The 64,219-nt window shown below is 51.5% G+C and overlaps 1 protein-coding gene across 2 annotated transcripts; it reads left to right on the top strand.

Annotated features, from left to right (window-relative positions):
* The first annotated feature begins 12,737 nt into the window (after positions 1–12,737).
* SALL1 (spalt like transcription factor 1) lies at positions 12,738–29,228 on the top strand. Of its 2 annotated transcripts, XM_066242835.1 has the most exons (4): positions 12,738–12,771; positions 13,796–13,888; positions 23,020–26,468; positions 27,614–29,227. In XM_066242835.1, exons 2-4 carry the CDS (start codon positions 13,813–13,815, stop codon positions 28,052–28,054), a joined length of 3,966 nt encoding a protein of 1,321 aa, XP_066098932.1. In that variant the 5' UTR covers positions 12,738–12,771; positions 13,796–13,812; the 3' UTR covers positions 28,055–29,227. The 2 variants fall into 2 exon arrangements, with proteins under 2 accessions (XP_066098932.1, XP_066098933.1); XM_066242836.1 differs by lacking the exons at positions 12,738–12,771; positions 13,796–13,888 and adding an exon at positions 21,815–21,928 and having other exon boundaries at positions 27,614–29,228.
* The last annotated feature ends 34,991 nt before the right edge of the window (positions 29,229–64,219 follow it).

Here is a 64,219-nt window from a genome sequence, read left to right as displayed (position 1 = left end):
ATTGCAGGCCTGTCTGCCGTCTGCCCGTCTCTGATAAATGTCCCCCACACATGCGTGCAGCAAAGCAACCATTTCCAGGACACAGCGTGCTGCCTCCTTGCCTCCTGCCCAACCACTTCCTCATCGACACGTGCTTGTCGTTCAGCCGATGTTCCCAGGCTCGCCTGCGCGGGCCAGTCCCTCTCCCAGGACCCCACCTTTGAGTCCTGTGTGCTGTTGAGAGAGCAGAGCTCACGAGGATCCTGCTAGAGGGTCAGCGGTGGCTCCGGGCTCCAGGGCGGGTATGGCAGAGACCCACCCACACACTGTCCCAGTTAAACTGCTCCGGGGAGGCCACACCTCCTGAGCCTTCCTCGGTCTTTTTTGTTGTTGTTGTGTGTGTGTGTGTGGGGGGGGGGGTGTATGTGTTTTTCTGGGGGAGAGCGGGAAAGACATTATTCTGCCAAACTAGTTGCCTAACTTGCTTTCTTCTTCTCCTTTTCCTTATTCTCCTTCCTCCTCTTCTTCCTCCTCCTCCTTCCCTTCCTTCCTCCTCCTCCTTCTCCTCCTCCTCCTCCTCCTCCTCCTCCTCATTCTCCTCTTCCTCCTCCTCCTTCTTCTCCTCCTCCTCCTCCTCATTCTTCTCCTCCTCCTCCTCCTTCTTCCCCTCCTCCTCCTCCTCCTTCTTCCCCTCCTCCTCCTCCTCCTCCTTCTTCTCCTCCTCCTCCTCCTTCTCCTCCTCCTTCTCCTCCTCCTCCTCCTTCTTCCCCTCCTCCTCCTTCCCTTCCTTCCTCCTCCTCCTTCTTTTCATCCTTCTCCTCCTCATTCTCCTCCTCCTCCTCCTTCTTCTCTTCCTCCTCCTCCCCCTTCTTCTTCTTCCTTTGAAAGAAAAACGGAAAAAGAAGAAGAAAGGAAAAACAAGCTTGGATGATGCCACCAAGGGGGGTCTCGGCACGATGCCTCCTCATCCTGGGCAGCATCCTGATCGCAATCAGAACAAGATGTACAGGGGCCAGGAGCTCCAGGGCACATACCCCCGAGGCCCTTTTCTCCCCTCCTCATTCCACATGTTGAATGGGAAAGCAAGACCGCGGCACCCACCACATCCTTACTGCAGAAGGCGGGGGGCGGGGCAGGGAGGGAGTCTCAGGGAAGCTCTTCCTGGCCTCGTCTCAGCCCATCTCTCTAAGAGGCTCTGAGCCTTAGAAGAAGTCAGGAGAATAACCCCGTGTGACCCTACCTACCCCTGCAGGGTCAGGTTAGAGACAGGCGGCACACTCGCAGGTAAACCTGGGGAACTCTGGAAAGGACGCCGCCTGTGCCAGGATTTCTCAGCCTCAGCTGAGATGACAATGACATTTTGGGCCCTGTAACTATTTGTTGGGGGTGGGGTGAGTGCTGTCTGGTGCATTGTAGCCTGTTTAGCAGCACCTGTGGTCTCTCTACCCACTCGATGCCAGTAGCAGCCCCCAGGCATGACCAGCAAAAATATCTCCAGATGTTGCCAGATGCCCCCGGAAGTGGAAGTTGCTCCCTGGAGGAAGCAAGGTGCAGAGCCAGACTGAGCCTGGGATGTCCAGGGTCTGGAGACAGACAATCCAGAGCCTGAACAATCAATACCCGCCTCATCGAGTGCCTAGGACTAAAAGAGATGTGAAAGGACTCAAAAAGCAATCGTCATTGTCATCCTCCTCCTCCTCCTCCTCATCATCACCGTCATCCGCTACTTCCTCCGGAGTTGTCCTGTCCTCTGCTCAGCTTGGGCCAAGTACTCAGCACACACCACGCCTAACAAGTGTCCGTGGTTATTAATGCTAGTGCCGCGCACTGGTGACTCAGAGTCACGGGCGGCCAGAGCCACTGTTTCCACCACATACAGCCAATGTGAGATTCCACAGCCGACGTGAGGTTCCACGGCCGACGTGAGGTTCCGCGGCCCACGTGAGGTTCCATGTGTGAGATTCCACGGCCGACGTGAGGTTCCACGGCCGACGTGAGGTTCCGCGGCCCACGTGAGGTTCCATGTGTGAGATTCCACGGCCGACGTGAGGTTCCACGGCCGACGTGAGGTTCCGCGGCCCACGTGAGGTTCCATGTGTGAGATTCCACGGCTGACGTGAGGTTCCACGGCCGACGTGAGGTTCCGCGGCCCACGTGAGGTTCCATGTGTGAGATTCCACGGCCGACGTGAGGTTCCACGGCCGACGTGAGGTTCCTCGGCCGACGTGAGGTTCCGCGGCCGACGTGAGGTTCCACGGCCGACGTGAGGTTCCACGGCCGACGTGAGGTTCCAGGCCGACGTGAGGTTCCACGGCCGACGTGAGGTTCCGCGGCCGACGTGAGGTTCCTCGGCCGACGTGAGGTTCCACGGCCAGGCAGCACGAGCAGCTGCGTGGGGACCAAAGAGCATCTGTTTTGTGTCCCTTAGAGGCATCCTGTCACACCAGGGGCACTTCTGGACACAAGATGAGCCGGAGAACTGAGCCACGCTCTGAACCACCACTGAATCCGTTCTCTCGGGGACTGGGAGATCCCTGGCCTGGGTGGCCCCCTCCCCCAACCCTACTCCCACCTGACCATTTGCTGCCGCACAAAGAGTGGTCCGTGACCAGCCGCCTTCACGTCACCAAGGCGCCTGTTAGAAATTCGGAACCTCAGAGCCCGCCCCTGACAATCCGATTCGGAATCTGCGTTCTCACCAGGTTCTTACTCCTGAGTGCACCAGAGTTTGAGACGCCGCTCGGTGCTAACAGCACCAGGCTGCTGGCACCTGCCGGCGTCTGGAAGGGCACAGACCCCTGCTCCAGTCCTCTCATGGCACAGACATGTTCTGGATACCTACTGGGTGTCCTGCCCACGTGGAGGCGACAGCCCGGTGGCCCCTCACCACCCTCCCATACAGATGATTACACAGAGGAAGGACAAGGAAATTCCACCAGCTTCACAGCCTTGGGGGGAACCCTGCTACTAATAACTTGAGTGGGGGTTCTAACGCAGACCCCCTTGTTCCCTAAATCCTGGCTTTTTCTGCCTCTCAACTTGTCCTGCTTTTCACTTGTCAACTAGAATCATCAGGGCCAACCCTCTTAACCACTGCCTCGTATTGCAGGCAGCACGGGGACTGGGGTGGGGGGTGGTCACTCAGGCCTCATCGAGAGTCAGGCGGTGGTGTGGGGGACGGCGAGGGGGACCTGGTCCTTCACCGGAAATGGTCCTTCATCCCGGCTAGCCTGCGGCGTTGCAAAATAGGCACCCAGTCGGTGAACCCTAAGTCAGCTTGGGGGTTCTGACCCTGAACTCCATCTGGACGCACCTGTCTCTGGGAGCTGTGGCCTTCTCTCTTGTCACCTACAGGATCTCTAATTCTGAAAGTGTATTGGTACCTGGCATTCCAAGGACTTTCTGTTTCTGGGTAGAATAATGGAAACACAAGGAAAACCTTATGCTTTTTCCAGGGCCAATGTAGGTGTCTCCATACCAACCCCAGTCCCATGCTCATCTAAGCCAATCCCAGGCCAGATCACAGGTGACCAAGCCTCAGAGAACATTCAGGGTTCACGTGTTTAAATATAGCAGTAGCAATTTCCAGTTATACATACCTCTCTTAAAACCCGTCATATTGAACCACTGACATATATGTAATTCAGTGTACTTCACTACACCTCTCAGTGAAGTTGAAAAAACTACCAGTGCAATCAAGACAAAAACATTTTTGTTTCCCCCAAAGGTCCCTTGTGCCCCTTAACGATCTCTCCTTCCTTCCCCCTCCACCAGCGGACAATCATGAAATCACTAATTTGTCACTCTAGAATAGTTTGCATTTTCCAGGATTTTATACAGGGTCGGGGGATGGGTTTACAGTTGTTCGTATAGGAAACGATGCAGTAATAAATGAATAATAATACAAGAATAAACTGTGGTTGGTGTACACTCACAACTGTGAACACACTTCTGTCCCAGCCCACAGCATAGTATAATACTTTTGTGATTTCATCCAAGTCATTGCAAGAATCAGTGGTTTGTTTCTTTCTGTGGCCGAGTGGTATTTCATCGCGAGGACAGTCCACGGCGTGTTGTATCCATTCGACTGGGAAAACAGTTTTTTTAAAAGGAAAATTCATTTCCCTCATCTTCCTGAATGTAAAATAACAAGGCAGGGGTGGCAGAGAGGAGAGAAAAACACAGCAAACTCCTTCAAGCCTGTTCCTTCCTCAGGACCACTGCCTGTGCTCTTCCCTAGGCCTGGACTGCTCGTGTCCCCGCATCTGGGCACAGCTGACAACTCGTCCTTCACGTCTCAGAGGTCGTTTGCTCAGAGACCTCCCCTCATCCCCCTTACACTCCTCCCTGGGCCTCCATCCAAGTCGCTCTCCATCGATTCGCGCAGTTTTATCTTCCCTAGAGTATTCACCATTCCCCGAATTTATTAAACATTTTGTTGTTGTTGTTGAGATATATATATATATATATATATATATATATATATATATATCCCCTTCGTCAGAAGAGCAAAGGCCTTTTCTATCTTTTTTTTTTTTTCCAAAGTGAGAAGTGGGGAGGCAGAGAGACAAACTCCTGCATGTGACCAACTGGGATCCACCTGGCATGCCCACCAGTGGGCGATGCTCTGCCCATCAGGGGTGTTGCTCCATTGTAATCGGAGCCATTCTAGCGCCTGAGGCAGAGGCTATGGAGCCATCCTCAGCACTCGGGCCAACTTTTGTTCCAATGGAGACTTGGCTGTGGGAGGGGAAGAAAGAGATAGAGAGGAAGGAGAGGGGGAAGGATGGGGAAGCAGATAGGCACTTCTCTTGTGTGCCCTGACCAGAAATCGAACCTGGGACTTCCACAGGCCGGGCCGACGCTCTGCCACTGAGTCAACCAGCCAGGGCCGCCTTTTCTATCTTGTTCACCATTACATCCTTCACGCCTAAAATAGGAATGGGCATATAGTAGGTGCTCAATTAATGCACGCTAATAAATGTAAAAGCGACTGAATTGATGAGAAGGTAAAGGGTCAAGATAGACTGAATTTATTTTTTTAATTATAAAACCTTCGGTTTGGAAAAGAAATCTCAGAACTCCGCTGGGGGCTACTCATAGATCAACTCAGAAGCCAGGAGAACAGACAATGTATTTAATGCAATGGAGAGAAAGCTGCCGGGGCGCTCCCCACCGCCCTGGCTGGCTCCCGAGCTCCCACAAATCATCCGAAATGCTAAATCACGTTTAAATCCCTCCGACTGTGACCACCAGGAACTATGAAGGACACTCATGCATAATTTACATACTGCCAAGCTCCTAAGAGCCTCTAAAGAAAGCCCCCCGGGGAGGCCCCTGGGCACTATTTTTGAGGAGAAGGACATCCAGTGACAGATTAACTCAAGTCGGCTCCCTCCACACACCAGGGGGGAAGAAAACCTCACCCATTGCTTGCCAACATCTGCAAACGTCTTTTTTTTTTTTTTGAATGAGAATGGTGAGAGTAAATTTATTTATAATAAACGGAAACGGACAACAATACAAAAGTCCATCAATAGGTGAGTGGGTAGAGCAGCTGGGGAACGATCCTCCACTGAAATATTCTTCAGCAAGAAAGAGGGAAGGTCTTAAACTCCATGTGCGTTAGGACGTGGAGGGCCGAGCACTTGTGATATGATCTCCCCGTTCTGCACAGCGCCACTGCTAACAGGTATTTTGCTCAGACTCACATTCTTTTTCCAGATTCGGGCCATAAAAAGCATTTTAATCTCCAAGCTCAGGGAGGTGTGTGTGGGGAGGGGGTTTGGGGAGGGGGGGTGTTCACGAGAGCACTTTGCAATCTGCCAGTAAATGTTAAATCGCATTTGGTCACAATGTGGCTATAATAGTAATAATGAGTCGGTCCACGTAGCAGCAGCCATTAGAGGGTCTGAGTCCACCTGGGAGGGCGGCAACGGCTGATAGGATTTTCCATCCCGACATTACACTTGGCTACAAGATGCTCTATGGGACTGGCCGTGATTACGTTTTAGAATCTAACAAAAATGGAAAGCCAAAGAGCAAGCACAAGGTCTAAGTTAACACTGCACGCAGCTTATCCCTTCCAAGGGGCCCCAAGGAAAACAGCACCTGTTTTCTGCACAGCTCAGAAGAGGTTATACACACACACACACACACATTAAAACAACAAAAACAGAACAAAACAAAATAACCAAACACACAAACAAAAAACATCTGAGCCAAATAAAACATTCAGGTGAATACAAACTGGCACCCAAGCAACAGGCCACTAACTTGTCCACCGGTGTTCCAGAACCTTCCCGTCTGTCAATGGTCCCAGTGACCCATACACACAACTGGGTTTGGATTCGTGTACAACCTGGTCTATTTTCAATTGTCTTTGTTAGTTGGGACTTCCTGTTGAGGATGTTAACCATTCCCTGAGATCAAGCACGGCTTCTATCCTTGCTCCTCTACTGTTCCACTCATCCCCAACACTGAGCCAGGCAATTATGCGCTCCCGGAAGACAATCGGTTTGATTTGTTGCCTGCCAACAAGGAGAGGAATGATAGGGTGCATTTCACAGCTGTATTCCCCATACTGAGCACATTACTCTGTGCAATGAATGAATAAATGGATGGATGGATAAATGGATGGATGGATGAATAGGTAAATGGATAGATGGATAATGATATTTTAACCATATTATATCATTTCATCTTCACAGCATTGCTTTGATGTAATAACAATAGTTAACACTTTATATTGTGCTAATTATACACCAGCCGTTATTATAAGTTCTTCATACATGTTAACTCGTTTAATCCTCAAGAGCTCTATGAAATAAGGACTGTTATTATCTCCATTTGCCAGATGAAGAGACTCTTGGAGACACAGGGAGGTCACACTATAGAACAAGAAATAGCAAGCACTATACTTCCTCTCTGTTAGCTACCCTTTGCGGGACAGGGAAGAGGCCAGTGGTATTAATTTGCCGAAGGCTACCCTCAGCATGGGTGCACAGCTAGGACTGCGCTCCCAACACCCTGTTAAATGGCAGAACCAGGATGTGAACCCCAACCGACTGACTCCTATGCCCACTGGGAAGCATGGAATGAAGCTAGTCTGCGGCAGAGATCTGAGATCAGGAAAAGGGGGGTGTCGGAGGGCGCTGAGTTGAGAGGCTGGTGTTCTCAGAACTATTCTCCTCACACTGAAGGTTCGGGGTAGGCGAAATCCAGGAAAGAAAGAGAAAATAATAACCAACCTGGAAAATGGGGGCTCCACCCCCAACTCTCCTGAAACCATTTTGTTTCAGTTGGAGCAGGAGAGGTTCACTGGCATCTTTCCGTTCCGAGTCCCTGGGCAAAGGCCACAGCAAGTTCCGAGCCAACGGGCTAAGCAAACGTGACATCCGTTCCAGGCTGAGCAAAGTTCTGAGCAAGGCTTCTCGGGGAGTGAATTTCACCACGAAACATGTCCAAGAGTCTCGCGTTGGGGGTGGGAGTGGGAGGGGGGAGCCCAGAATAAAAGAGTGGAAGTTAGGACAGAACAAGTATTACAAACAGGAAGAGGAAGTGGGAGCTAGTCCCTGACTGTAGTGTGTGGGTGTTGATGGTTCCAGGGTTATAACTTGGGAGAATCGCTTCTGTTTTGAGAAGGCACAGGGAAGCAGGGAGACACAGGTGTGGAACTGGGAGGTGTTAGCTTCTCGAATGGAAAAGCCTGCATAAAACTGGATTTTATGATGGAGAGAACGCTGGTGTTCCTGTTGGCTGGACGATGAAAACTGAGAGAAAGAAAGTATGGTGCGATGATTAAGAAAACTGTTGAGCTGGAAAGAGGAAAGAAGAAGAAAAGTCAAGGGAAGACAGCTATTACCCCCCCCCCCCTTTCATGTTTTTCATAGGAGTGCTGAAAAGGATGCAGGTTTGAGGGCTGATGAACTAAAGTTTGTTGTGAGGACAGGGTGAAGCTCCCACTCGGACTCTGACTGCAGCCTCAAGAAGAGACATCCCTCCCTCCCAGCAAGCACTTTCTGAGAAGACAGACAGACACCCAGAGAAATATTCCCTACAGCCGTCATGGCGCAGCGGGGCGGGACTTACAAACTACCCATCATGTGAACGGCAGGCCAGCCTCGCTCACAGGCTGCCGGGCAGACAACAGCAAGGACCCCAGGATGGTTCTGAAATCAGACCTGACCATCTGAACTCCACCAAATAGAATCCCAAAGGTGCTTTCCCCCATGAACATGGACTAGGGACCCGGCATCCCCAGACAAGGTCTCCCCGCCAGCAAGCTTTTCATCAAACCAAGATGCACAGCTCTTTGAGATGTTTTGATGTGGCTAGAGAAAGTGGCAGGGTTCGAGTTTGTTGCAATATGCTATATTAGTTCATCTAGCATCCTCCTAGGTCACTGAAGCGGACCTCCTTTATGAATGGAAATGAGTTTCTGGCCGGACCCCCCCCCCCCCAGGCACACCCCCAAATGCACATGGCCTCCTTACATCTCACACTTCTTCCCAACAGATGGCACATAAGAACTAATCACTGTTCACTGGGTCGCAAAGTCCCCACTTCTTGAACTCAAATAGGGGAGTCTGTGAGGCCCCCAGAAGTTTCTGGACAGCCCACGAACCGCTATGTTCCACAAACGTGCTATTTTGTTTTTTACTCTCAGAAAACCACAAAGGGATTTTTAACTAAAAAGAAGCAAAAGTTTTCTTTTTATAAATTCAATTAGCCTTTTCCACTTTCTCTACCTCCAGACATTTCCTTTGGGAGGAAATTGATACCCAGACACCCCTTAGCGAGGCACTGTTGCATGCGGGGCGAACTGAATTCAAGTGCAAGACGCTCAAGGTGGACAGAAAGTAAGGATCGCGGGCACTGGCACTTGCAGTCGCCAGCATAGTCAGATTCCAAATGCTGGCGTGGGGACAGCCTTGCAAGAGAAGCCAGACGTCGTTGGCCCCGTGGGCAGGCGGGGTGGGACCCTCGGTTAGGATGTGAGCGGTTGTCACTCAGACGCCCTCCGCTCACCACGGCTCAATTGCTCTTCGGAGCCGGCGCCTGGGTCTCCTGGTCCCAGCGCTGCGCCCGGCGCCCGGCTGGAGATAGCCCTTGGCTCTGGGCGGCGGAGTCCCCAAAAAGGGCGCCTTTGCGCCGCTGGGGCTTGGCCGCTGGAGAGCGAGCGCGCCGAGGGCGCACAGCGTCGACTCCGCCGGGGCCCGCGGTATCCAACGAGCCTGCTCCCTCAGGCCTCGGGTTCGAAGCCTCTCCAGCGGCCGAGGAGGGGGTTAGGATTGAGCCGCAGCCGTTCGGTGAAGGAAGGAGTTTCAGAAACTCCCGGGAAAGCGCAGTCCTGGGGCTTGGGAAGTTACCGAGCCCACGGAGGTCCTTCCAACCTTGGTCTTGGCTTGCTGTCCTGTTTCTTGCACCCTCCTCCCTACCCTAGCCCGCAACCCTAGGAAAGAGTACTAAGTAAAGGCTAGGGTACTAACCACTTCAATCCTTCTTCCCTCCCCGGAACTTCCAGAAGAGAAAAATACAAATAAACCCCGAGTGGTTAACGAGGGTGCATTGAGGCGCCCCTATCCCAACGCACCCGCCACCTCCTCCGCCACCGCTACCCACCGTCCCTCCCACCTCCGGGGAGGGGAGGGACCGGGAACCTGATCTCCGGGCTCCGGCCTCCGTCGTTCCCCATCAATAACGGTGAGCCCATCGAGGTGCCTCCACCCCCGCCCCCGGGGCCGCCTGTTCGCCACTTGTTTGCTTGGCATAAGAAAACGAAACCTCTTCTATTGCCCTCCTCGCCTCGGCCGGGGCCCAGCGGGGCCTGGGGCTGAGGGCTGAGGCAGCAGAGGCTGCAGGGCGCGGGCAGAGCGCGTGGGGACGTCCTTCAGGTCGCCGGTGCCCAAATAGCGCCGGCGGAAAGGGAAGGAGAACCCGGGGCCCAGGCCAGGCCTCGTTTCAGGCCCCAGCCCAGACCCCGGGGTCAGAGGAGGCCAGAATAAGGTATTTTTGCGGGTGAAAGAACCAGGCCTCAGGAAAGGGAGACTCCATCCACATCCTGTCCCCTCTCCAGGATCCTGGATGAAGCCGAGGCTCGGAAACCCTTTCACTGATACTCAGTTGTGGCCCGCGGTCTTGGGGCCCAGCCCTTCGCCCCCAGCGACCTGCGAAGGATGTCCGAGGGGCCGTATTGGTAGACACGCAGGTGTCAAGCGCCCCGAATGTGAGCACAACTGCTCAGGCGCCTCCCCCGAGTGCAGTTCTTGTTGGCCCGCGAGGTCACGACCCTGGCGCAGCCCCGGCCTCCCTGCGGGCCGCCTCCATTCGCTGGTGAAGATTAGCCCCGAAGTGGCAGGCCCTCTGATGGGACTCGTAAGTTCGAGCCCTGCCACCCCGATTGCCCCAGCAGCTGCCTCGCTCAAAGCTGGCCCGGCGCGACCTCTGTGGCGTGCGCGGGGCTCTTGGGTGACCAAGTCGCTGGGATGGGATCCAGCTGCGGCACCTCACTCGCCCTCGCCGCCGTCTTTCGACTCGCTCAAAAGTGAAAATCAACCCCCACTTTGTCTCCGTTTTTATTAATTTAATTATTCCTTTGCCTCGCGGCACGCGAAGCCTCGCCCGCGCCCTGACACTGCGGCACCCGCGTCAGCGAACCGTGGAACTTGGGCCGCTAGACAATGGCCGGTAATTGATGTGTTGCCATTAACAATAAAGACCAATTCTCCTCTCCCCGCCATTCCTCCCATCCCCCTCTTCCCATCCCCCCTCCTTCACCTCTCCTCTCCTCTCTCCCGGCCGCAGAGCGAAAGAAAACAAACAAGAAATTAGCAGGGGATGCGGCGCACAGAGCGAGACACCCGCCACTTCGTCGTCGAGGACGCGGAAGAACGAAAAAAGTTATTAAAGTTTGGATCACCCCAATCAGTTCGTCTCCGCTCGCTCACTTTTTTAAAAAATCGCGAAGCTGATGCTGCGTGTGCATTCATTTGTTTGTTTCCGGGGGAGGGAAAGCTCCCCCCCCCCTCCTAATCACACGTAGAGCAAGGAACAAACACGTGTGAAGCTATTCTCGGGAGCTTCCCGCGGCGCGCGCGGCGGGCCCCGGGCAGAAGTGTTTGCGGAATCGCCCGCTCGCCTCGGCTCCCGGCTACACGCGGTGTCCCGAGGCCCGGACTTCGCAGACGCCAAGATTGTTAGAGACTCGAGCGGGCGGCTCCGAAGGCGGGTTTATTCAGAGAAACGGCTGTGCAAGTGCACAAGGACGCGCGGGGGCACCTAGGAGAGCACGGGTGGGTGTGTGGAGGAGGACCAGAGTTTGCGGGGTGGGGTGAGTGCGGGATTTACACGTGCTCCTGTGCACTTTCCTAGGGGTCTGGGGGAAGCGAGCAGCTCGCACGCATCCCGGGAGGACGCAGATCCATCTTGGCGGAGGGATCTCTTTAAATATTCAGTGAGAAATAATGGCATTTGAAGCACCACCTATGGAAACATTATTATCTTCATTCTTCAACATCAGCCCCACTGATAGCTTCGTTTGTCTTTTTATCAAAATCTACTGTAACCAACAGGACCTGGGGAGAAAGGCAGAGCGAGGTACAGAGGGGGTGTGTGTGTGTGTGTGTGTGTGTGTGAGAGAGAGAGAGAGAGAAGGGACTGAAGAGAGGAAAAATAAGACGCACATGAGAAAAAGGTGAAGAAAGGGCGAACAAGGAGAAAGAAATGTTATAGCAAGAAAAAAAGGGAGGTCAGCAGCAGGAAAACAGAAACATTCACCCTCACACAAAAGATTTCAATTAAAAAAAAAGAAGAACCAAAGAAGCTAAGAGAAAACCAGCCATTTGGGGGAGCGTGTTAAGGGTCCGGCGTACCCGAAACTCTACTCGGGAGGTTGGTGCCCACTTCGCGCGAACGGACTGTGGCGCTACCCAGCCTCGCGGGCGCTCACGAACTGGGGCGTCCTTATGAGCCCTCTCCTTTCCCGATGGCGAGATAGGGTAGGGATTGTGTATCTGCACACACACCGCCACCCCCCTCCGACCCATCACTCAGCCGAAGTTTAGTTTGTTCCTCGGGCGCAGGACTTCGGGAACCCTGGAGCGAGGAGACCCTGAAGCAGCGCAAGGGGGAAGAGCTTGGCTGGGCCGAGGACTGAGCGTCAGGTTCGCGGGCGCCCGAGCCCAGCGGAGGGAGTGCGGGGCCCGGGCTCCCGATTTCGGGCTCTGGGACGCGGGTAGGGAGGCTGCCTCCCCGCCTGGGGAGATGGAGCTCGTTCGAAAAGTTTGGGTGCCGCGCTCGGCAAGTGCTCGAGGTGCAGGCGAGTTTCCGCGGGGCCAGGCAGCTTCGGACAGGGACAGACCCCCAGCCCCCATTCCCAACTCTGCGCAGCCACCTTGTCGCCGGGAGTCTGGGGCGCGTCCCCTTCCCCCAAAACGGGCAGCCCAGGGGTCCTGAGGACCGGTTTTGCCCAGAGCCCGGCCCGGCTGGGCCGCGCCTCCCTCGGCCAGGGACGGGTAGCAGCATGCAGGGTAAGCAGGAGGGCCGTCCCCTCCCCCCCAGCTGGAGCTGAACTCGGATCCCAAGCCGGTCCCTGCTCTCCGCCCGCCCAGGGCTCGGCGGCGCCACCGCCGCCTCCCCGCGGAGTGACGCGCCCTGTAGCCAACCCGGGCAGTGGGGGGGTGGGGGGGAGGTCGGGAGGTTCCTGGGCGGAGCCGGGCCGCCCCTTATCCCACGGGCTCGGGGCTGCTTCTCCCGAAAACTTCATCCCTAATTGTCCTGGGAATGTCCGAGGTAGAGAAAGGGAGCGAGGGAGCAAGCAAGAGGCTGGAGAATCGGGGCCCTTTGAGGAGAATTGGGGTGGCGGGAGAGCTGCCCCTCCCCCCCCGAAAGCCCCAAAGCCATCACGTTCCCAAACCTTTCCTCGGTCCTCTTCTCCGCGCCCCCGCGAGCCCGGGATCCAGGGGCTGGAGAACTCGGGGCGAAGGAGCGCCGAGCCAGTCGGCGAGCGGGCGGGAGGCCGGGCCGCGGGCGGGAGGCGGACCGGCGTGGGGCTGGCTCTTCCCCACTCGCTTTTTTTTTTTTTATGGGGTGGGGGTGGGCTGCTTTCTGGTAGCTCTTAAAGAAACGAAGAAACACTCACGAAACGGGACTTCCTCCCCCCCACCCCCCCAATCCCGCCACAGGACTCCCTCCCCCGCGAGCCGGCGCGCCTAGCGCCGGAGTTGGGAAGTTCGCCGCGCGCCGGCAGCCCAGGTCCCCAGCCCCCGTCGCCCGGCCCCACCCCCCGCCCGGGAGGCTTCATTCCGGGGAGGGCATGCTAATTTGGGTCGGCCCAGCCTGGGATAGGGGGGCCGATGGAAGGAGGGGGGCGCGGGCCGGGGCGCCCCGGGCGCAGAGGCTAGGCGAGTAGGCCGGCCCCCGGCGTCCCGGCCGCGGAGTCCCGGGCGGTCGCTAAGAGGGTTAACCGAGTGTCGGGCGGCGCGGAGCGCAGAGCCAGCCCCGCGGCCGGCTTATTGGGCCAGCGCGCGGAGAGACAGGGGTCTGCAGCAAATCACGAACTAATTGATTAAGGCGAGCGGGTTTGAATAGCGCTGGCCCGGTGCCAATCGCCTTTCAAAGAGCCCCTCTATGATTAATCGCAATGCATTATTGATAATCATAATTATAGCAGGACACATGCGCGCTGCGCCCGGGGCCGGGGAGCCGGGGAGGGGGCGGGCGAGCCGGCGGGCGGGGGGAGCCGCCGCCGCCGCCGCCGCTCGATTTCCGTAATTTTGAGAAGATTTTTTTTTAGTAATTTTTTATTCTGCCCCAGCTGATGTTTGAGCCAGCATGTCGCGGAGGAAGCAAGCGAAGCCTCAACATTTCCAATCCGACCCCGAAGTGGCCTCGCTCCCCCGGCGAGATGGTGAGTGCTCCGGCCCGCGCCTCGGTCACACACACGTACACACACGCACTCACACTCACGCACACCCGGACCCACGCACACGCGGCGGGCCCCCGCGCCGATCGCCCCGCAGCCGCTGAGAACCCGCTCGTCTGGGCGACTCTCCGCATTTCCTTTTTCTTTTTAATTTTCAATTTGCCTTCGCTGGGCTTCCCGCCGCCTCAGGGAAAGCAAACACTTCTCCCGGCAGGATCTTTCCGGAGTTGCTGGGTCTTCCTGGGGGAGGAGAGAGGGCACGCCGGCCTTGCTTCTCGGTCCCGGTTTTCCGGGGAGCGCAGCGCGGGCCCCGCCGAGCCGCAGCCGGAGTCGGGGTGTCCGCGGGGGCGGGCAGAGGCCCTCGGCATCCGCTGCGCGGGGCTCCTGCGCTCCCCGCGTGGCGCCCGGGGCCCCCGGCCGGGCCTCCGCAGCTGGGCCCTGCTGCCGGCGGGAAGGAAGTTGACTCTGTGCTCCGCGCTGAACTCCGAGCTAGGGAGCTCCCTGTGACCCCTCCACACTCCACCTGGGCCCGCGCCGCCGAGTGAAGTTCCTTTGGGGGTTCAGAGCTGCAACAAGATGGGGACCGGTGTCGGGGCGCCCGCGCCGGACTCGCTGGGGGTCGCGGTGGGGCGAAGAGGGCTCTTGGCTGCTGGTCGCTGCCGAGATAGTGCAGGCGGACAGGGGAGAGGGTCGGGCTTCCCAAGTTTATGCCGCGTCTTTTCTCCCAACACATGCACCCCCACCCCGAGAACTCTTTCCCTTCGGTGTGCGTCCCCCGAGGGTCGTGGTGCCCGGTCCTTCCAGGAGTCTCAGCGGTCGCTTTCCAGGTCCGCGGAGCTCTGCAGCCGGGGGAGAGTCCCCTGGAACGGAGGAACTCGCCTTCTCCAATGGAGGCGACGGCTGCGGGGTCCCGGAGGGACTGAGCGAGTCCAGAACGAAGTTTGTCTAAGGGAGTCAAGGCCCAGAGCTGGAGAGGTTGGGCAGGCGATTTGGGGTACAGACGGAGCACACCTCGAGTTCCTTCTTGTCCCCGAAGCTGTTTCACTTTAGCGGCCTCCGCGCTCCCAGGCCGCGCGCCGAAGGCGATGGAGCGGCGCCGGGGCTCAGCTCCCCGGCACGAGGTGGGCGAGCGGCAGCCCCGGGCGGTCTCCGGGGCTCCGAGTTTCTCACGTCCCGGCGGCATTCTGGGGTGTGCAGCAGGGAGGTTGACCCCGTCAGGGCTCAGAAGCTGCCCTTAGCTCGGCACCCCTGCCCACTAAACTCTACGGCCGCCCGGGTCTCACACTGGCCAGCCCTTCCTTCCCCAGAGGCCTGCTTCTCAGGAACGCTGGGACGCAGGGACCCGCGCGGAGAAGCCAGGGGACACTCGCTCCCTCCACCCTGGCTGGCAGGGGGGACAGGGAACCCCTGGCGTGGGGGTCCCTGGAAGAAACTGGAGAGTATTGAGACCGATCGAGAAAATTATTGACTATATATGTCCCCACCACCACCACCACCCCAAGACCCTTCTCAAGCGTCAAGCCTGACCCAGAGTCTCTGGGATTGCTCAGCCCCCCGAGAAAAACCCCTGAACCCCGCTTTCCACCCAGGCAAAGCCGGGTCCGCGAGGTAAATCAAGGTGAAATGACCACAGGCCGCTGCAGCCGCTGCGAATATTTTTCCGGGTTTCCTCAGCTGGCTTCTCTGTCCTGGTCCCCACTCATTTTTCATAAAGTTTCTGGTGAGACTTTCCACACGGTACTGCTGTTCAGAGTTAACAGCGTGTGGAGGAAACACTAAGAAAACGGGAGGAGAAGAAAGAGCTTTTTTTTTTTTTTCTTAGTCCTTTTTTTTTTTTTTTTTTTTTTTTTGTAAATTTCTACTGGTTTGATACATTTTCCAAAAAAAAAAAAAATTAGACTCGGGCTTCGTAGAGAAACGACGCTAGCCTTTCTCCTGTCGCCTGCAGAACCCTGTATTTTTTAATAGTTAAGTTTTCTCATAAAGCAATGGCATAAAAGGGGTTCACTACCTCTTCCCATTATTATTTATTAGGACTTTTTTTTAAGTTTATTTGAGCTTTGAGGTAAGTTAATGAAGTAACTGAATCAAGTTTTTTTCCCCCTTTTTCTTTTACTTTTTTTTTTTATCCCCCAAAGCTGGTTCATTGTCCCAAGTAGCAGTAAATGGAGGAAACACTCCCCTCCTAGAGTCCCTTTCTCACCTCCCTCCACCCCCTCTTTTTCTTCAGGAGTAATGGTTTTAGATTATGACTGTTTTCACATGGTTGAACAATAAGTTTGGGAGAGGCTGCCCACAGGGTAGATTTTGTAATAGGGTTACAGGATTTAGTATGTTGTAATAATATTAGTACACAACTAATCCTCCTCAAGGTCTGACTTACAGAGGGCCTTACACACCCCAGTTTTTTATTATTATTATTATTATTTGGGAGGCATTGTAAGGTAAATGGAACAGAGAGTTTGGGACACATCTCATAAGTTCCCTTTCAACAGTCACCAGCTCTCTCCCACGGTGGATTTAACCACCACAGACTTTTCTCCCCACTCGTAACACATGTTTCAAGGATTTTTGGAGGTTTGGGTTATTTCTTTTTTTTTTCTGCTTTGGGTTATTGTTCTTCTTATCTTTACGTATATAAAAGGTTGTTACATTTTTTAGAAGGTAAATCCTTATTTAAATGTTGTGCTGACTTTGTCTCATCTTGAAATGTTCCTTAAACTGTGGCAAATAAAATCGGTAACCTACCGAATTAAATCTAGTGGATGCCCTGGTCCTAGGCTGGGTCTTCAAATGTTGTGATTTCTGCCTGGAGTGGAACCTAGGAAAGTTTGTGGACCCCACTTACAGCAGGTCAGGCGACTCCCCAGGCTGTGGGCAGCCGGGGCTGCCGTGTGCCACGCCTGCGTGTGTCTGAGTGTGTGTGCGCATCTACAAAGAAACCCCGAGCCATGCTGGACAGACACACCGATCACTTCATTGGAACAAGTTCATGAAAACAAGATTATTTGGTCGGTCTTACAGTGTTCACGTTTTAATTCTATTTTAGTGAAGCTAAGATACCAGCAACACCCTAAAATAAACCTGAGAATTTTTCTGTTTCTTATGAAGCCAAGATTATGACAAATATGACCTGTCTCTTAAGTGGTATTCAACAAGTCTTGAATTACTTGTAGAAAGATGACTGCTTTGGGAAAAGTATTTACCAAGATTAATAACTCTGAGAAAAGGGGATATTACTAGAATCTAATGATTTTGTAAAAATCATTATACTAGAAATTTAGATTGTGTGTGTGTGTGTGTGTGTGTGTGTGTGTGTGTTGGCTTTATCTGCCTTGAGTGGAGCTGTTAAGATTCCTGTGACTACTAACTACATGGATGGTCCAATCACTCCCCTCCATTCATTTATTAAGAAAGAATTCGGGTACTCTTTGGTGCTCAGTTTTTGTTTTTGTTTTTCAAGGAAAAGATAAAACCATTGTGAACTGCAGATAACACATTGACTGTCATAGAAAGAATCATAAAAATTCCTCTTATTTATATTAATAATGAAATTCTGTTATTTACCAAAGTAATTTCCTCATCGTGAGCAGCTTAATGGCTATACATTGATTTCTGGGCCCAAAAGGTTAGAGAGAACTATAATGAATTGTTTAAATAAAAAAAAACCAAAAAAACCCTGACACCTACAAGACAAGGCAGTTGCAGAGAATTTATGTTTAATCAGGCCTATTTTTAGTTTTTGGCAGAACGGAAGATTCTGGATCAGAAAATGCAATCCATTGTGGGGGGTTTGCTTCTGGTGGGCTGCACAGACTCGCTAAAATTTAAAAACAAAACAAAACAGAAGAAAGGATAGCTGGGCACAAGAGGCTCCGTGAAGGTGAATTTGTAATACCGAATGTTCGGGTGTTAGTTCACAGCAGATTCCTCCTCGAGTGTATAAGCCCAAGCGCCCACTTACAGGTCATTCTTGGGAGACCCGGTTCCATTTCTCTCTCTGTTTGCAGGTAGCAAGTTGTCTTTGCCAACCGTCCTTTCAAAGCCATAAGCCGACTTTTTTTTTTTTTAATGTGGAAATCTTCCTGAGAACCTGAGGAAGAAATTGGCAGACTACTAGTCATTCCCTAAGTTTTTTCTTTTTCTTTCTTTTTTTTTTTTTGAAATTGTTAGAAGCCAAGCCCTATGTAGTAACCAGAACCAAATTCTCCTGCTGTCTTCCTTCGATCTTTCTGAGACATACCCTGCTGCAGCTAGCCCTCCCTGTCTTCCAAAATATTCTTAGATTACCCCAAATGAAGTAATGTAGCAGTGAAACCCAGGAGATGGTAAATTATCATAAGAACCACCAACCCCTCCCCCACAAAAGGAAAAAAAAAAAAGGTTGTGGGCCAGGCTTTAGAAAACCTAGACGTGTCCGGCTGTTTTAACCTTTGCTAGCCCCCTCCCATGCAAAGGTGACAAGGTCCAGATCGTAATATGTCCTTCAGTATCTTCCCAGTGACCCCCAAATTGAGCCTTGCTAGTCACTTAGCAGGAAGTGAGTAGTTTATTTTAGTTTCCACCTTATCAGCTTGGCTTCTTTTGCTAACCTTATTCCCCGGTCACCCTCAGATGCCAGACCCCCAAAGGGGAAGATTGACAGGTAGTTCCCTTAGCTCCGTTTTACCCTCAAACAACAGGGATTTAGTTTCTTGTGCCTTTGCCAATGTTTATGTAGTCAAAGTTTAGATCTCGCCTTAAGGAGTCTCTTTTACGCGTCACTGGAACAGGAAAGCCACAAAGAAGTTTTTGAACAAACCCTTGCAACTGGAACCCCATCTAGTGTTCAGTTTGATTCATCCAAGGGGAAGACATTTTCCCCCTTTTCATTCCTGTGTACATGAGGTGAGCTCGAGTCTCTATTTTAAAAGGCAAGAGACTTGTTGTTATTATTATTATTAATTTTTTTTCCCAAAAGAGTTCGCTTGTATTTATTTTTCCCTGGGAGAAGACACGGATCCTGACCAGGACACTGAACTGTGTCGCTCGGTTCCACATCCCATAGGAAACTTAAGACGATGTGACTGAGAATATGCACAGCATATGCTGGGGTGTTGAAATTTTCTTGGGAATTTTACGCTGGACATTTTCAGGTTCAGGCTTTTCCTGGGTCTGTTTCCCCTCCCTCCTCCCCCCCAAATAATAATAATAAGATAAAAAGAACAATCAATCAAAAAACGTTTGTGATAGCTTTTCTACATTGGCCTATGAGAAGGAAGAGCCTGTGAAAATGGTAGGCTTCCAAATCACGGTCATAAGGGGGACTATTAAAAATGTGAATGCGATCTTACTTATGGTAAGGGGAAGTCAAGGGAAGGCCCTTTCTGAGGGGCTCCCAAAAAGAAAACCAAATGTGGTTGGAGAATGTTGTTTTGTTTTGGTTTGCTTATTTTTTTTTCCCCCCTACCATGGCTGGCTAAACCTTTCTGTGTGGAGCATAGTTTTATTTTTGTTTTCTCAGTAGACAGATATCTTGGAACACTTCAGTTTTCTGCCTCCTGTTTTGCGATGTTTGGCTCAGATGACGAAAAAAAAAAAACTGACAAATTTGAATAGGGCATCAAGTACCTCAATAGTCTAACAAGAACTAAAACATTTGAGATTTTAGTTTAAATGGATAGAGCTGTTAAGATCACCCTCCCCCTATCCCCCCCCCAAAATCCCAGAAAATTCCAAATATCTTTTTGTGTGTAATTCTTTAAAAACCACTACTTCTTAAATCTTCTTATCTGAGCAGGATGACAAAATTACTTTAATTTGCATGCAAAATCCATAGAAAAGGAATTGGTATGTTCTTCACACCACAGCACAGGGAATAAGGCAACTGTATTTACTATAATGGGGTCACCAGTTGCAATCCTGTGTAACAGATTATTCAAAGAGATACAAAGTAGCAGGGAGCCCAGGAAAGTGAATTAGAACATGTTAGTTGGTGTTTGTGTGTGTATGTGTGCATCTAATTTCAACTTAAAATTTCACCTTCAATAAGTAAAGATTCTAACTAGTCCTCATGGTTTATCATTTTTTTAAAAAGCTGTTTCATTGGAATTCTGTTCAGAATGCAGATAGATTTAAAGTTAAGAACTATGACAGTATAGCAATACCTACTTATGAAATAAGTCAAAATAGATATCAGGATTTTTTTTTTTTATTTTTTTTTAGTTTTCATAAACACCAGGAAATTAAATTAGTTGACCTTACAGTGAGATCAAGTGTCGGCTTATTAAAATGTTTCAAAAACCTGAGCTAAAATGGGGGTAGCCCTGCAACACAGTCTCCTCAGAAGCAAGCAGAGGTTTATTTTAAGCATCTATATTTTCTGTCCAGTTCGCACCATCCTAAATAGGAAAATGTTCAGGTTGAAAAACTTGAAAATCCTCAAGTGAATCTTGAAGCAGCACAAATGTACAACGCGAGCCCAGGAAAGTAATAATCAGCTCAATCCTGTAATGTAACCTTCTTTTTTTTTATTTTCTCTCTATAGTAGGAGAATATCAGATGTTTGCAAGTTTCAAAGAATTAAAATGCCCTTTAATCGCGAGCACAGATGTGCTAAATATTTGAAGCAACTACATTGTAATGTGTACAATTGATGAAGTCAGTTTTCTGATTTCCCTTGCTAGTTATTTGGTCCTGAATCTGTCATTATTTGTCTAAGCCCAGCTGACCAAGCAAAACTGTGTTTTAAAGTGGCTTTATGTTTTGATAAATGTGAGCTGGTTGAAAAGTATTTTCCACTGAATGCAGAGCTTAATAGAACATGCTGACATAATAGTTTTAATGCATTTTGTTGAAAATGTGTGAACAAACAGAATAGCTTTTGTTCCTTCATAATTGGCTGTAAAAGTAGATGGAAACATAACCATTACATATGGAAATGTACAAAGAGAAAGAAATAACATTTCTGTTGAATATATTAGGAATTGCATTTCCTCATTTTAAAATAAGCATTCGAAATGGATGCATCATTTAAAATGGGCTGTCAAAATACGAAGCTTTAAACAGAATTTTTGTCACATTATTTTTTGTCCCAAGTGAAGCAACAGAACTTTAGCAGATTTCGTTTAATATTTTGTTTATATTATTTTAAGGCAGGGAGAGAGAGAGAGAGAGACTGCTTCATACAGCCCCTCGAATGTGCACAGGAATCCGGTACCAATTAGGATGATTAAACATTAAATTAAAACAGAATCTTTATTGGTATTTTCTGCCACGATCAAGATTTGTTTGGTATTGTTAATGCATTTTGCACCCTACCCTCACGGAGATTAAAAGATGGGTATTAGGAAAGCTAGCTTGTTAAGTATAACTGAGCTACTCAAATAACAGTCCCACTGAATCAAGTGTGCATACATTTGGTATAGTTAACCAGGACTGCTAATCAACTCTGCATCACTCAAGGCAAATAGACTTGAGGAATTTTCAGAAGTTAGTATTTAGGTATTAATTGTATTTTCTGGAATGCAAAAAACAACTCAAGCCTTTTTTTTTTTTTTTTTTTTTGATGTTCACTACAAAAAGGCAAACCCTGCCTGCTTGGCTCTTCTGAGTTGACTCTAAGTTTGCCGGAGGAAAAAAAAAAAAAGGCAGCATTTTGATTTTGCATTTATTCAGATTTACAATTAGGTTTCTTTTTATTTTTTTTTTTCCCCCTGCAAGTTTTCTTGGAGATTCAATTTGGAAGTCATGGAAACTAACTATTATCTGACTCAGTTCTGCAGAAAGGCATGCAGGGAGGTAATCCTTGAATTAAACAGTTTTTTTTTTTTTTCACAGCCCTCTGAGATGACCACACACCATTTGTACAACAGAAGTTGGTGTTCCCCATGCTGGGAACAATGGGACGCCAGCCTGTCTTTGAATAGGATGTGAGCTTGGAGTTGGAGATTTTTATGTTGAATTTACAAATGGATCTTAGTGAGAAGAAATCTGAGCAACCAGTAGAAACAAACATGAAATAAAGGGATTTTTTTATCATGAAAGGTTCGGGACAATCTGTTTAACAATTGGTAACAGTGAAGAGCAAACTGTTTTTAAAGGCGTTTGTTCAGACAAGGAGGAAAAGCAGAGCGTCCCCAAACTCTAAACCGAGAAATCTTTCTTCACTTCCCCTTAACGGCCCATCTTTTCTTGAAGTTGATGTTTAATCAGAAATGTAAATCTTGTGCCAGCTTTAAAGATAGAAAGAGCACTTTTGATGAACTATTTAGAGGCGTAATGTTTGCCATTTGGAGCCTTAGTGATATATACTCCTTGATTAGTGGAGTGGTAGCCGGGGTTGCATTCTTTAATTTTAAAAATAAACATGCCACAGGGTGATCTATAGGTAGATGCCAGGCAGGCCTTGTAACGGGTTATGATTATTGTGTTTCTATTCTGTGTGTGGGGTGTGTGTGTGTGTGGGGGGGGCTTTCTCTTTTATATTCAACTGAGTCCTGAGAAACTGTGGGGAGGATTTGTTACTGATGTGACTAAAGTGTGTTTGTCATGGGTCTGACTTAGCTCAGGTTCTAGGTAAGGGCTGGAGGTGATTTCCAACTTGTCAGTCTTCAGCTGGGTGATATGCATTTTCTTCCTCCTTGTCAACAACGGGTTGGACCTTGAATGACTACAAATTAGTTTAGTGACAGAACAAACTGTCACAGATATCTTTGGATCAGTTGAAAATGAGTAAGGTTGACAGAAACTCAGGGGCCTAATAAGTCCTCAGAATAGTTGCAGGACCCCTCTCTGGATGAGCAGACAAGAAGGCGTGGAAAGTATTGGAAATCGATGTTTAGCTATGAAATTTCATTATGCACCCACGTCTCCAGGGTGTTGTATTTTATATTTTGATGGATTATCTGAAGGCCGAGGCTCTCTGAGATACCGGATGGATAGGAATCCCTCCAACATCCTTAAAATGTAATTATGAACGTGCTTAGGTAATATTGACTGGTTTGTCCGGGGCTACGGTTTGGGGTTTCGCAGGTAGAACGCAGTTGATCAGCCTCCGCCTTGCTTCCGGAAGCCCCAGGTGCCCGGGTGGGTGTCCTGACTTCCCCGGCTAACCCTGCGCCTTTTGGTGTTCGCAGGACCCGCAGAGAGGGGACAACCGAGTCGCGCCACGAAGAGCAAGGACGCCCACGTCTGCGGCCGGTGCTGCGCTGAGTTCTTCGAGTTATCAGACCTTCTGCTCCACAAGAAGAACTGTACTAAAAACCAACTGGTTTTAATCGTCAATGAAAGTCCGGCCTCCCCGCCCGAAACCTTCTCCCCCAGCCCCCCTCCCAAGCACCCCGACGACCCCGCGCACGGCACGGTGAACAAAGCGGAGGCGGCAGACTGCAGCGAGCTCCCTGAGCGCCACGGGCCTGACGGGGACGGATCCATGGAGGTGGAGGCCCCGGGGGCGAGTGAGGGCAGTGGCGGCCCTCGGCACCACGGCCACGTCGGCGCCACCCCCGGGGGCACCGGCGGCTGCTCCACAGGTACCTCAGCGATCACAACCTCTCTACCTCAACTTGGGGACCTGACAACACTGGGCAACTTCTCCGTGATCAACAGCAACGTCATCATCGAGAACCTGCAGAGCACCAAGGTGGCGGTGGCCCAGTTCTCCCAGGAGGCGCGGGGCGGGGGCGGCGGCGGCGGCGGCGGCGGGCCCGCGGGGGGCAAGCCGGCCGTGCCGGCCCTCATGGAGCAGCTCCTGGCTCTGCAGCAGCAGCAGATCCACCAGCTGCAGCTGATCGAACAGATTCGTCACCAAATCCTGCTGTTGGCCTCTCAGAACGCAGACTTGCCAACATCTTCGAGTCCCTCCCAAGGTCCTTTACGAACCTCGGCCAACCCCTTGTCCACACTGAGTTCCCATTTATCTCAGCAGCTGGCAGCTGCCGCCGGGTTAGCACAGAGCCTGGCCAGCCAGTCTGCCAGCATCAGCGGTGTGAAGCAGCTACCCCCGGCCCAGCTACCTCAGGGCGGCCCTGGAGGCACCGTTGTCCCATCCAACAGCGGCTCTTCTCCCAACGTGAACATCCTGGCGACAGCAGTGACCACCCCGTCCTCACAGGAAAAGGTGGCATCCGGCGCTGGCGCCCCCCATGCCGGCAGCCCCGTGGTCTCGGCATCTTCCTCACCAGCTTTTGCAATAAGCAGCTTATTAAATCCTGCGTCTAATCCACTTCTACCTCAGCCGGCCCCCGCTCACTCGGTGTTCCCCAGCCCTTTGCCCAACATCGGAACGACTGCCGAGGATTTAAACCCCTTGTCTGCCTTGGCCCAGCAAAGAAAAAGCAAGCCACCAAATGTCTCTGCCTTCGAAGCCAAGAGCGCGTCCGACGAGGCGTTCTTCAAACACAAGTGCAGGTTCTGCGCCAAGGTCTTCGGGAGCGACAGTGCCTTGCAGATCCACCTGCGCTCCCACACCGGGGAGAGGCCGTTCAAGTGCAACATCTGCGGGAACAGGTTCTCCACCAAGGGGAACCTCAAAGTCCACTTCCAGCGCCACAAAGAGAAGTACCCTCACATCCAGATGAACCCCTACCCCGTGCCTGAGCACCTGGACAACATCCCCACCAGTACCGGCATCCCGTACGGCATGTCCATTCCCCCAGAAAAGCCAGTCACCAGCTGGCTGGACACCAAGCCGGTCCTGCCCACCCTCACCACTTCGGTTGGCCTGCCCTTGCCCCCGACCCTCCCGAGCCTCACACCCTTCATCAAGACCGAAGAGCCAGCCCCCATCCCCATCAGCCATTCCACCGCCAGCCCCCCGGGCTCTGTCAAAAGTGACTCCGGGGCCCCCGACCCGGCCACAAGAAACCTGGGTGGGCTCCCGGAGGAAGCAGAAGGGTCCGCTGTGCCACCCACCGGTGGCAAAAGCGAAGAGAGCGGCGTGGCGGCCGGCTCGGCCCCGGGCGCGGGCAGCAGCGCCCTGAGCTCCCCGGCGGCGGACTGCGTGCCGGCCAGTGCCACAGCCTTCACCAACCCCCTGATCCCGCTCATGTCCGAACAGTTCAAGGCAAAGTTTCCGTTTGGGGGACTCTTGGACTCAGCCCAGGCATCAGAGACATCCAAGCTCCAGCAGCTGGTAGAAAACATTGACAAGAAGGCCACCGACCCCAACGAGTGCGTCATCTGCCACCGGGTCCTCAGCTGTCAGAGCGCCTTGAAGATGCACTACCGGACACACACCGGGGAGAGGCCCTTCAAGTGCAAAGTGTGCGGCCGGGCCTTCACCACGAAGGGGAACCTGAAGACACATTACAGCGTGCACCGCGCTGTGCCCCCCCTCCGCGTGCAGCACTCCTGCCCCATCTGCCAGAAGAAGTTCACCAACGCCGTGGTCCTGCAGCAGCACATCCGCATGCACATGGGGGGCCAGATCCCCAACACCCCCCTCCCCGACAGCTACCCGGAGTCCATGGAGTCCGACACGGGCTCCTTCGACGAGAAGAATTTCGATGACTTAGACAACTTCTCCGATGAAAACATGGACGACTGTCCCGAGGGCAGCATCCCCGACACGCCCAAGTCCGCGGACGCATCCCAGGACAGCCTGTCCTCTTCGCCTCTGCCCCTGGAGATGTCGAGCATCGCTGCTTTGGAGAATCAGATGAAGATGATCAACGCCGGCCTGGCGGAGCAGCTGCAGGCCAGCCTGAAGTCGGTGGAGAACGGGTCGGTCGAGGGGGACGTCCTGACCAACGACTCGTCCTCGGTGGGTGGCGACATGGAGAGCCAGAGCGCCGGCAGCCCGGCCATCTCCGAGTCCACCTCTTCCATGCAGGCTCTGTCCCCGTCCAACAGCACCCAGGAGTTCCACAAGTCACCCAGCGTGGAGGAGAAGCCACAGAGAGCAGTCCCCGGCGAGCTCGCCAACGGTCTGTCTCCCACCCCGGTGAACGGCGGCGCTTTGGATTTGACGTCTAGCCACGCAGAGAAAATCATCAAAGAAGATGCGTTGGGGATCCTCTTCCCTTTCAGAGACCGGGGTAAATTTAAAAACACTGCTTGCGACATTTGTGGCAAAACCTTTGCTTGTCAGAGTGCCTTGGACATTCACTACAGAAGTCATACCAAAGAGAGACCATTTATTTGCACAGTTTGCAATCGTGGCTTTTCCACAAAGGGTAATTTGAAGCAGCACATGTTGACACATCAGATGCGAGACCTCCCATCCCAGCTCTTTGAGCCCAGTTCCAACCTCGGCCCCAATCAGAACTCGGTGGTGATTCCCGCCAACTCCCTGTCATCTCTCATCAAAACAGAGGTCAACGGCTTTGTGCACGTTACTCCTCAGGACAGTAAGGACACCCCCACCGGGCACGTTCCATCCGGGCCTCTCTCGTCCTCTGCCACGTCCCCGGTTCTGCTGCCGGCTCTGCCCAGGAGAACTCCCAAACAGCACTACTGCAACACATGTGGCAAAACCTTCTCCTCGTCCAGTGCCCTGCAGATCCACGAGAGAACTCACACTGGAGAGAAGCCCTTCGCTTGTACCATTTGTGGAAGAGCTTTCACAACTAAAGGCAATCTTAAGGTACCCCGGTCCATCTGCGCCTCCCTGGCCACCCATCAGCCCTCTCTCTCTCTCTCTCTCTCTCTGCTCAGTCTGGCTGCCCGTCCATGGCTGCCATGCGTGCTCCCAGAGCCAGCAGCTCGGATACCCAGGGAGACGGTGCTGTGCAGGGGAACCTGCTGCCCGTGACACGTCGTGCAGGTGAAACGATGTCTGTGCAGGTCAGGATGGCGGCAGGGACCAGGTCAGGCTGCAGCTGGCCCGAGGTCAGCGTGCATCGAATCATTTGGTACCTAAGGGAGACGGTGGCCTATCTCCGTTGCCTTGCTAAGTGCACCAAATGAATCGCTTCGCCTACCAAGGAAGACAGCCCGGCGTTGCCATGGGGTATTGATTAAAGCCTCCGTGCGGCCTGTGTGCTGCCCGGATTACTTAATAATTACAGTTCTCCTCAGCCCGTACATCTCCTGTCCTCGGCTAGGCAGGCCAGCACGGTCTGTGTTTCTGAAAACAATAACGTCACTCCTCTGCTAATGGGCATTATGATAATTGATTAGACAACACTTCCTACTGGTAAGTGTTGGAAACAAAGCAAATATGCTTAGGTTCTAGAGCAACTGTTGAGCGCTCTTACTGTGTACATTTTCCTATTGACAGAGCATTTCTCTAGAGATCGCTGCCCGTAAGGGGACATGAATAATTACTTTCTGGTGTTCCCCATTGGGCACGGGCCCTTCGACGGGCGGTCGGCGAGGGGGGGGCTTGCTTCTCATCTGAACAGGACATTTATAGGGTAAAGAGTGTCAGATACAATCCTTACCGTGGCAATGAGAGTGGACATAACAATTCTAACCCTGACAGGAGTTATCTGCCACTGACTGGCTCGCGGGAGGCCATTATAAGCTCAATACAGGTAATAAAAGAGGAGTGAGTAAGGCATCTTGCCCCAGGAAGAGGAGAGGCATGCCCGGGGCTGCTCCGGGGGAACAGGCTGGTACCCACCTTTGGAGCGGACGGGCCCGTTACCTTTTCCAGGGTCTGGCACGTAATAAGAATAGACATTCGGGCCACTCTCTTTGCTGAGTGCTGTTGGGTGATAAGTTGCAACATTCAACTATTAAGCATCTCTCCCCCCCCCTCTGCTCCTCTCCTCCTCCCTCTCTCAGGTGCACATGGGCACTCACATGTGGAACAGCACCCCCGCGCGCCGGGGCCGGCGGCTCTCTGTGGACGGCCCCATGACATTTCTAGGAGGCAATCCCGTCAAGTTTCCAGAAATGTTCCAGAAGGATCTGGCGGCCAGGTCCGGAAGCGGGGATCCTTCCAGTTTCTGGAACCAGTATGCGGCCGCGCTCTCCAACGGGCTGGCCATGAAGGCCAACGAGATCTCCGTCATTCAGAACGGGGGCGTCCCTCCGCTGCCCGGGAGCCTGGGCAGCGGGAGCAGCTCCCCGATCAGCGGGCTGACCGGCAACCTGGAGAAGCTGCAGAACTCGGAGCCCAGCGCGCCCCTGGCCGGCCTGGAGAAGATGGCCGGCAGCGAGAACGGAACCGGCTTCCGGTTCACCCGCTTCGTGGAGGACAGCAAGGAGATCGTCACCAGCTAAAGCCATTCAGGCTAGAGAGGGAACATTCCTGGTTCCGGGGGAGACTCATGGTGGCCTCCTACTGCTTTGCCTCGACTTCCCCGCTCCCCATCCACCATCCACCTTCCTGTTCCCCCAGACCGCTGAAAACCACGTCATGAAGACAGTCTTTCTCTTTCTTTCTTTTCTTTTTTTTTTTTGTACCTTGTTCTACTTCTAGAGTTCTAAGAAAGCTTATTTATTAGTGATATAACCTTGCTTTGCAAACAGAATGCAAGCGTTAACTTTGGTCTTCTGTATTTGGAACTAAATACTAATTGACTAGAGTGCTGTAAACTTGCTGTAACATTTATGGCGATTGCAAGTTCCTGCTAGGCGGTCTTAATCCGGCATTAACTTATTTTCTATATCCAGTTTAATATGAATCTGGTGTTGATGCAATGCCTCCGTGATGCATTAGATCTCTAATAAAGTCTGTATATAAATGTACACTTTGATCCTGCTGGACCATTTTCTCAGCAAACACATTGTCTAATCTTTCGAAACAGAATTAAGGAAAGGACTAAAAGTACAGACTGAACAGAGTGGTTCTTTGAAAGGTTTGGGTTTTTTTTTTCTTTTTTTTTTTTCAATTATAAAATTCAACTTGCTTTTTTTTTTCTTTTTCTTTTTTTTTTTGGTAGACTTAACCATTTCCGTTCTGAACTGCTATTTGTATTTGTGCTTTTTACTTGAGTCATCCTCTATGTCCATAGGTTTCTGTACAGTAATAAGCACGCAGAATTCTTTAGAGAAAAAAAAAAATACAAGTGTTGTTTTGGTAGTGGAAAAACTTGAGACGTAACATTTTGCCTTGTTAGGTATCTTCACCGTAGCAAACGTGTGCTGGAATTTCTCAATGCTGCTAAGTATAGCATCTTGAACAACCTTCAGTGGAGAAACTGTAGATGCTCTTGTACATAACAGTACGAAATATCACTCTCATTAAAAATGTATATGTGATCCTTAACAAGAGCAAACGCTTCTTCTTGATCCAGAGAGCAGGTCTAGTGTTGGTTTATTTTGTATTAGGTAGAGAAGAGAAACATTGGACTGTTACATGCACTTTCTTGGAAAGTTGAAAGGAAAGGGGGGGGTCCAGTTTCTTTAACATTTAATACTAACAACAGAGATACTGTAATTTTACTCAAGTAATCAAATACATTTTTTTTTTTTTTTTTTGCAACAGATAAAACAAAACGCTGTGTCTGTGTTTTTAGAGTGCACTTTCTATGAGCCAGGCCCTGAAATGTATTTTCACCTTTCCCGGGACACCAGTAAATTGTGTGTGCGAGTGTGTATCTCTCTCTCTCTCTCTCAGGACTTGTAAAAGGCACAGCAGAAACAGGTTTGCATGGGCCTGTGGTTTTTCTTTCTACTTCTGAATTCCAGGATCTAGATATTTTCCCAATAACCATTACTTGTTTGGCCACTCCCCCCCCCCCCAATCCCCACCCAAGAAAAAGCAGGGAGGGTAATAAAACAGAGAGTCGTTACTGGAGGTGTCACCCCGACAGGTAAGTTTCCCTGAGCAGGACATTGGTGCCCATTCAGACCAGGTTCACTCCAGCTGTTCTGGCTTCACTTTTCTGGGCGGCGGAGGGCAGCATATGCTCCCAAATCCCTGACGCAGAGAGAGGGGTTATATAATCTGACTCTGAAACCAGGCCGCGGCCCAGAAAGGTCAACAACATGTGCTTTATTTCATTAGTCTTTTAGGCATTGAAACACATGCTTTTTATTTATTTATTTTATTATTGGGGGGGGGGGGGGCAGGGGCGGGAAGGCCATGAGGAAGAATCTGTACACTCGACTTGGATATTTCCTGATCAGAATTCAATCTGATTCCTCCTCTCCCTTCTGCTCTCCAGGAACGGTCTCTCTCCCGTGCACTCTTCCGGGCTAGGCCACCGGGCGGGCTGGACGGCGCTGTCTAGAGGGGCCTGCGGACTCATCCTTTCAGGGAGGCGGTGAGCCACCCGCCGCCTGTGGCCCTGCGCCTTCCTAAGGGACAAGTATTGGGCCGCCTTCCAGTGGAAGTTTCCATCGGGGCGCGCCTACCTCCCCAGGCTAGGGGGATAGGGTGGGAGTCTGCGTGCCCAGGGGGTGCCCGAAGCGCTGGTCCAGCCTTCTGGAAGGTGGGCGCTGAGCCTGGGCCGGGGCAGTGCAGGAGGGGTGCCCCCAAACCTGGAGAGGGCGGGCACGGAGGACATGCACGGCAGGGGTCACAGAGGGTCCTCGCGCCCCTGCGGCACCCGAACCTTTAAGGGGCTACGTTTCTGGACCGCGCCTCTCCAGCCAGGCCACACCGCCCATCTGCCCAGGGTGTCCCAGGGGCGAAGTCCGGAGCTCTGACCAGCGGTGCGTGTTCTACGCAGACCTAAGGGGGGCGTTTTCATTGCGAAGGAGGTGCCCAGCCCCTTCCCATGGCTGGGCGCCACATGGCCCGGGTGCCCCGGACCTGGGTCCCGGAGACGGAGACTGGGGACCTGCGGGGATGGGGGTGGGGGTTGAAGGGCCGCAGGTCAAGATTGGAGCAGGCTGACACCGTGCGCCCTACCCCTCACCCGTCTTTCTGAGCGCCCAGTCGGCCGAACCCCAAGTGCTCGGACAGCAGCAGGACCCCGCTGTTCTCCCCTCCCCTCCCCTCCCCTCCCCTCCTGTGGCCGCTGCGCGGTCCCCACCTCCCGGGCTCCCACACGCCCGGCAGGCGCTGGGTGGTGGCCCTGCGCCACCCCAGGCTGCGCGTCCATTTCCGCGAGGCGGGCGGTCCGGGGCGGGCGGTCGGGGGGGGGGGGGGGGGGGGGGGGGGGCGGGCAAGTTTCTTTTTTCTTTAACCACTAACCTCCTCCCTTCTGGCGTTTTCCGCAAGTGAGCTCAGGGGAGGCAAACCTTTGCGTTTAGACAGACTTTCCGAGGCTACCGCAGCGATTCAGGATGAGGTCGGAGCCTCAGGGCCTCTGTCCAGCCTTGCGTTCCTCCCCGTCTTTTGTCCCTGCCTTGCCAGCTACCGGTGGACCCCTTCTCATTCACTGACCATCACCTGCCCGGCCCCCTAGCCACGCATTTCCAAAGCAAGAGATCGCCCTGGGCCCTGCTTCCTCCTATCCTGGGACAAACACACTCAGCCTTTCGGCTCAGCCCCGCGGGATAGAAATGGGTTTATGTTTATAAAGCAACAGGATTTATTCTAAGGTGAAGGATAGTCATGCGTCACCCCCTCCCCCCTCCTCCCCCCTCCCCCCTCTCCCCCCCTCCCACCCCACCTGTCTCCTCTCTCTCTCTCTCTCTCTCTCTCTCTCTCTCTCTCTCTTTCTCTCTCTCGCCTTCTGAAACTCGAGGTGCATAGAAGCAGGTTTGGAACTACCAAGAGCAGAGTCTGGCTGCCTGCACTGAGGACCGTGGTGACGTTGACCAAATTTCTGAAACTAAAGATACTCATTTTGGTGACATTTCCCACCGTCCCTTTAAAAGGATATATATGAATTGTAAAAATACAGGGAAGTACGGCAAGTCATGTAACAAACCCCCTTGTGCCCATCACGCAAAATTTACAAACGTTAGCAACTTGTCGGGTTGGATCCTGGGTTTTTTTTAGTGACTGCTTCTCAGTTTTCTCCCTCTGTCTCAGCATCATCATCGGACCCTCTTCTGGTCCCTTCACTTCCTGTGTCTTTCCCTATACTCTTTTTTTTTCAGCCCCTCCATGTCCACTGTCCACTGCTCCCCACCCCCCACCTACACACACACACACACACACACACACACACACACACACGCCAGCTTTTTTCTAGACATGATCCTTAGAAAAGGGCTCTGGTGAATTACCGGCACCTGGGGAGGAAAGGGGGAGAGAGACCAATAACAGACCCGAGCTGCCGAAGACCCCTCCTGCCTGTGGCTGGGGAGGGTGGGGGGCAGGTCCCTGCAGATCAACTGGAGAAATACCTGAGGCTAATCCAGTTTTGATTTTTCACCTCCCAATCCTCTTGGACTGGGTGGGGGGAGGGGGCTAAGGCAAAAAAAAAAAAAAAAATTTAAATTAGGTAAAAAAAGGAGTCCATGAAGAAAGCCCTAAACGATTTGCAGTTGACATACATTTCTAGCAGTAGATTATTTGCTTATTGTTTTTGGCATGTTGTGAATGTCAAGAACGAGAGAACTTTAAAAAGAGAGAGAGAGAGAGAGAGAGAGAGAGAGAGAGAGAAGGGGGGGGAAGCTCCCACTCTGTTAAAACTTTGCAGTCCTGTTAGAAAAATAAAGCATCGGGAGTCTTGACGACGAGTTACACACTCTGCCCCCAAATGAAACAAATGTCAGAGGGGGTAACAAAGTGGGAAACAATGTAAAGTGGGTTTCAAAGGGCTCCACAGCGGAGAGCAATGTGAGATTCGCAGAAAGTGGAGACGGATAAGACAGGAATTAGGTCATCTCCTCCAGACCCCAGGAAATCTGTTTAGATCAAAGCCTGCTCCATTAGGATAAACAAAACAGGGCCCCGTTGGGCTCTACCAATATTTTCATCTCTGTGCTAAGAGCTACTAATCTAACCGGCTCTATTTGATGAAAGGGGGTAAAAATTACAACTGTAAAAAAAAAAAAAGACTAAGTAAAAAAAAAAAATTCCCTCTCCACTGTACTAGGAAGATAAAGATTTAGATTTGAGCTAAAAAGTAACAAGATCCAGGCCCAGATCAACACAAACTTCCTGGAATTTTAGCACTAAGTAAATTATCTAATCCCAGCCCATTGTCCCCTCCCTGGGTGCCCCCCCCCTCCCATGCAATTGAGCATACCAGATGATTTACATAAAAAAAAAATTGTTAAATTTTAACTGCAGTCTAAGAACGTTGCAGGAGGCCGACTTTTGGGTTCACTTACTTTACATTCCTTAAGGACCCCACCAACCCTATTGTCTCTGCCCCCCAGGCAGTTGTTGGGGTAATGTGCTGGCCACAAGGGTTGTGCATGTGCCTGAAGCCCAGTCTTCAAGTTTGGGCTCTTTTTCTACAAAAGACAGGCAGAGAGGCAGGAGCTTGTGTCCCATCAACCTGGCTTTGGGGCCAACCCAATGGGCAGGCGTGCTATTTTAGCAGCTAAGCCGAAGGACTGGGTGAGACTTTCTTTCACCACACTCTCGATAAGCTTCAAACCAACTGCCAGGGAGCACTGGATAGATAGAAACATCCAAAAAAAAAAAAAAAGGGACAGGAAATCCCAGAGAAGGAAAATTCACCCAGACTAAATCCAGGGTTGTAGTTCCTTGCTGAGCCTGGTTTCCTCTTAACTGTTTAAACATATGATTTGGCTCGGCCTATGTTTCTCCGTCCATCTGAGCTCAAGTTTAACAGAGACCCGGGGACTGCCTGTCAGCTTGGCTCTGGACGACGGGGGTGGGGAATGTGACCAGCCTTTATAAACACCACCACCGGGACGGGCTATCTTTGGGGTGGTGTGGGGCCCTTGGCTGTGTACCTCCTCGCGGGGGGCAGTCCCGGGACCAGTTTATGTTCTGCAAGGGGGCTTTGATGACAGTAGCCCTGGGTGGGTGGGTGGGAAGCTGCACAAGTCGACCCCTCCGTGTTAGACCCAGGGTGGGAGTTGGCCCAGCTCCTCCAGGGAGGCTGAATCCTGACACAGCGTAGTCTGTGAGGACACGGCTGTCGAGAGGCAGGGGGGGTCACATCGTCTTGCTGTCGTCACAGTCACAAGTCGGTGTGAGGTCCAGACGGTCACCTGTACACATGGGTCAGCTGTGAGCACGGCAGACCCTTCTCCTGATGGGAGGGACAGAAAGGAGCTGGTGGTCAGCTGGCACAGCTGCTTCTGGACTCAGGACTTGGGGTGTTCCTACATATCTCATCTCATACGAGTCCTGCACGACAGGCAGGGCCACTGTCATTTACCAGGTGACAAAACTGAGACACAGAGAGCAGAGAAGGAACCGCTGGACACCAGGAGCCCTGGAGCTGTCACTTGCTCAAGAGCCAACCCTGGGTTGCCGTCCTGGCGTGCCTGGTCCGTGGACTGGTTTGCCTGTCCGCACCGTGAAAGGATCAATTTCTCTAATTCCCCAGTCACTTCCGTCACCTCCGTGCCGGGTCCACAATTTGTCATGACTGGACGACCACCTATTTTGTTAGGTATCTCCCCTGCGTTCCCGAAGTTCACTTTATTCCACTTCACTTTATGAAAGACCTACAATAGCCCCTGAACCGAAAGAAACCCAAAGAAGACGTTTGCTGTTACAAGAAAAAGGGCAAAAAGCAAAGATATTGTCCACCGCTTGCTTTGCGACCACCAGCCCTTAGAGAGGCAGCGGCACCCTGGTGGCGGGCACGCCACCTTCCCCGGAACTGGTGCAGCATCCCAGGATCAAGCCGCGTAGCTCTGAGCTGTGTCTGTGAACATCCTTGCTGCATCTTGCCTAGTTCAGGGCATCCGTGAGCAAGAGGCACCCAAAGGTAATTTGCTCCTCCGATGGACAGGTTTCGTGGGCATGCTCTACGTTTGGATAGAGGGAAAAAACCTGGATTTGTTTGTTCATTTCACTTAAGTGACTCCCTTTTGAAAAACTTAAGTATATTTATTTTAGAAGGTACAGGAAACACTGTATTCGATTCTTTCCGGTAGCCTTTCGAGCCCTGTGCAGGAGCAATCCTCACACTTCAGAGCCATGCGGACCCGTCCTGATGTTGCCTCGAGCGAGCTCCTCTCTTACTTTTCTCCTCACCAGTGGCCTCTTGCTTTAGACCCGTGTGAGGTCTGCGGGTCTGACCGGGTATTGTTTCCTGGTTCCTCTCCCCTCTCTCTCTACATACTTGTCAGCAAGGACCTCGGAACTGGCCCAGAGATTTTCAAACTGTGCATTGGGACCCGTGAGTGCCTTCTGAAACCACGCTAGCAGGCCCTGACCAGCACTATTTCTTAAACGTATCAGAGCCTATCGGAGTCTGCAGTAAGGGTTGGTGGTGTCTTCTGAGGCTCGTGTGGTGTCCGCGCGCACGTGTACACGAGGCCACATGCCACACACACACACAAACATCGGAAAGCCACGGACAAAGGCGCTGAAGAGCACGGTTCTCCTTGCTGCCTCTCAGCTGAGAGGGCAAAGCCAGGGCTCTAGAGAGGGGGCAGGCAGTCCGGTCCGGGAGCGGGAAGAATGGCGACAGAGACACAGGCAGGTAACGCCGCTTCCTGGTTCTCTCCGCAACCAGTCTCGCGTTGTGTGCAGTTTTCTCACCGCTGCTTCTGCGAGTCAGGAGAGGCAGCAGCTGGGCTCATGGTGCTGGCTTTGATTTGTTTTTTTTTCTCTTGGGTTGCTTCCTTAAGGAGGGTTTTAATAGCATTTTACCATCAAGCAGATTTGTCCTTAAACACACACAGATACATTAAAAAAAAAAAAAAAAAAAACTGAGCAGGAAAGTGTAATTACTGCAACAAGGTGCACTGCCCCTTTAAGATCCCTCCCCCATTGGTAATCAGGTCCCAGCTCTTGGGTAACTAGGGTAGCACCCTTCCCAAATCTTGCCATCTCTAAGCATCCTTAGTCACCGTGCTATGGGGCTTACCATGCCCCAATAGTACATATGTCATCCTGAATAACCGTTCTAGAAGGGCCCTGTTAGAAAGAGCTGCCCAGATAGAGAAGTTGTCTGCAGGCTGTCACAAAGGTCAGATTCTGGCTAACACGTGCACAGGCACACATGGACACTTCCCTAAACCTCCAGAGCTGGGACGGCCAGGAAGGAGCTTCTTTGGAGGTACGGAAGACAGTGTGAGAGCTGAGGCCCGAGTTATCCAGCCGTATTCCTCTCCATCTGGGTGCAGAAGTGACTGCCCCCAGGTTACCTTCTCAGCTGAAGACCAGGATGTTGTTATCGCCACCTGGGTTCACAGTCCGCCGCTTCTCCTGTCGGTGATAATAAAGGGGTGGCTAGGGTCGCTCACCTCATTGGCATCAGGTCTTCGGCCGGTTCCTCTCTGTGGTCTTCGCCCGGTAACTCGCCGCAGGGCGCGGCGTACTTCCTGCCTCTGCGTTGTGAGCGCCTGACTGGCTTTGGCCAACTGAAGGGAGCAGGTACCACGGTGTGCCAGTTCCAAGCCGTGGCCTCAAGCTGCGTGCACATTTATCCTTGTGCCCTTCTGCCGTCTGCCGTCATCGTGAGAAATACGCGCTGCTGGCCTTGGGAAAAGAATGAGGAGCCACAGGAGCAGAGCTGCCATAGACACGGCCAGCCCCAGCCAGCGGTGGGTGTCTGAGCCCCACTGAGCAGAGCCAACCCGTGGGTCTATACCAGTGGTCGTCAACCTGGTCCCTACCGCCCACTAGTGGGCATTCCAGCTTTCATGGTGGGCGGTAGCGGAGCAACCAAAGTACAGTGTGTCCGTAAAGTCATGGTGCACTTTTGACCGGTCACAGGAAAGCAACAAAAGATGATAGAAATGTGAAATCTGCACCAAATAAAAGGAAAACCCTCCCAGTTTCTGTAGGATGATGTGACAGCATGTGCGCATGCGCAGATGATGATGTAACACCGTGTATACAGCGGAGCAGCCCCACGGCCATGGCAATCGAGATGTGGACGGTACAGAGGAAAGTTCATTGTGTTCTGTGGCTCACTAAATTCGAATCCGTGACCAAAGTGCAATGTGAATATCGGCGCGTTTATAACGAAGCACCACCACATAGGAATAACATTACTCGGTGGGATAAGCAGTTGAAGGAAACCGGCAGTTTGGTGGAGAAACCCCGTTCTGGTAGGCCATCAGTCAGTGACGAGTCTGTAGAGGCTATACAGGACAGCTACCTAAGGAGCCCTAAAAAATCTGTGCATGAGCCCACATCGAACTGCACTGAATAGGTATGAAACTGGGAGAGTTTTCCTTTAATTTGGTGCAGATTTCACATTTCTATCGTCTTTTGTTGCTTTCTTGTGACCCATCAAAAGCGCACCGTGACTTTACGGACACACTGTATAAATAAAAAGATAGATTTAACTATAGTAAGTTGTTTTATAAAGATTTATTCTGCCAAACTTAGCGAAAATCTGACATAAAGTACTTGGTAAGTAATTATTATTATTATATGCTTTAACTTGCTGTAACTCTGCTTTATAAATTTTATAAAGTAAAGTTACTTCTCTATTTTATAAATCACCATTAGTGTGGAACTGGTGGGCAGTTAGAAAATTTTACTACTAACAGAGATACAAAAGTGGGCGGTAGGTATAAAAAGGTTGACTACCCCTGTCTAGAGGAACAGATGGGTGTGATTTAAAGCCCTGGCACCTATGGGCGATTCCTGATTTTTAACATCACTGGGGCCACAGTTAACCATTTCAAGAAGTATTGAGCAATTACAACGTGTCAGACATTGTTCCTGATGCTTTACTAGAATTACCTCAGTGAATCCTTGTAGCAACCCCATCAGGTGGTGTTGGGAAAACAGCTGTGTTAGGTTTGCTCACTTGCACTTTGCCTGATTAGTGCGTGAGCACAGGGCAGTGCCACGTGTGTCTAGTCTGTGCAAGGCTACGGGTGCTTGCCCTCAGGGCGGCGAATGGTGGCTTGTGGATTGCCTGCCCGGCCACTGTGACGGGCCATCTTTGCTGTTCATTTGCCTGAGAAGCAGTCTTCCCCTGCCTATGTGCTTGGCCATCGTCGTGAGACTCGATTAAATGGGAACAATCCAACACTTTCCGGCTCCGCAGTTCTTCTACCGTCTGCCCGAATCCAGTGTGGCCCCGCCCGGCCTCAGCCACCGGCATTGCACCGGTCTTGCCAGACCGAGAAAGTCCTCCCAATCCTCGGAAGATCGGGGACTGCCAGGCGCTCCATAATTAAACCGTTGAATCTCAGCCCTTTCCCTTTTCTATCTAGCTATTGATAGATCTCCAGAGAAGCAGAGTCCTCCAGGATTCACCCGCAAGTGACCCGCCGTCTAAACACCGCCCTCGGACAGGAGGAGCCTCCCTACCAGGATCCTTCGTGCTCAGCACAGTGTAGACAGAAATAACAGGGATCCACACGAATTGGGAATGCACACACTCGTTCCAGTACCTGCCTTCAGTGAGGACTGGATGCTTCCTGCACGTGATTGTCGTTATCTGCCCTATACAGACATTGTTAATGCTGAGAGTGCACATTACTTTTATACCTTTTCCACAGTGGGAATGACCTGTCCACCTAGCAGTGTGGGGTGGGCTGGGGTCTTCACTGCTGCCTTCTTTCCCGCTCTCGTGGGAAAACAAACCGTCTGTTTTCATTTTCCCATTTCACAGACTGCAGGTCACGCAGTCCTTCGTGGGAGGGGCATCTGAATTATCACAGCGAAGAAGTAGTTTGCAGACAGGACGAGCCATTGGTATATTTTTGTCTCCCTGCGAAGGGGACCGATGAGATTCACATTCTCTTCGGCGCATGAGGCTCAATTTGAAAATCTCTGGAAAATTGGGGAAACGTTCAGGAAGTAATTAAACTTTTAGGAAATGTGAGAAATCTGGGAGGAGGGTCGGGTTTTCATGGTCTGGCTGTGCCATGGGGGCAAAGAGAAGGACGGGAAAGATGGCGGTTGCTGGTCTGGCCAGCATATTAATTTCCTCGAGTTGCTGTAACAAACCAAAGGACAGAAATGTATCCTGCTAGGGAAGTCAGTCAAGGTCTTGGGAGCACCACCATTTCTCTGAAGGCTCCAGGGAAGGGTGTGCTCCATGCCTTTCTCTTCACTGCTGATGTGGCCCGCAGTCCTTGGATTGTGGACACATCACTCCAGGCTCTGCCTCCTCTGTCATCACATGGCGTTTTCCTTGTGAATTTTCACACCATCTTCCCTCTGTGTGTCTGTCTCTGTGTCTCGTCTCTTCTTATAAGGACATTAGTCATACTGAATTAGAGTTGTCGCTGATGACCTCGTCTTAACTCAAGTATATTTTCAAAGGCCCTCTTTCCAAATAGTGAGGTCACATGTGCCGATACCGAGGATTGGAAGGAGGCTGTCACAAGTACTCAGGTAAGACCAAGATAGGACCTCAGAGGACAAGAAAGGGTGGAAAGGAGATGCTGGGTATTTCGAGCAGATTTTACAGTCCAGAAACACCACACCTCTCGAAGCTAAACAAGATGTCTAGAGGCCCCGGGTCACCAAGTGGAGGCTCCCAGGCTAACTTCAGCCGGCATCTGTGTTTTATTTGGCTCACAAGGCATATTTAGCAAATTTGAAAGCGTTGCCAACATTTGAAAGTCAGGGGATCTCATATAAAAGTTCAAATTTCCAGATTTTTTTTTCCCTTGAATATCAGATGATCTAGTGTTCTCGCCTTCCCACATTTCTACAATTGGCCGGCCCAATGGTGTAACCGCCGCCCTCGAATGGAGCAGACCCAGTGCTGGGTTGAGCTCCCACCCAAACCACATCGCACGTCTACCAGCCTGCTGGCGTCTGCAGGCATCTGACTTTCCTCCCAAGACGTGGTTCAGGCAGCTCATTCTGCAAGCAGAGAAAGGAAGGCCATGAGGCAGAGGTACCTTGGGTTAGAAATGGATGCCACCACAGACATCCTTTCCCCGAGTCAGTGCAGGAAAGTTGGGGTGGAATGACAGCATGCAGAACCCTTCAAGGTGAAGAGAGGAAAAGATCAAAGAATGTACTCCACAGTATGAGGTCATTTCAGGGAGAGAGCTGCCTTGGGATTTTGGGTTCAGGCAGAACCACCGAAGGAAAAGAAGCAGCAAGACCGATCTTATTATGAGCAAACACTGTTACAACAACAACAACAAAGCCCCACTCACTCTGTGAGAGTTAGAGAAGAGAGAGACAGAGTTAGAGAAGAGAGAGACAGAGTTAGAGGAGAGAGAGACAGAGTTAGAGGGGAGAGAGACAGAGTTAGAGAAGAGAGAGACAGAGTTAGAGGAGAGAGAGACAGAGTTAGAGGGGAGAGAGACAGAGTTAGAGAAGAGAGAGACAGAGTTAGAGGAGAGAGAGACAGAGTTAGAGAAGAGAGAGACAGAGTTAGAGAAGGGAGAGACAGAGTTAGAGAAGAGAGATGCTGACACAGAGTACACTGCGACGTGTGAAGTGTGGCAAAGCATCCTGGGTAAGAGGAAGAGGGACCATGAATAAGATTCATGACCATATAGACTTCTCTATTGACATGATAGTATTTGTATTTCTTTAAGTCTTCCACATGTTTAAAGTATAAAATGCCAGTATAGCATAGTAAATATTTATGCTTATTTGTTTTAATAAAGAACTCCCCCCCCCTTAAAAAATATCAATGGCAAAATAATTTTTGGTGTGTGTTGCTCAACTAAGTGAACCTCTGCAAAGCCAACAAGTTCAGGTTCAGACACTACAGTTCACTCTCAGGAGGCTTACTTAACATAGGCATAGCCTAGAACTGAACTTACTTGGCTTGGTAACTGGAGCTCCCTAACACCAGAGAAAATTGACATATAGTATAATCAGGTATTTTTCTGCTATCAAATATTTTATCATTAAAAATCATTTCCACTTTCTTCTCTGTAGACACTTTCTTGTGACATGGGCTGGACTGGCTCAGATCGGTGCTTTTCAAGCTTCCCCTGTATTCGGATCACTTGGAATGGAGTTGAAAGGCAGACCTGTGATTGAGTAGCTCTGCAGAGGGGCCCGAGAGTCTGCGTTTCTGACGCGTTCTCAGGTGAGCTGGACAGTGCTGGTTCATGGACCACACTCTGAGCAGCAAGACTCTTGACTTGGTTTGCTCCTCACCTCTGTCCCCATCACTCCTGCAAGTTTTGAATAAAGTGGATACATTAGAACGATGGTTCTCAAAATTTCCAGTGCATAAAAACCATCTTGAAAGCTTGTTTCAAAATGCAGATTCCAGGGCTCTGGCCCCAAACATCCTGCTGCCCCGTGGCCCTCCCCTCAGTGTGCCTACCCTGAAGCCTGGCCCAACCACGCCTGTGTAATCAGTGGCCAACTTGCCAACCCAGGCTACATCCCCCTTTCTGACAAAGCTCCAACCTCGATGGCCTTTCTTCCCTTCTTGGAATGTGCCATGCTTTGTTTTGAATGTTTGGACCTAAAAATTCTTGCTCAGGAAACTGTCCATAAAGCTTCCTGCTTTTCTCATGACTGTCTCCTCTTGTTATTCAATTCTCAGCTCAAATGTCGCCTCCTCCGAGAGACCTCCCTTGACCACTCTGTCTAAACTAGTGCTCTCTCCCATAATTTTCTCTCTGGAACCCATCATCATGTTTCACAGGCCCTCATAGCAGGCCCTGTTACTACCTGGAATTATCTTGTTCATGTAACTGTTTATTGGTTTACTGTCCAGCTTCCATGAAAGCAGGCACTCTACCTGCCTGCTTCCCCACTGAGCTCCCCGTACCTAACACAGTGCCAGGGTATCAAATAATGGATGGATGGATGGGTGGATGGGTGAGTGGAAGGAAGGAAGGAAGGAAGGAAGGAGGGAGGGAGGGAGGGAGGGAGGGAGGGAGGGAGGGAGGGAGGGAAGGAAGGAAGGAAGGAAGGAGGGAGGGAGGGAAGGAAGGAAGGAAGGAAGGAAGGAAGGAAGGAAGGAAAGAAGGAGGGAGGGAGGGAGGAAGGGAAGGATGGAGGGAAGGAAGGAGGGAGGGAGGGAGGGAGGGAGGGAGGAAAGGAAGGAAGGAGGGAGGGAGGGAGGGAAGGATGGAGGGAAGGAAGGAGGGAGGGAGGGAGGAAAGGAAGGAAGGAGGGAAGGAGGGAGAGAGGGAGGGGGAGGGAGGGAGGGAGGGAGGGAAGGATGGAGAGAAGGAAGGAGGGAGGGAGGGAGGGAGGGAGGAAAGGAAAGAAGGAAGGAAGGAAGGAAGGAAGGAAGGAAGGAAGGAAGGAAGGAAGAAAGGAAGGAGGGAGGGAGGGAGGAAAGGAAGGAAGGAGGGAAGGAGGGAGAGGGAGGGGGGAGGGAGGGAGGGAAGGAAGGAAGGAGGGAGGGAAGGAAGGAAGGAAGGAAGGAAGGAAGGAAGGAAGGAGGGAAGGAGGGAGAGAGGGAGGGGGGAGGGAGGGAGGGAAGGAAGGAAGGAAGGAAGGAAGGAAGGAAGGAGGGAGGGAGGGAAGAAAGGAAGGAAGGAGGGAAGGAGGGAGAGGGAGGGGGGGAGGGAGGGAGGGAGGGAAGGAAGGAAGGAAGGAAGGAGGGAGGAGGGAGGGAAGGAAGGAAGAAAGGAAGGAAGGAAGGAGGGAAGGAGGGAGAGAGGGAGGGGGGAGGGAGGGAGGGAGGGAGGGAAGGATGGAGAGAAGGAAGGAGGGAGGGAGGGAGGGAGGAAAGGAAAGAAGGAAGGAAGGAAGGAAGGAAGGAAGGAAGAAAGGAAGGAGGGAGGGAGGGAGGAAAGGAAGGAAGGAGGGAAGGAAGGAAGGAAGGAAGGAAGGAGGGAAGGAGGGAGAGAGGGAGGGGGGAGGGAGGGAGGGAGGGAAGGAAGGAAGGAAGGAAGGAAGGAAGGAAGGAAGGAGGGAAGGAGGGAGAGAGGGAGGGGGGAGGGAGGGAGGGAGGGAAGGAAGGAAGGAAGGAAGGAAGGAAGGAAGGAAGGAAGGAAGGAAGGAGGGAGGGAGGGAAGAAAGGAAGGAAGGAGGGAAGGAGGGAGAGGGAGGGGGGAGGGAGGGAGGGAGGGAAGGAAGGAAGGAAGGAAGGAGGGAGGAGGGAGGGAAGGAAGGAAGAAAGGAAGGAAGGAAGGAGGGAAGGAGGGAGAGAGGGAGGGGGGAGGGAGGGAGGGAAGGAAGGAAAGAAGGAAGGAAGGAGGGAGGGAGGGAGGGAGGGAAGGAAGGAAGGAAGGAAGGAAGGAAGGAAGGAAGGAGGGAGGGAGGGAGAGAGGGAGGGAAGGAAGGAAGGAAGGAAGGAAGGAAGGAAGGAAGGAAGGAAGGAAGGAGGGAGGAGGGAGGGAGGGAAGGAAGGAAGGAAGGAAGGAAGGAAGGAAGGAAGGAAGGAGGGAGGGAGGGAGGGAGGGAAGGAAGGAAGGAAGGAAGGAAGGAAGGAAGGAAGGAAGGAAGGAAGGAGGGAGGAGGGAGGGAAGGAAGGAAGGAAGGAAGGAAGGAGGGAGGGAGGGAAGGAAGGAAGGAAGGAAGGAAGGAAGGAAGGAAGGAGGGAGAGGGGGGGAGGGAGGGAGAGAGGGAAGGAAGGAAGGAAGGAAGGAAGGAAGGAAGGAAGGAAGGAGGGAGGAGGGAGGGAAGGAAGGAAGGAAGGAAGGAAGGAAGGAAGGAGGGAAGGAGGGAGAGAGGGAGGGGGGAGGGAGGGAGGGAAGGAAGGAAAGAAGGAAGGAAGGAAGGAAGGAAGGAAGGAAGGAAGGAAGGAAGGAAGGAAGGAAGGAGGGAGGGAAGGAAGGAAGGATTCCCAGCTGGAGAAGCAAGGTACAAACCAGAATAAACGACGTCATGTATTCTGACCTTAGAAACTGTGCAGTGAAACAGATGCAAGGGTGTAATGAGCAGAACCAAATGGCCACACTTCCTTCAGGGTGTGGGAGAGAATTATCAATACATTAGGAATGGAGGAGACAGGGAAACGGTTTGCAGGTTTTTGTTTGTATGCTGTCTAAGACAAGAACCTTTGTCCCTGTTCTGTGTGTGCTCTGAAACTATAAAAATACGTGGTCACAGCAGATAATCTGGGAAAACAGAAATATTTAAAGAAGAAAATATATCCTGCATTATCCTACCACCCACAGAATACAATGGCTTTTATTTTTGTGTTTTCCCTGTAAAGTATTTCCAAATGCATGTGTCTTTCAGAATATACTTTCATTTATTTCAATTTAACATTATAGGATGAGCATTTTATCATGCCTATACAGTATCTGTGTGTGTGTGTGTGTGTGTGTGTGTGTGTGTGTGTGTATGACAGAGACAGAGAGAGGGACAGATAGGGACAGGCAGGTAGAAAGGGAGAGAGATGAGAAACATCAGTTCTTTGTTGCAGCTCCTTAGTTGTTCATTGATTGCTTTCTCATATGTGCTTTGATCGGGGGGCTACAGTGGAACCAGTAAACCCCTTGCTCAAACCAGCAATCTTGGGTTCAAGCCAGTGACTTTTGGGTTCATGTCAGCGACCTTTGGGTCAAGGCAGCAACCATGGGGTCACGTCTATGATCCTATGCTCAAACCAGCGACCCTGCGCTTAAGCTAGTGAGCCCGTGCTCAAGCTGATAAGCCCGTGCTCAAGATGGGAACCTCGGGGTCACAAGCCTGGGTCCTCTGCATCCCAGTCCGATGCTCTATCCACTGTGTCACCGCCTGGTCAGGCTACGGTATCTTTAAACCATATTTTAATGGTGGTCTCATATCCCATTAAATGGATGGAAATAGATAATTAATTGTCTTTAATTCTTTTACTCTACGGTCCAGAAAAAAAGAAAACACTTTAACTTTGTGGCTATTTCTCTTTGAAGTGGAACAGAAATGTCTAATAAGTGAATTTTTTCCCTTAAGAAGTTTAATGGCTCTCAACAAGGGATGGTTTTGCCCTCAGGAGATGCTCGGCTGTCGGGAGACAGTTTTGTTTGGAGAGAGGCCGGGGTCGCTGCTGAACATCCTGCCACACCAGGGACAGCCCCACAACCAGGAGCAGCCTGGTCGGAATGTCAACAGTGCTGAGGTTGAGAAACCTGCTATCCAGGATGGTGTCAGGGTTAATATTCAACAGCCACTTAGAATTCAAATGAGCCTTGTGCCATTGAAGTATAGGACTTTGCCCTGGAATCCCGCTTTGGAATAATCAGAACCCCAGCTACTAAAATCTGGAGTTACTTTCCATTTTTTCCCTACTGCGTTAGAGATTTTTAAATAGCAATACAAGAACATGCAACTAGAGATGATGTTTTAACAGCTATGTTTCCAAGGACGCCCTGAATGGTTCAGAAGTTCATCCTCGGGGCGGGGAGGGGGGACTGTAAGCGCGGGGGGGGGGACTGTACCCCCATATGGACACCGAGGCCCAGAGATGGTGTGAGTGCACCGTCCCAGGCTGTGGGCCGGGCTCAGGAGAGGACACTTCCTAAGGCAGAGAAGTGATTCGGCTGATCCACAGATAGCACCCGAGGACTCATCCTGAAGAGTACTTAGTTCAGTTTGGCTGAATTTGGGGTCCTCTTCTCGGAGCCTTTCCTGGAGCAGAGATTTCACTTCTTTGTGGCTCCTGCACTATGTGAACATGTCGGGGGTGGGGGGAGATTCCACATTTAGAAAGCAAACCATCCCCCCTTCCCTGCCCTTTCATTCCAGACTCCCATCCTTGGGACAGGACGGGACCCAGCCTTCACGAAGACCACGGGTGGGGCGACAATGGACCGTGCTCCCTCCCTGCGGATGGTCCGAACGCCAGAGCTCCGTGCAGTGCAGCGCGGAGGGGATCTGGGCCGCTCCTCCTCTTCCGCCCACGTGCTGATCTTCTGACCCGGGTTTTATCGTGAATGGAAGAGGAGGAGTTTCACTTGGAAACACAGAGAACTATGTTCCGGGTATTTAGAAGATGACACAAAAGTTCTTCCCACATCGCTGCTGGGGAAGAGACACAAGCCAACAGTATCAGGGGTCACTTTCTGCAGGGCGATGATGGAAATGTGATCTTTAGTTAACAGGGACTCTGAACGGATGGAACGTAGAGGGGCGAGCGCGGGCTAAGGTCAGGGATCACGCCTGGAGATCAATGCGTGTCGCTGACCCACAGCATTGCTGTGCGCTGCACTCTTTGGCAACCCGGCTGCTGTGGTATTTTATATGTGGCTCATCTGCCGAGCCGGAGGTCTGCGGGGAGGGGTCAGGGGGGTTCCCTTTGCCGTCAGATCGTCTTCCAGGAGGAAGACATCGTCCCTTCTCCCCATCTCCTCTCCCCAGGGTTGGCTGAAGACAAGAAGCATCTCTGGGCTCTACTTGGCTACATCAGCTAATAGCACAGACTCTACCATTTGGATTGAGGCCAGGGAGAGAAGGTGGAGGGAGCAGCAACAGGGAAGACAGCGCCAGAGGGCTGGAAGGCAGTTTCAAAGAAGCAGTGGTGGGCTGGAGGAGACTGTGCCGCTCGCTGTAAACTGGGTCCAGGGATAAAAGAGGTAGACCGATGGGACGTCAGTTCTCTGCTCTCTCTGCCAGGCGATGTGCCCTCTTATATTTTTCTGCTCTTGGTCAGCAACCAAATACTGAACTCATTGTCATTTCAATTTTCCATTAAGACGTCGATTCCGCTACTGAAGATGACATGGCGCATGCTTTCAAAGTTCGCAAGCTGTAGACAGGCAGGCCCCGCTCCTACCTGGCCAGAGATGCACGTCTGCAGACACAGATGGCCCCACACCCAGGTGGCAGCACAGAGAAAACACACACACACACACACACACACACACACACACACACACCCCTCCATAAACTAAGGCAGCGTGGCAAACGGATTTTGTGCATCTTCAGGTGAATCCAAGATTCCCGTCTTTTGGAATGGCCGTGTGTCGTGCACACGGTGAGAATGGGAAATTAAAAGGAATAAACTTCAAAATGTGGAAGAAAAACATGCTCCTTACTGTAAAATTGCTCAAAACAATAACTCAAGTCAAAGCCTCGAGGGATCAGGTCTTGATGTATAACTTTAATCGATGTTATCATTTTTTTTGTGGGGGGGGAGGGGCTTCCGAGTTACAATCTTTATTCTAGATTTTTGCATCTGGTATACAATCTAATATCTAGGATGTAATCTTTTAAACTTATTTTTCAATTACAGTTGACATGTAATATTATATTAGTTTCAGGTGGTCAACATAAATGATTAGACATTTATGTACCTCATGAAGTGGTCTCCCAGTAGGTCTAGTACCATCTGACACCGTACATAGTTATTACAACATCATTGACTGCATTCCCTGTGCTGTGTGACTGTTTGGATAATTGGCAGTCTGTACTCCTTAATCCCTTCACGTTTCCCCCCCACTCCCCGTCGACCTCCTTTTCTCTGGCGACCCTCCATTTGTTTTCCGTGTCTGTGAGTTTCTGCTGTGGTGTTCACTTAGTTTGTTTTTCAGGTTCCACATATAAGTGAAATCGCATGGTATTTGTCTTTCTCTGTTTGACTTATTTCACTTAGCATAATACCCTCTAGATTGATCCACGTTGTCGCCAATGGTGAGATTCATTCTTCTTCATGGCTGAGTAATATTCCATTATACATATAATGTACCACATCGTCTTTATCCCATTTGTCTGTTAATACATGATCGATTTTGGTGGATTGCTGCATCCACCATCAATGAATAGATGGATCAATGTTTTCTTTGATTGAATAAGCAGTTAGGCAGCGTTCACCAATCTACCAGATACCAGGGTGATATGCTAGACGTATGGCATTAGCATTACCCTCCATAATTAGAATGTAAGTGGAGTACACACAGATATAGCCTAAGTTTGATGTCCTGGCCCAAACTGACTTTTCAATTCCAAGTAAGAGTATTGGAATTGCCACCTAAGTTTTTTTTTTTTCCAAGCAGTTTCAGTCAGTGCCACTGGGACTCCCCATGGACCAGACAGTCCAGGTTGTGGTCTTTACCTTTTACTCACCTGTATCTGATGGGTTCTGTTGGTTGGATTCTTTCAGACAAAGGGAATGCACGTCCTTATCAATAGTACTACACCCCGGCACTTTTAGCCCTAGAATAATTTTTGCCGGACACTAGATGAAAGAGGCCTTCCAGAGACCACAGAGGGCAACCTTTGAAAGATTTGGAGTTGGAACACAGGATTGCACAATTTTTCCATTTGCTTCATTCATGCCTAGGAACAAGTCCAACAAGGATCTTCCCTGTATTAGGTTTATGTACCTAAAGATGCGTCCTCTGCTAGGCAGGACAGATGGAAGATGACTCCAAGGAGGTGAACAATGTCAAGTACACAGCAAAACACCTGCTGCAGGACAGTTCAGGGGACATGGATGACCGTCCTATCTCTGTCATCCCAATGTTCTATCAGCATTTTGTCTTGCTTTCTTTTTTTTTAAAAGGTAATCCAATCTATGCTGACCTCTACTTCATTTTTCTTTTTTTAATTCAGTGAGAGGAGAGGAGACAGAGAGACAGACTCTTGCATGTGCTTTGACTGGAATCCATTTGGCATGCCCACTAGGGGGCGATGCTCTGCCTATCTGGCATGTTGTTCCATTGCTCAGCAACCAAGCTCTTCTTAGCACCTGAGGTGGAAACCATGGGGCCAACCTCAGCACCTGGGGCCAACTTACTCCAATAGAGCCATGGCTATAAGAGGGGAAGACAGAGAAAGAAAGAAAGAGAGAGAGAAGCAAGAGGCAGAGAGGTGAGAAGCAGATGGGTGCTTCTCCTATGTGCCCTGACTGGGAATTGAACCCGGGACATTCATACACCAAACTTTATTTCAAAAACTAGCAAATTCACTTCTCCAAAAAAGTTCTTCACTTTCCAAAGGCGTCTTCAATAACATTCGTTTAAATTTTGATCTGTCCTCCAAATAATGTACACCTGGGGGGAGGGCATGTTATTAGTGGAGGAAGACATATTTGCTCTCAACCTGAGTACGTATTTGCGTTGGCACTGTTTCCACGACACAGCTGATGAAGGCTGTCCATAAAGTCTGGAAATTTAGGTATTAGTTATTTTTAAGATGAAAAACATTCTGACCACATTATTTATATTTGCCTATGTTTCCGGACTTTATGTACATCCTGCAGGTCATAAATGTGGTAAACAAAAATAAAATTGCTTGCCATTTTGCCAGCATTCATCATGTTCTGCGTGCTTGGTTCAAGGGAAGAAAAAAAAAACCCCCACCATATATTTTATGGTGGAATCTCTGTGTTTATAAACAAAACCTCAAAAATTTACAGAGAAAGAAATCATTTTGACTTTCTTACTCAATATTGGTTCCATAAACCATGACCAAGTTACAGAGAATCCTAACTCCAAGGGTGATCAAGTTATTCTGTGTGAGTTAATTTAATACGTTCAGGACCGGGCAATTCTTTTAGTTTTTTCTTACATTTTTGTCCTCTGAAGTTTCCAAATTTAATCATCGGGGCTAATTTTTCTTGGGCGTTTCTGAGCTCCGCAATATGGAAGCTTTTGTTCCACAGGGCTTCCCTCAGAGCCTTCTGCCTCATATATATACTAGAAGGGGAAACAATTTGATTTTAAAAAGCATGTTCTCTTTTTTCCCCCAAACCGAAAAACTACAGAGCAAGTTGCTTCTTCGTTTGGTTCTTAAAATGATCAAGGGGTTATTTTAGGTCTTGGGGAAAAAAGAAGACTATTTCTTCATTTTCTGGGCCCAAATTAAAGCAGTTTATAGGTTCTGCAATGACAAAACCATCGCCCGGGTGACCATCTGCCTGGTCAATAACTGGCCAGTGTTGGCCTGAGTCAGCTAATTGTGTGTAATTGGGATTAGGTGGCAGGGATGACACTCCCTCTCCAAACAAAGGGAGTCACATTGGTGCTATTTCATGTGACCGCTGATCTTTCCAGCAAAAGCCGACACTTGGGTCGTCGCAAAGTCTGTGTCCGAAGTTGGCCAAGATGGGAAGGAGTGATCAATTCTGGGATAAGCATGAGACAATGGGCAGGGGGAAGGGGACAAGCGGGAGAAGGGAGGAGGGCGCAGAAGAACTAAATGGGGGGGGAGGGGAAGTCTAGTACTGAAAAAAATTATTGCCACCCAGCTTTTATTTCTCATTTATTATTTTTTTTATTTATTGATTTTTAGAGGGGGGGGGGGGAGAGAGAGAGAGAGAGAGAGAGAGAGAGAGAAAGAGAGAGAGAGAGAGAGAAAGGGGAGGAGCAGGAAGCATCAACTCCCCTATGTGCCCTGACCGGGCAAGCCCAAGGTTTCGAACCGGCAACCTCAGCGTTCCAGGTCGATGCTTTATCCCACTGCGCCACCACAGGTCAGGCAACCACCCAGCTTTTAGATTCTGAAATACAGGCACATTGCTTGTCTAAGATCTATATGTATGCTGCATAGTCTGAAATGGCTGTCCACGTAGCCTCAACAGGCAAGTGTGTGTGGCTGGGGGCGGGTATCTAGTGGGGACCGGGGTGGGGGGGTTGTGTGTGTGTGCAACCGGAGCCAGGGACATTAGGGGTGTGAGTGAGGAGGGTGTTGGGGGTGCACGGAGGGGTTGTGGGGAGCAGAGGTGGTGCCACCGATTTCAAAATTGATTTGTTCAAGCCCTTCTGATGAGTCAGGTACCTTGGAAGCTGGGCAGAGGGTGGCATGGCCAACCCTCTGCCAATAGGTGACTAGTGTGTCAGAAAGGGTTGGGAAAAGGATTTGTCCTCCAGTGGTCCTGGAGCAAAAGGCCCAGAGCTGTAGGGGCAGCAACACAGTGGGGACAGTGATTGGCAGTGGTCATCAAGGGCGGAGCTGGAATGAGGCCGTGTTACCCAGCCATATATCAAGAGAGGTACATGGGGTCACAGAGCATGTATCCCCCGTTCTAGAGAGAATGCCAGAGGCATGGGGCTGAAACACTGCCTGCAGCGCTGTAAATTCAGGCCAGAAAAGCCCTAGCTGGGGGGCCCTAGCCTGGGGGTTCCCAGTCTTGGCATCATCATTATTAGGGTTTGGACAATTCTTGGCTCTGGGGGCTGTCCAGTGTATCGTAGGACATTTAGATGCATCCCTGGTTTTACCTACTAACTGTCAACAGTAACATCACATTTACCCCTCTCAACCCCTCACCCCCCAGGTTTTGACAACCAAACATGTCCCCAGACATTGCCAAATGTCCTCTGGTGGGCGGGATCACCCCAGGTTGAGAACCACTCTGTTGGGTCCTCATACCCTGCTTTTCTGGAATCTACTGAGACAGGAGAGAGTCTATACCCCTTTCTCGCCTTCACGGAGCCCGCTTTGTGGGTGCACGGGTTCAGGTGTGAGGGTTCGCCCGCGTCTGTGCAGACCCCTTTTCCCCGAGGCCGTCCGGGTTCTCCTGGTCACCTAGCAGGGCTCCGGGAGCTGCCAGTGCTTCTCTTCACAGTCGGTCCGAACTCCGAATGCCCGGTGCAAAGGCCACAGGTTGAGTGAGGGTGTAGATAAGGAGGCCGCTCCACTCAAGGCCTCAGAGACACCTCTGTGGCTGAGACAAGAGCCTGGGAATCTCCCAGATCCTCCTGGTCACTGTACTCCTACTATGTGACAAGCTCTGTGCTCTGGGGGCAGGGAGGAAAGAAAGCCAGACAGGGCCACTGCCTTCCAGGGTGGGGGTTCACCTTCCAGCAGGTGGAGATAGCGTAGAAATCTAAGTGATGCCAGGGGGCAGGCCTCTCTCTGGGTCCAGCTTGGAGGCTCTAACCTGCCAGGCGCCTGCAGGCCGGACCTCACCAGTGTGCTCATATGCTCTTTTAGGAAATTTTCAAAAACAAGATGGTTGTGTGTTTTTTTAACCGGGGCCCCCAAATTACATCAATTTGAGGGCCGACAACCCTGAGTCAACCTGTTATTTTTTAGCTTCCTATACATTACAGAACTAGGCCCTCTTTCAAAGTCTGTCAGGAAGAAGGAGGAAAATGCTCCCAGTTTTAATTGGCTGTCAGAGTACAAGCAAGAAAATGACAGCGACTCCCAAAAAGAGAAGGCCCGAGGAGACAGACTGGGGACCACCCCGCGGGGTGGTGGCCGGGCCAGCTGGGGTCGGAGGCTGGGGTCTTCAGAGTGACACCCGCCAGGGTGGAGTAGAAGATAGAAGGTCCCGGGGAGGGAAGCGGCGAGGTCTGGTTAGGAGGGAGGGGCTGAGCAGCTGGCCAAAGCCCTGGGGTGGAAGCTGGCCCTGCAGCTCCCGGGCTGGGTGGGAGCCCGGGGCCTGCCGCCTGCCCCCGGCTCCGGCCGCCATTGTGCGCCGGTATCGATCAGGCCGGGAAAGCTATAGGGCTGCCGCAGCTGCAGCTCCGGGGTGCAGGGTGCGCAGCATCGACCAGGCAGGCCCCTCCCGGGTTATTTACAGGATGCGCCCGCCTGGCACGTCGTCACCACCACCGGGGCCAGCTTGTTTAACGAGGGGATCTGGGGCGCTCTGCCTCCCTCCGCTGGTTAACTTTTAAGTATTGGGAACGGAATTGATGGCGCGCACGTAATAATATTATGATTCATACAAACCACTTCTCCGGCAACTCGATATCTTTCATTACCTCCTTTCTAGCAAATGTATTGATTTCTGTTTTTGCGGTTTTTATAACACAATTTCAGGGCTGTTGTGGGCTTAATGAGCCGTGTTCTGATGATGTTTAAAAAGATTTGAAGCCATTGTTGAAATAAATATTATGGATCGCCCCCCTTCCCTCGCTCCCTGCTCCCCCCTCCCCTCTCCCCCCTCCCTGCTCGCAGCCCCGCCCCCTCCCTCTCCCCCTCCCCCTCCCCCGCGCCCTCCCCGGCCCCAGCAGAAAGCAGGGGGCTGCAGCTCCGTCGCCCTTTGTGCCCCAGATCAAAGGACCCGAGCGCCACAAAGGCGGCCCCACTCGGACAGTGCGGCCACACACAGCCGCACCTGCAGCGCAGCCAAATGTCATTGTCGCTTCTGCGGGGCGAGCGCTGGGGGGGGGGGGGGCAGGGGGGAGGGGCGGAGAGCACCTCCGAGGCGGCAGATGACTCTAATAACGCTTGATGGGAATTGATGGGGGAAAGGCGGCGCGCAGTGCCCAGGGCTTTTCATTAGCTGCCCCGACTTCTGGAGCCTGAGCCCGGGCGCCTGCACCTGTGGACCCCCTTCCTCCTGGCTTTTATGGAAGTTGACAGATTTTATTAACTTTAAGGAAGAACTTTCCAGCGTAAGGAGGGCTGCAGTTTATTTTGTATTCATGCGAAACGGAAACCGAAAAAAAAAAAAAAAAAAGCCATGTTTACATATTTACCAGCCCCGGTGACCTCCCTCTGGGGCTCCCTAAGTCACGCGCAGATTAATTTTGTCATAAAATTGACGAGTGTGCCAAGGGATCTGGGGAGTTTGGGGGCTGTCGTTGGGTGTGTGAATTATTATTTTTTTCCCAATGGGAGAAAGCTACATTCAATTATCTAATATTACAGAGGAACCTCCCATAGACCTTCCAAATGGTGCAGAAATGGGAATGCTTGTAGGAGCGATTGCCCCTGGGGAGCAAGCATTTGCAAATCTTGGCTCACGGAAAGGTTCCCCAAATTTTCTTGATGAAAGGGAGACAAAGACGAGGACCAGAAGCATCTTCAAACTTTGCAGAGAGCCACTAACTCTCCTGGGGGGGGTTGGGGGTGGGGGGGGCGGGGGTTCCTCCATGCCTCCTGCTCAGACGTGGGGAAGAACACAGTTTGGTTTCAGTAAAATATTCGCTTGCTGGGGAGAAGGTTGTTCCATAAGCCGCAGTGCTCTCCACTGTTAGAAAGATCCTAAGTGGGGACAAACTGCTAGGGTTCTGCTTTCAGCTCTGGGTTGCTCATTGCTCTTGGGGATCTTTTTGGGTTTTGTGTCTCATGACAAATGGAAGCCCACCACTATGAAAATTCATGTTATATTAATGGCCCAGTGTTGAAAATCCAGCCCCGAGAGTCAGCTGGGTATACTGCTTATTAGCTTAAAAGCATAAAGCTTTCTGGACCTTCCTTTTGTGTGCCAAATAAACTTCAAATGAACCGGAGATCACTTTGCAGGGAACTCTGCAGAGTGGAGCGAGAATAGAAAGTAGTTAGTAGAATATTACACTTTTCATTTGGGCAAACAGATGGGATGCCTGCTTTTAGATTTAATCAGGGGCTGACAGACAGGTAGGACGCCGGCATATTTTAGTTGGAGTCTCTTTCTTTTCAGGAAAGAATGAAACTACTTAATATTCAGTATATCCGCCTCCCCCCCCCCACCCGACAGCCCATCTATTCCACCGTGCCTCGTCATCCCGAACGCCCAACTTCTTCTCATTTCTGATGACATTACAAAGTACAAAGTTCATCTCACTGGGAGCAGATTCATTTAGTAACACATCTTGACTCTAGCCTCCCTTTGCACAATAAAAAAAAAAAAAAGGATTTCTGAACGTGTGTGGGTGTGTGTGTGTACGTATATATGGTTAAGAAAAAATAAAAAAATAAAACAAAGGCTGCTTGAATCACCAAGAGCACACCCAAATCTCCACTTACAGGGGCACAGACGTAAATAAATGATTTAACAATTTGGGAGTCATGAGTCTCTGACCTCATGCTTTCTCAACTAACCTTTTTAAAAGATTTTGATATCAATTGTTTCTCTTTTCTCCCCAGAAGCATAATACGTGGTAACCCTAGCATGCACAATCGCTTTCAACAGAGGCACACAGACAAGTGAGGCCAGCGGTGGATTTTAATATCAGGGTAGAGCTTGTGTTACCTCACTCAAAGCAAAACCCACCCCCCCACCTTCAAACGCCAGTCCCCTGACACCCCCATCGGAGATCATTTGTTATACAGAGTTTTGTGAGGCGATCAAAATTAATTCACAGTGATCTTTTCACCCAGAACCTCCTCCCCCCCCCCCCCCCCCCCCCCCGCTTCTAATAATGGGGCCTTCTCAACAGGTGTTCATTGTGGCAGTCTGACTTCAAATTGCCAGACTAAAGGTTTCATTCTTTCGTCATTTCCTTCTTCAATCTCAAACTTGTAATTTACTAATCTGCAGCAGCTGCCAGGACGGGCCCAGCTGCTGACCGGAGAGGGCACGTGCTCCCCCAGGGAGGCCAGGGCAGGAGAACCTCGCCTCTGCACCGGGAGGAGGAAGGGGTGGAAATTCACAGGCTGGAAGGCAGGCGGGCGCAGCCAGGATGGAGTCTGATGTGGTCTCGGAAATACCTTCCTCTGAAGCTGCCTGAAATTGGTGGGTTTGGACCCTATCCTGGGTTTTCCATGAGTGGAGAAAGGATTTTAACAACTACAATAGCAACCACCAGGAAAAAAAAACAAAACAAAAACCCAAACATGATGTAGAAGAAAGGATTGCAAAAAATTTGCATTTTTTTTTCCAATTTGGCCAGTCGAACAGGCTAACGGCGCTGTCTTTGTCAACGTTCAAATCTGCCTCCTTTTAAGGTTAAGTCTAGAGAGAGATGGGGAGGGATCACGTTTTACTGGAGAGATTCTTGGACTTCAGGGCTCATCAGAATCAAGTTGGGTGGGTGGGCTAAGAAAAAGTGAGCCCGGATTCCCAGTTTCCAGAGCTGGAACCGTGGGTTGCCCGAGTCCCTGGCCCAGACAGTCTGATGGAGTGGGTTGGCACAGGGCCTGGGGGTGTGCGTCTGGTAAGCATCACACGTATCTGGTGCCAAGGGCCTTTCATCCCTTTCATGAGAGGTAGCTGCTCCTCTGGCCTCAGAGAGAGAGAGAAGCCTACATCTCCCATGGTTTCCTCTCCATTCCGCTCACACACGTGGTTCCCCACGAAGGGTCGCACGGGTCCACCTCTGAGCAGATACCCTGGGGGGACCACTGTTCTGTGGAAGGGATGGTTTTCTTCCTAAGGAGATGACTTCCACCTGGCGGAGGGTAGACAAGGTCATGAACAGGTGGCCACTCTTGCCATGAAGTCATTCTTGGCCTCTGGTTTCTTTTGCAAATGATGCCACTGTGCTGGTCCTGGAGAGGCGGTGACCTGGGCAGAGGTGGGCGCCCTGCCCGAGGACCAGAATGCAAGCAAACCCTCCCTGACTCGGAGAGGAGAACGTTAGGAGCATCGGCGGCAGCCCTCAGCCTGGTCCTAGACTAGAAGCCAGCTCGCTACAAAGGGTCAGAAGCCGGGGTGATGGCCGTCCCATCGCCCGTCTGCCCGCACACGCTCAGAGACGGAGGACATCCAGAACGCCTGCCAGGCAGGGTGAGGGGATTGACACCCTGATCTGGGCAGGGTTCTGAGTGACGCGTCGAAGTTAACGTGGAAAGATGAACACAGTGGAAGGCTTTCCTCGGAAGTGGCCGCAGCCGGGGGGGGGGGGGGGGCAGGCCCCAAGGTGGGGGAATCGCAGCCTGTTTGAGTGGCAGGGAAGGCCGGGAGGAGGCGGCTGCCTTGCCAACGGGACACATGGGGACTTAGATGCCAGGGAAAGACTGCCCTAGAGAGAGGAGAGCGGCCAGGTGCTGTTCACTTTGGCTTCAATAGGAGGGACAGGTGGGTGAGGAGAGAGGCTCCTGGGAGCGGATGGGTGTGTGTCAGCCCAGGGTATTGGAAAGAACCGGGACCAGAGAGGTGAGACGGTTTGCCTGCAGGTTGCAGCTGGTAAGTGCTAGGACCACGATCCCCTGCCTCTCCTTCAGACTGTGCTGGGCCTCCCCACCCCTCGGACCTCCCCCTGATGCTGGGAGAGAGTCTCCAACATCTCACCCCCTGGCTCAGCCCTCACTGGACAGTGGCCACGTTTGCAAGGCTCACTGAAGTTTATGACTGGAATTTCTGGTCAACGTGAGCTCTTAGGTTTGTATTCCCAGTCGCTAAGTCGCTCCTCTTCGTCATGCTTCTGAGCAGACTTCCAAAAGAGGATCTATTTGTGTATCAACAAGAAGGAAATGTTGGGGACATCGACGAGAAGTTTCAGAAATGGCTGCTGGAAAGAGCCAAGAAGCCTTCTCCATGCTGAGCCCCACCCCCCATCTCCCAATTAGCATACAAAAACATTTTTCAAGGCATAACCTTTACTAATAAAATGCTATAATCTCAGTAAGACATTCCAGCAGGGGAATTATTAGATATTAATTCATGCCCAGTTGCACTGACAGCTCTTGGCCTAATAGCACACCAGGTGAGAATTAATATGCCATAATTCACGCTCCATCATGCATTATTGCTTCAATAAGATAGATGAAGAATAACCTATTCTGGCAAAATAACTGGGATTCTCAGAGTTTTCCCTGGCCAAGTTATAAATAGTTAGGTTAGGATCCAGGATTTTTTCTTTTTGTGTGTGTGTCTGTATTACTAAATTTGAAAGAAATTGCATATATGTATCCTCATCTATAATTACCGTGAACATTTTTTTCCTAAGTCCTAACATTAAGTTCGGTCATATTCCATGTTTTAAAATTGCACTTAAGCAAAATCACATAATTTTCTTGAGACCAAAATAGACATGTCTTTCCCCCATATATAATTGTATGTGGTACTACGGCTCCGTATGGTTTCTATGGATGATGGCTTAGAAGAGCACCGTGGGCCCGACCCTCAGGGCTGCAGAATTAATCGTGGGGTGTCAGGGAGTCCTAGAGGACACTCTATGTATATGAAGAGCTTGTGTCTCTCTGGACAGTTCTAGTTACTCACAAATGCCTATTTCCTTAGCAAAGAGAGAAGAGGCGATATCTCTGACCTCTGGAAGCTTAGCGGGACGGGCAGTATTGGTAGGTGATAAGTTAAACTTCCGCTCACAAAGCAGAAGTACGGTACGAGGGGAAAGACCATGGCGTCCATCGAGGGAGCTCTGGAGGCCGAGTGATAGGCTCAGAGTTATGAGATCAAGTGTCACTAACTCATTCATGTGTGTATCATATATTTATGGAGTATCTCACTGCAGGCCAGTGGGCCGGTCCCTGCGATGGGCACGGTGCGTACAAGGAAGCTGGCCGTCTGGGGAGGGAGATGGGCACTCAGGGACATAGATAACTGTGACACCCCATGGCTAAAGCCATGGTAACTCAAGAGCTCAGAAGGGAGCTTTGCCTATCTCTGCCTGGTGTGGTAAGTTGATCAAGGAAAGCTTCACGGAAGAGGCGACACCCGAGACGAGTTTTAAAAGATGAAGAAGAATTCGCCAGATAAAATATTGGGGTTGAGGGGCAAGGGTGAGTGAAAAGGAGACGGCAATCAATAGATGCAAGCAGAGGACATGCCAAACAGAAGTCAGAGGGTGGAGATCGTGCGTTCAGATCTACGGAAAGGGGCCGGTCGGTTTCCCTGACAAGATTAGATTTTTCTTCGAGATCCAGCCCTCGGCGTGATCTGGAGGACGGTCCCTGGAAAGACAGGTGGGGAGGCAGGGAGACCAGGGAGGAAGCCACTGTTTCCATCAGGAGAGGGGGCAAAGGCCAGGACTAGGGCAGGGGGGAGGTGACAGGGAAGAGCGGACAGTTAGGGGGCAGAACAGGAATGTGTGGGGAGGGGAGGGAAGAAGAAGACATGAGTCTGGGACTTGAGCTTATCACGGGAGCAGGCTGGGCTGAGGGGGAGCACATGGCGGGCCCCCCACATTTGTAAGCCTAGAACATCAGAGCTGAGAGGGTTATTAGAGATGACACTGCCCCTCTGACGTCCCAGTTTAAAGAGGGGGGAAACTGAGTCCCAGAAAGGGGAAAAAGCTTGTCAAGATCACAACGGGTCCCCAGAATCCTTTTCCAGATCGATATTTTTTTTTTTTTTTCTCAATGGCTCCTGTTTTGTCACCAAATAAGAGAACTGACCATGAACACCGGGAGAGACACCATCAGCGGAGCGACGGCCGACCGCTATGCTCCCCACACCTCTCTCCTTCTCAACCGCCATTCCTGCATTCCGCGCCATCAGTCACTTAATACTTTAATGAACTCCACTCTTTCACTTTCATACATTGACTTAAAAGAGAAAGCTGATATCACGTTCATACGTGAAGCTGACTTCCTTTTTCTGTGAGAAGGAACAAACGTGAAAATTGACCCCATGAGAAGAAGGCAGTTGCAAAATTCTGGCCGGATCCCGTGGCCCGGCTGAGGCCCACTCGCTCTTGGCTTAAGAGAGAAGCTGTCAAATTTTAGAGACGTGTTCAAGACATCTTAGCACCACATGCAGCCTTTCTGTTTGTTTGTTTGTTTGTTTGTCTTTATAGGGTTGGAAATAGCCAGCTGCCATGTGTTTGCTGACTAACTTGATTAGAGATGCGGTCGGACCTATTTCAAAGAACTCTATGGGCAAACGTTTTCAGTTTGCCACTCGGTCAAAGGAAAAGGATTTCCTGCCCAGCTCCTACCCCCTGGGACGGTCACAGGCTACAGTGAGAATGTCATACACCCAAGAGCTGTGCGTGCACCAATGAGCTGTCCCCAGAGATGACGGCCACCCCAGCGCAGGTAACGGACATGCGCACAGCGTTGGGGTACCGCCGTCTGGGGCGTGGTGGCGGCTCTCCCGCCCCGCCCCGTGGGCTGCACGAGGGCACAGCCCCCGCCGTCCCGGCTCGCTTTGGGGGGCACCACGCACGTGTGGGCTCCCAAACGCACCGCTGCGGAAGGGCTCCTGGCGTTGTCCTTCCCATGCATCTGAAGTTGGGGTTCCCCCAAAAGCAGAGTCTACGAAAAGGACTTGGGTGCAGGTAGTTTATTTGAAACACAGTCCGAGAAGATGAGAGTTGAAGGAGCAGGGAGAGTAACAGGGGAAGAAAGGAAAGTTAAAAAAAGAAAAGTGCTGGAGCCGATGACTGCCATGGGCCAGGGGCAGAGGGGACTGTCTCAGAGCCTGCAGGGCAGAGGGGACTGTCTCAGAGCCACTCAGGACACACCTCAGCCTGCTTTTCCCGGGAACGCTGCTGGGGCTACCTGCAGCTTCCACCCCACAGGGCAGGGTTGCCCAGGGTGTGTGAGGACAGCTCCCCAGACTCCAGGGCTGTGCCCGTCCCGCCCCGGGGCTGACAGCTGTGCACGCGTCCCCAGTACAGAAGTGGAGAGATGGTACAGGCACCCCGTCCCTGGGGGCGGGACTGTCTACCATCCCTGTGCTGAGACCAGCTGGGCCAGGGGGATGCCTCCCCACGTCCAACTCCACCACTCATGGATGTGGGGACACCAGAAGTGGCTGCGCCCCAGGGACTGCGGTGCTCTGCCTCCCCGCAGGTGGCGTGATGGAGGGTGGCGGTGAAGAGGGCACAGCCTTGTTCTGAATCGCTCTCAGCGTCTCCACCCAACCCACCGTCCAGTCCCCAAGGAGACCGCTTCCCCCTTGTCCTCTGGGAAACGCGTTCCGGGTGCGGAAATCCTCCTCTGTCTGCCTGTCTTGCTGCTCAGCGCTCTGCTGTCTGTTTCCAGTGAACCTTGAGTTCTTGTTTCCTTGGCTGGTTATCTGGTGGGTGGGGGGATGGTTTCAGGGCCGCCAGCTTTCGGAGCTCAGTGGCCCCTTGGCAGGTGTGATGTGCGATTTGAGCAAGTGGGTCGTGGTGGGAGGAAGAAGAGATGGATCCTTGAGGACCATTCTCAGAACTGGTGGGGCATCAGCCTCACTGCCCAGAGCCTCTGAACCTCCCCCCATGGCTGGGGACCCTCCTCCCCCCAACACACACACACACACACACACACACACACACACACACACACACGTTTTGCTTAGATTGAGGCCCAGGTGGAACGGCTGGAGATCAGGGTTGGGCTGGGGGGAGGGTGGTTTTCATCTGCAAGTCTCTCTGCCCCCTCATCTGTCTCCGCAGCTGGTCTGAAAGGGATGCAGAAATAGCGATTGTCTCCCCGCCCGGTGACTTGGCTAACCAATCCATCCATACGAAAGAACAAATTAAATTGACCGATCCCCATATATTTAAAGATTGATGCTATTTGACCAGGCTGGTCCTCAGGAAGTGCTTGTGACAGGAAGAACGATAGATAGTCTTCCAGTGCTGCATTCCCGAAGGCTGGGCTTCCCTGCTCCCTGGGACGGCTGCTCCCGGGTGACCCCCAAGCTTGTGCCGCAGGAAAACAAGGTGCCAGGGGATGCTTCCTGAGTGGACGGTTGGGGTCAGCTTCTGGTTGGTGGCTTGTTCAGCGAAGGCAGCTGCTTGCCTCTGTCACAGACGACCCCATGACTTCACACTCCGCCTCTGTAATTTCCCGGCGGGGCTCGGCTAATCAGAAGAAGTGCTACAAAATTCTTAGACCAAAAAGTCTCTTTCATGAAATCTGGCACCATTTGCCATGAAAGTATGTGTGTGATGATAGCATTAGCTACTCCTTTTTTTTTTTTCTTTTGAGTCTTTGGTTCTGTACCTTCTATTTGGTTTTATAGTCACGGAAACCTAAAAAGGTGGATGTGTTTGTTCCCCTATGTTGCGGCGAGGACACGGAGGCACATACAGTGTAAGGACCTTGTCGGAGGCCACCCGGCAAGGCCAGGGCTGAGCTAAGATGCCAACCCAAGCTGTCAGATTGCACGTACTGAGCGATCCAACATGGACGACGACGATGATGACACTCGTGTGTGCTATGAATGTGTGTTTGATGGGGACACGCCCTGTGACACTATTTGATGAAGATGCCAGGCTGAAAAACACGGCAGCTGCTGTCTCCTTTGTTGTTCAGTTTCCTGTCTCAGGGCACCCTTGCGGATGTGGGGTCTGTAAGAGAGCCCGACTTCAGGCGGTGCCTCCGCTGGCGATGTTGTAGGGACCCTTACTCCCCCGTGCATGTCCCCCTTTCTGTCTGTCTCTGTCTCTGTCTTTCTCCCTGCAGCTGGAAGCCTGGAACCGTCCATTCAACACACATTCTCACTATCGATGCTTTAAAGACCTGCTTCCTATGTTCACCCAGCAATCGCTCACCAAGTCCAGCCTACCGCGTGCCTATCACGGTGCTGGGCAGAGGGAAAGCGAGACATAGACCCTGCTCTCGGGAAGCCCGCGGTCTGCTGTCTCCAATTCCGTAAAGACAACTGCAATAGAGTGTAAGTCCTGCCACAGAGACTGAGGGTGCTGTGTTGGCACAGAGGCAGCCCCTCAACCCGAGTTCAGGAGGCAGGCTTCCCGGAGGAAGTGGCATTTGCACGGAGCCTGGAGGAGCATGTGACAATGGCCAGGTGGAGGAGGGCTTGCATTCAAGGATGGCCTGCTTCTTTGAAAGCATGGTTGGTTACCTCGGGTGGTTTAGATTGAGTGACACATGTGTGCGTGTGTGTGGGAGGGGTGGCATGTGGTGGGAGGGAGATGAAGACACGAGGAAATGAGACAGCAGGGTTAAGCAAGTGTGACCTCCGTCCAGAAGGGGCTGGCGCTCCATGGAGGAGTTTTGAGCCGGATGGTGAGAGGAAGCTTGTGGCTTGTAGCTAAGAGAGTGGCCTCGAGCACCAGGAATCTGGTTCAAGACTCAACTCTCACCGGAGGGCTGTGTGGCCTGGGGTTAATGTGTCCTCACCTCCCCAGGCCTCCAAGTCCTTGTACCCATCTCAGAGTAGCTGCAAGGGCTAACGAAGAGAGGGGTTCTAAGGGGCTTGATGCCAGAGCCTGGCACATAGTAAGTCCTAAATAAACACTTGCTGGGTTTACGACCAGACTTGTGCTTTAGAAAGCTCCTTCTGGGCGGAGTATAAACATGAAGAACTCCAGGTTGGACGTGCAGAGATGAATTAGGACACCGGTAGGGTCACCGGGCAGGAGGTGACAGGATGTCACCTGAGCTAACACTGCGGAGGGCGGTGGAGAGAGTAAGGAAGTCACACTGGCAGTTGGTAGGCAGTAAGAAGTGGATGGAAGAGATGGAGGAGTCTGGGATGAGGCCCCCATTTCTGGTTTGGTGACAATGTAGACTGGAGTGATGTTCCCTAAGACATTTATTGTAAGAAAAGCCATTGGTCTAGGAGGGAAGGGAGAGGTCAGACAGGGAGGTCAAACTGGGTTTGAGATGCTTATGAACCCATCAGTTCTGCTGCCTGCAATGTACTTGGGCAGAAGTGTTCAGACTCCTGACAACTGCTTCCTCCCAGAAGGACTGAAACTCTTTATAGCCAGGGGCATAATTTGTTCTACTTTAGTACACTGCAGAGAACCACCGCAGGGCAGGGTCCAGACATCCTGTCCGTCTCCTAAGGAGACATACAGACAGGTGAGCATCACCTCCGAGAAGCATCTCTGGCCACTCCCCCCACCCACACCCCGCACACCCCAGCCCAGAGCTCTTTCGTCCCTGCACTCACAGTATGGCCTCTTCTTTGTGGGGCCTTTTGGAACTGCTGCTCTGTAATCGACATATGCATACCCTGCCTCAATCAGCTTACGCGCTCATGAGTGGTGGGGCGACTCCTTTTCTGTCACCCCCACCCTGTGCCTGGCATGCTGGGACCTGTCACCAACAGCACTGGCTGTCGAGTGAACCCTGCCTGCCCCTGTAGGAGGCTCTGGGGCTTTCTGCTGTGTCCTCTGTGTCTACAGAACGGGGCACCTTCCTCAACCCACAGGGAAGGGGACATCTGATCAGGGAGGCGAGCCAGCGAAGGGACCCTGAGATGTCTGCGTGGAGCTCACAGGGCCAACCTGGACAACAAGGAGGGTGGCTGCTTGGAGGCCCTGTCCCCACCCCAAAGGGCTTTTGGAAGCAGAGGCCTTTTTAGCTCGGCCTCAACCCCTGGTTGGTAAACACACAGCAGCCGCCGAGTCCCGGCTCGGAGACAGGGGGGGTCCCCAGAGGAGCCGACTCTTCTCACAGCTTTCTCCTCCCCTCCACTACCACCCTGACCTTCCGTACATCACTCCGGACTTCCTCCCTCCCCACCACGCTCCGGCCTTGCCCGTTTGTTCTATGGTCTACAAGTAGAGTACGAGATGCCAATTTTCTTAAACATTAAACAAACAAACACCCGAAGTTTAACCCTGGATCGTCCAGCAGCCGACAGCAGCACTCTGCCTGAAGTCTCGTCGTCCCAGAGTCCCCGCCTGCTGCTCGGTTTGCACCAACAGTTGCTCTCTTCACCAGCGCTTGTTTGCGTCTTGCTTGCAGGAGGCCACGGATAACTTGTTTAAGAGTAACACGAAAAGAGTTGAGCTGATGGGCTCAATTCCTGCTTCAGCAAAGCAGCGGGTCTGGGGTGCAGGGCAGCAGGAGCCGGCTCTTTCTGTCTTGTGAGAAGGACCCGTCCAGGTTAGCGTGGGACAGCTGTGTCCCTTCACTTTGAGGGGAACGTGAAAAGGGAGATGTCCCAGACTCTCCCCGTCAGCCTGGACCAGGCATGGCCAACATACGGCCCACGGGCCGGATCCAGTCTGTGATTAAATTGTTAATATTTTCCTCACGACGCGCCGTGGAAATGAAATAAGTGGGACTTGTAAATCGTTATACATAAACTACGATATCTTCAGTCATCTTCAGCTCAACTTATATTTGTGAACAAACTTTTTCTTTAATGAATCTAAATAAAAGTACAAGATCAAGATCGAATGATTTACATTTGGAGGTTGTGTTAAGAATAGCTACTACAGCCTGACCTGTGGTGGCGCAGTGGA

Source organism: Saccopteryx bilineata, chromosome 9, assembly GCF_036850765.1.
Source record: "Saccopteryx bilineata isolate mSacBil1 chromosome 9, mSacBil1_pri_phased_curated, whole genome shotgun sequence".
Classification (NCBI taxonomy): domain Eukaryota; kingdom Metazoa; phylum Chordata; class Mammalia; order Chiroptera; family Emballonuridae; genus Saccopteryx; species Saccopteryx bilineata.
Note: the sequence above shows the minus strand (reverse complement) of the source record. Positions and strands in the feature narration are given on the sequence as shown.

Coding starts and splice junctions, on each gene's coding strand:
- SALL1 (XM_066242835.1), top strand. CDS start 13,813: ATGTCGCGGAGGAAGCAAGCGAAGCCTCAACATTTCCAATCCGACCCC. Junction 13,889..23,019: donor CTCGCTCCCCCGGCGAGATG/GTGAGTGCTCCG, acceptor TGGTGTTCGCAG/GACCCGCAGAGAGGGGACAA. Junction 26,469..27,613: donor CAACTAAAGGCAATCTTAAG/GTACCCCGGTCC, acceptor TCCCTCTCTCAG/GTGCACATGGGCACTCACAT.